General features: G+C 39.8%; 4 protein-coding genes across 7 annotated transcripts; 2 read left to right on the forward strand and 2 right to left on the reverse strand.

Annotated features, from left to right (window-relative positions):
• The first annotated feature begins 12,558 nt into the window (after positions 1-12,558).
• Positions 12,559-16,943, forward strand: ficd (FIC domain protein adenylyltransferase). Of its 4 annotated transcripts, none has more exons than XM_088335872.1 (4): positions 12,570-12,839; positions 12,942-13,066; positions 13,864-14,160; positions 15,502-16,943. In XM_088335872.1, the coding sequence occupies exons 3-4, from the start codon at positions 13,884-13,886 to the stop codon at positions 16,578-16,580; spliced, it is 1,356 nt and encodes a 451-aa protein (XP_088191998.1). In that variant the 5' UTR covers positions 12,570-12,839; positions 12,942-13,066; positions 13,864-13,883; the 3' UTR covers positions 16,581-16,943. The 4 variants fall into 4 exon arrangements, with proteins under 4 accessions (XP_088191999.1, XP_088191998.1, XP_088191997.1 ...); XM_088335871.1 differs by having other exon boundaries at positions 13,010-13,066; XM_088335873.1 differs by lacking the exon at positions 12,942-13,066 and having other exon boundaries at positions 12,559-12,621.
• Positions 16,944-18,297: 1,354 nt separating this feature from the next.
• On the reverse strand, positions 18,298-41,657 carry sart3 (spliceosome associated factor 3, U4/U6 recycling protein). The gene is made up of 19 exons (XM_088335869.1): positions 41,212-41,657; positions 34,852-34,978; positions 34,662-34,766; positions 33,170-33,354; positions 32,914-33,019; positions 28,091-28,215; positions 27,858-28,013; positions 27,459-27,597; positions 27,271-27,378; positions 25,463-25,540; positions 25,332-25,390; positions 25,097-25,206; positions 24,910-25,022; positions 24,756-24,832; positions 24,538-24,688; positions 23,410-23,840; positions 20,704-20,856; positions 20,446-20,624; positions 18,298-18,877 (listed from the first exon to the last, which is right to left on the reverse strand). The coding sequence occupies exons 1-19, from the start codon at positions 41,395-41,397 to the stop codon at positions 18,721-18,723; spliced, it is 2,745 nt and encodes a 914-aa protein (XP_088191995.1). The 5' UTR covers positions 41,398-41,657; the 3' UTR covers positions 18,298-18,720.
• On the forward strand, positions 40,913-44,446 carry iscua (iron-sulfur cluster assembly enzyme a). Its single transcript, XM_088335875.1, has 5 exons — positions 40,913-41,654; positions 43,528-43,641; positions 43,703-43,813; positions 43,896-43,974; positions 44,063-44,446. The coding sequence occupies exons 1-5, from the start codon at positions 41,565-41,567 to the stop codon at positions 44,149-44,151; spliced, it is 483 nt and encodes a 160-aa protein (XP_088192001.1). The 5' UTR covers positions 40,913-41,564; the 3' UTR covers positions 44,152-44,446.
• A 6,327-nt stretch (positions 44,447-50,773) lies between these two features.
• Positions 50,774-51,715, reverse strand: tmem119a (transmembrane protein 119a). The gene is made up of 2 exons (XM_088335039.1): positions 51,090-51,715; positions 50,774-50,903 (listed from the first exon to the last, which is right to left on the reverse strand). Exons 1-2 carry the CDS (start codon positions 51,713-51,715, stop codon positions 50,774-50,776), a joined length of 756 nt encoding a protein of 251 aa, XP_088191165.1.
• Positions 51,716-56,282: the final 4,567 nt, after the last annotated feature.

Genomic DNA, 56,282 nt, shown 5'->3' on the forward strand with positions numbered 1-56,282 from the left:
AAATGTAACTCGCTACTGCCCATCTCTGGTAGAAGACCCACTCTATGTGATTTTCTTTTCCAATCATTTGTGGCTCCTGAATTTTTCACAGTTTGGCCCAAAAACTGAAACAGGGCGTAATCTAAACAAAAGAAATCAAAGAGCTCAGCAAATGTGTCGTCTTTAGCCTCCACTTATTACATTAAACATCAGTTCAAGGAAACATCTTCATTAATTTCCTCTTCATTGCTGTTTTGCAAAAGACGCAGCAGCTGGGAAGAGCTCATTGAAGACTCGCTTTGAAGTAAGTAGAATCCACATCAGAGATCGCAAAAAACCTTGAGGGGGACGCCAATTTATTTTTCAAAGCATCCAGCCTCAAATACCAAGTGGACATCAGCAGAGTTTGTGTGTAACCGTTGTGTTGGGCCTTCTAAGGAAGTCTGCAGAAACAATGATAGTCAGACTTTCGAAGCTATCAATGGAACAGCGGAAAGAGCCTCGCTTCCTGAGTTGCGGCAGATTGCCGTTTGTGCTTTGCTGCCATGCATGGAGGATAACACACAAACACAACAATCACATTGTCTCCCGCAAAGCAGAGGTAAGATCAGGCCAAAAACCTCCGCCCGACTCGACCCAGCCCAGTGGGTATTAAAGCTCGACCTAGCCCAAGCCTGAGCAATTAGCTTGATTTGCAAGACCCTAAATTTCCAATTTTACTTGTGAGGACTCGGGAGGAGCAGAGGTGATATATGATGAAAAATTAAAACCTGTCTTTTATAACAAATCTAAGTTAAACAAGACAACATAATGATTTCCTTTTTTATATTTCTGTGTCTACGGAGGTGACAGTAAGAGATAATTTTCCATTTGCAGTTGCTGGGAAAATTTTAAGGCTGTCTCTTTTGAAAGGTTTAAAATTGGGCCATATACCACAGCAGCAATACGACCTTAAGTCAAGCCATGTTTATTTGTATAGCCCTAATCACAAGAAGTTTGAAGGGGCTGTACAGACTATTGCAGACTACAAACTATTATTAAACCATCCCCTGATCTAAAACCTACATGAGGGCAAGGAAAAACTCAAAAACCTCAACATGAGGAAAATAAGGAAACCTTGAGAAGGCACCGCATATGAGGTAATCCTCATTCCCGGATGACTAGGCCACAATGGATGTTGCAAGACACAGATCTTGTCAACATGAAAAATAGGTCATTCATAAACAATAGAATGTAAGTCTAGATTTAAAGAGTTCCACTGAGGTTGCAGATCAGAAATCAGAGGGCAGAGTTTTCCATAGCACTGGGGCCCGAAAGGATTAGCTCTAAAAACTGCAGCTCTCTTCTTGACTATTAAGATCCTGCGCAGACCAGCATTTTCTGAGTAAAGGCAGGAACATAGGGGAAAAATAAATCTGAAATATATGAGGGGGCAAGTCCATGGATAACTTTGTATAATACCAACCGAGGCAGCACGGGGGCGCAGTGGTTAGCGCATGTGCGGCACAGTTCATGTCTTGGGAACCTCCTACGTGGGTTTAAATCCAGCTCCAGACTTCCTGTGTGGAGTTTGTATGTTCTCCCCGTGCTTGCGTGGGTTTCCTCCGGGCACTCCAGTTTCCTCCCACATTCCAAAAACATGCCTTTCAGGTGGATTGGTTTTGTCCCTAGGTGTGAATGAGCGAGTGAGTTGTCTGTCCCGGTGTACCCTGCGATTGTCTGGCAACCAGTTCAGGGTGTCCCCTGCCCACTGCCCGATGATTGCTGGGATGGGCTCCAGCACCCCTGCGAGCCTACTGAGGATAAGCGGTGTAGCTAATGAGATGAGATGAGAGATGAATACCAACCGAACCCTAGAATCACATCTAAAACTGAGAGAAGGTCAATGCAGGTTAGCTAAAATCAGGATAATGTGATCAAACTTTATTGTCTTAGTTAAAAGCCTCGCTGCTGTATTTCCTACCAGCTGCAGGCTAGAATTTGGGAGACCGGAGAGTAGTACATTTGTCATGATGGCTGATTCGGGGCACCTGCAAATGCCCCGTTGGCGCCAACAGCCCTGAGCGCTAATTGGTTCATGGACTCTTTTTAAACCCCCAGACCGTCCTGCGAACCTACGCTTTTGCTAGGCAAGCACCGTACCCTCCGACAATCTCCTGCTCTGTTTTCTCCTGCCTGTTACCCGTTGCCGACCTGTTTCTGGACCCGTTTCTGCCCTGCTCTTCCGTCCCGGCCATCGACCTGTTTTGCCCTGTTTCCTGCCTGATACTTGTTGCCGACCTTTATTCTGGACTTGATTACCGCCCTTGCTCTCCTGTCCCGGCTACTAACCAGCTTTCCTGCCACCCACGGCTATTCTCACTCGACGCGGAAGTGGCACTTCCGCGTTCCTGCCATTAGCCACCTGTGTCTGACGATAATCAGATCGTGGAAGCAAGCACTGCTCTCTATTTCAACAAAACTGAGTTTAACGAACACTATTGGGTCCTGTCTCTGTTTCTGGCCTGTGACAACATTATCAAGACGGGAGGTAATTTCTAATCCCAGCATTAGACTGGGACAGCATTGGGAGATTTTTCTATTTGTAAAGATGGAAAAAAAGATGTTCTAGTAACAAATAACTGGAAGGATAGATTAGGGTCAAATGTGACACCTAGTTTTTTGTTTGAGTCACTCTGGGTGATATTACATTTGTCAATTTTCAAAGCAGTGTTTGAGAACAAGTCATGGCATTTAGATGGACCATGAATAAACATTTCAGCCCTTTCCTGGTTGAGGCACAAGAAATTAAGTGACATCCATATTGTTATCTCAGTGAGGCAGGTCTTCAAATCTCCACAATTTAGTAAAGGTACAGTGTGTATTATTCAACCACTACATGTCTCTCTGTATGGTGTTTTGCGACTGAAAATGAGTGTTCAAAAGCACACAAAAACTACGGACACTCAATATGACCAAAACAGAACATGGGTGTATACGTTTTTTTAAAAAGACAGCAAAAAAGAAGCCCAGCCCAACCCAAACGTAATTATTGACATATGTTAGGCCCATTTGGGCTTTGGCTTAAGAGCTTACCCTTGCTGCAAAGGAAAGTGCTTCTATTTTGGTATGAGTGGCTCAGTACCAGACAAATTTTATATTTAGCAGGTTGGAGCAGATATTTTGGGCCGGTACGGGAGCAGGTGTAGCTTGTTAACACGCCGTTTGCATAATCTTAGCGTGATCTGAGAGTGCAGCGTTTCTTCAAATTGAAGCAAGGAGCCTACACGGATTCCCTGGATACAAGACCTAGATCATCTTCTGTCAGTGTGATGTGGATAATAACTTCATACCTTGGCAACGGCTGGGGTACGTTTGGTCATTTGGTGTACCTATTATAGGTTGTTTTAAAACACTTCAAAACTGGGTATTGTTGTAACATTGAAATATGCTATTGCCTATATTTCGTCATGTTTGAATAATTTCTACACTTATAACTTTATTATTTTAGTCGTTTATAACGTCATCATTTATTTAGTCATAATTATACTTCTTCTCCCATTATTTCAGTTATGTTTTAATTTGTGGCCAGAAGTTGCCTAGAAAACGTGGGCATCATTAGATAAGTACTTGGATAAAGACCCTTGCACGAGGAGTTTCAACGTCTCTTTTTTCATAGGTTTTGTTTTGATTCATGGACCGCCCCTTTAGTATAAAAGAGGTTACCAGCCATCTTAATCTTTGTACAAATAGATGTCTACAGTCATTGTTAGGGAGGTTATTTGTGCTTAGGGTTTTCTGTAATAAAACTTCAAAAAAACTCATCTCTCAGCTTTCATTTTGACCAACCTACCGTGTTACAACCTTGATAGGAGGAGTGCGGAATCGAACCTGGAACCTCTTGATCCCATGACGAGGTCTTTACCTCCTGAGCTACTGCCGGGAAGTCTGGGCACACGCTTGCTTCCCCTGAAATAATTCCTTTATTTTACGGTAACACAAGGTTTCGCTTTTCTCACTGTTCATTTATTGTGCTCGTGCGCCATCTCGCGACCAGCATTATATAGCTCCATTTGATCATGTGATTTTGTTTAGGCCAATCAGATATTTTGATGTAATCATATGATCTTGATTAAGCCAATCAGATGTGTTGTTTTACGCCTGTTTTTTCAATAAATGGGCTAGTAGTTATCGGATGGGTGTCTTTCCTCTCTGAGAGGATCTTGGCAGCAGATCTAGGGGAAAGCTCAGGTGGGATGCGCCTCCGATGAAAGGGCTACCCAACATCAATACCCGACTCAGAGTGTGTTTCTTTCTTTACTTTAATACAATCTCGAGTTTTAACCTTGACACATTCCTCCATATCATTAGCTGGCAGCAGAATCTGTGTTCTGTCATTTTACATACTAATTATCTGCTCATGAGTTTGCACAGTATATTTAACAATGGATTACACAAGCAGATTTGACCTAAGGGGTGTGAAAATCAATGCCCGATAGTGACAATGATGTAATACTCAAAACAACGGACCACAGTGTGCGGTGATTGTCAAAATAATGAACTGGCATCCTATGAAATCTCCTTTGCACGTGTCCAATATTAAAAGCAGAATACACTCATCAGTAGTGAGATATAAACATTTTGACAGGCAGTATGCCATCAGATTTTGTAATGGAAAAAAGTCTGCCTCGGATCCTAAACAATTGACAAACACTGCTCCAAGTCAAAACAGACAGCAGAAAAAGAAGCCTAAATAATTCAAGTCATCTTTATTTGTATAGCCCTTAATCACAAGAGGTCTCAAAGAGCTGTGTCCCAAACTAAGAGTGACTAATCAATGATGGTTGTAAATGCTAAGTAGATGACAAATCACCATAAAAGACAAAGGGTTATGTTCTTGTCTTGTGTTTATGTTCTGTGCTTCTCTCTCTGTTTTCCTGCATGTAGTGTGTGGCAGGGGGCCATTGCTTTCTGCTGCTCTGGCGAGACACACCTGCCTCTAACAAGCTCATGAACAAACCATATTGACCCTAATCACGTGACGACACCATGACGGACGGCAGTAAGCCATAGTAAACAGTGGGTGAGGCCAGTGAAATGTAGACAACAGCAACAACAAAAACAGCTATACTCTTCAACACCATTGGCAATGACTCGTAAAAAGAATATTGTGCGTGTCGGAAAGCACAAAGAGAGTTATTTAGACAAACTGAGGATAGCATTAGCACTGCTAGCTACCGACCAATACAGTATTCCTCCTGATGTATTCACACATCTAAACAAATCGTCCAGTCTGCCTGACTTTTCTCCACACCATCTTTACCACTACTGTATATTGTAAATGTAGTATATGCCCACACACCAGTGCTACGTTTTGCCGACAAATGCTCAGCGTGAAATATTCCTTTCGCACAACCGTTACTAAAACGACTTTGTATCTAAATTTTGGGGAATGTGATAGAACAGTATAGCATGGTGCATTTGGACCTTGTATAGAAATCACTTTTTAGCATGTTGAAAACACTTATTTTGGCTGAATGACATTTTTTTATTCTTATAATCGTTATATCTTATATCCGTTGGTAATTTGACGGATCATTTCGGCAAAATGACTTTCATGGTAGAGGACATAACTGTTTTTAATATATGTGATATTCTGAAGATTACTGTTTTGAATCCCTGGTTAATCACAATAAAAACATTTACGCAGTATGGAATGTTGACGTAAGACACTAACGAAGCTAGTTAGCACTAGCTAACATTATATTGAGAGTCTTTGGAGTGACTCATACCTTCCATCCATCCATCCATAATCTGCTCCAGCTATCTTCGGGGAGTAGCTAGCTGGAGCATTCTCGGTATCTTGCTCCTGTATCCAGTATCTGGCATCGATCCCGTCTGTCCCGCCCTGTCCAGTATCTTGCTCATGTATTCAGTATCCAGTATCGATCCCGTCTGTCCCGTCCTGTCCAGTATCTACAAGTGTATCCTGTATCTGGTATCGAACCCGTCTGTCCTGTCCGGTTTCCATTTCGTCTGCCCAGTGATCACCGAATAGCTTGCATTTATATTCCCGCGCATGACTGCCCCGTTTCTGTAAAATAAATCTTGTGTGAGAATGTTACGCGTTTGGGACCTCTGTCTGTTCGGGTTGTGACAGTGGTAGTTATTAGTATTTGTTTCAACTCAACTGCCTCTTCAACTTTTGTGCGCTCAAGTGCCGCTTGCTGTCTGTCACAGCTCTCATTCTGCCAGAGAAGGCAACGTGACGTCACGTGCAATGAGTCAATAAACTTGGTTTTTGCAGCAGTTCGGTGAATTCCACCCTGCACTGTACCTCTAAGGTCAGCCGCGGATTACAGCTCGACACAAGCTTTTCTCTCAGTGGGTAAATACTTGCCGGCAATGTCCTGCCAAACTGGTTTCCTGGTTCTGGCCAACCAGCTCTGTGCCTCCGCTACCAGCTGTCAACTTGTAAATAAACTCTGCAAAACTGCTTCCGTCTCGTGTCTCTGCATTCTGGGTGCAGCCATTTAGACAATTTTAACACATAGAATTTTCAAGTCGTTGTGAAACAAAGTATTTCAATTTTTGGGGTTTTTTTTTCGAGGGGAGGGGGGGCTTGCATTTATGGATTGTTTGCAAATCAAATTGGATTATGTTGTACAGATTTCTTACCAAAACGGAATCCTGCTTTTAAAGAAGTACCCCTCCCCCAGAAAAATGTAATTCTATCAAAGTGAACCAACATTGGCGCCCGCGATCCGATGCACGCTGGAAACAGAAAGCAAGTCACTCTCGCAATCGGATTGTGATCCGAATACGGAAGTGGATCTTCTGTAGCGGGCGATGGCGGTGTCAGAACGGAAAAACAGGTCAATAGCCGGGACAGGAGATTAAAATCGTGGTCGGGGTCAGAAACGGGTCGTAAGCCGGGACGGGAAAACAGAGTTTGTCGGGATCAAAAACGGGTCGTAAGACGGGACGGGAGAGCAGACGTGGTCGGGATCAAAACGGTTCGTAGCCGGATACAAACAGGAGCAAAAACGAGCCAGGCGCGAGTCAGGGTCGAAAAAGGCTTGCCTTGTAAGACAGAACTGACAACAGGAGAGTGACAGACAGGGTTTAAATAGGGACAGGGAGCCAATCAGATAGCCCGCAGCGGCTGGCGCCAAATGAGCGGGCACAGGTGATTCCAATCGGTAATCATGACAGTTTTGCAATACAATGTGGGGTTTTTTTGCGCTCTTAGTCCCCATGCAAAAAATAATCCTATGTTTTATTCAAACCAAGAGAACTAGTCCAATCTTGTGTTTCAATTTGGGTCAGATGATGGTTGACAGCTGATGTTTTGTGGTCCAGAAGTGTTATTGAGCAAAAAGAAATATGCTTTGAAAAGAGAATACAAGTCAAGTAAGCACCGGCGACTTAAGTTATCGTGAATTTACGCTACAAGAGTCATTACTGCTTCTTGCGCACCCCATCAGCAAGAAACTAGAACTCATCAGGTACAATTTTAGAATGATCTAATAATAATTTCCGTAGACACACAGCATCCTGAAGAGAGAGTGTCAAATCCTTTCTTCCGACTTTGAGTTCCCGTGGCTACATCATTTTGTCTCCATAGAGTTTGAGTTCTCTCTGTGGAGTTGTTAATGAAGAACAGACATCCGTTGCTAAGTTGCATCGGCATGTTCAACAGAAGCGTTCTTTGACTTCAAGCAAGCATTGGATAGCAGCATAAAGCTAAAATCTCACTTGTTCGGATTGCTACAATTCTACCTAGCCATGATAACTATGATTGTTTCTTCTCGTTTTTGTCTACAAGTTTTACATCTATTTTTCACAAAGTGCAATCATTTATCGAGTTTTTTTTACATATTACTTTTTAATATGGAAAATGTGTTGCAAAATTAACACTGTTTATTTTGAATTTCCACCTGTATGAAACACAATCTTGCTTTATTAAAGTGTTACAATGAAAATAAAGTGTATTCTATTCTTATCGTAGTCTATTCTAAAACAAGATTTTAGATAGCTTCGATAGCTTTGATACCAGCTAGCTGTGATTGCTAAGATTGTTGTTATTGGCATAAGACCGTATGCGATTCCAGATCGAGGTGGGAAAACTGCAAAGCACGGGCCTTTTATGTTCTGAGCCCTCGAAAATGGTGAAACTATAATGAGTTAGTTAGATGTTGTTTTTTAATCCTGGTACGATTTGGGGTATGATAGATGAAATTTTAGCTTGCTATAAAAGCTAGAATTGTAGCTAGATCCCAAGCGTTTAATGTTTTCTTCTTGCTATGATTTGGTTTGGGGCTGGTATGCAATAAACATCAGTTAGAATCCCCCACGTGTTGTTGAAATTCCGGCTCGGGAATATTAATCCCAATAAACAACTCCGGATTCTTCCGTCTGCCTTTTAACCTCTACAGAGCGAAGTTGCATCTAAACAAGAGGAGTGAGAAAATAAGCGAGATCAAAGAGGCTCCAACAGGTTATTCTCCAGGGTGATACCTCTGTACAGACGCAGCGGGACTCTCTGCTTTGAGAGGCAGATGAAGCTATTAACATTCATATGTTCCTTGCACTTTGGGGGCCAACGTTTGCTCCTGCAGAGCATCAAGCTGCGTATGTGATAGTATCAGCTATTTAGAGCTGATAACACACGTTGGCCATCTGCTGAAGATATGTCAGTTCTGGCATTCAGCCAGGAATCAATCTACACTACATTACCACCGGCGGTTTACAGCTGCTGGCCAACGTACGTAAGGCTATTTATCTTTATTTAGACATCACATATTAAAGTTTCAAATACCTTAATAAAAGTCATAAAGTCTCATAAAAGAGTGGTGAGGATATGGAGGACGACTAGAAATAGAATTAACGAGAGACGCGCTTGGAATGGGATCGCGGGAGCAGGACGACGTACGCACTCACTGGGAGTCACAATCGATACTGCAACAACCAATAAGCGCTTTTGTATTAAGAATACGATACATTGCTCACCACTTGTATGATAACAAAGTCGTCAATACTGAGCGCTTTTGCAGTGTCAATATTATAGCTCTAATAAGTAATCAGTCAATACAGTATTATAGAAATCTTCACAACATGATCAATCATGTTCTTGAATAAACACACGCAATGGAAACTTCAATTTCACTTTATCTTTAGTACAATTTAATAAAATGTCATCAATCTCTTGGAGCAGCTATAATAAAAAAATTGAAGTCAAGGTCAGGTTATTACATGGGGACTTAGTGGCGGCATACAACCAAGCGATATGTGAAGTTGTCTCAAAGGTTCCAAAAGTTCATAAGTGACAGGAGTCCAGGCCAGAATTCATTTATTATTGCCCTGCTAATAATATAAGTTAGTATATGAGAACTCACTCTATTATTTTCTTAAGTTCCGGAATCATTATTATCATAATTTAAAACGCAGTAGTGGGCCTACAAGGCTTTCTATGCTGGTCGAAAAAAATTAACTGAATCCATCCATCCATCCATTATCTGCACTGCTTATCCTCAGTAGGGTCGCGGGGTTGCTGGAGCCCATCCCAGCCATCTTCGGGCAGGGACACACTTAACTGGTTGCCAGCCAGTCACAGGGCACACAGAGACAGACAACTCACTCTCTCATTCACACCTAGGGACAATTTGAACCGGCCAATTAACGTGACACAAATGTTTTTGGAATGTGGGAGGAAACCGGAGTGACCGGAGGAAAGCCACGCAGGCACGGGGAGAACATGCAAATTCCAGGCTGCGGTACCTGGTTTTGCAAGTTAACCACCCGGCCACTGTGCTGCCCTTTCTAAATCATGTGATGTTAATTATATTTTGTCCATGAATTATTAATTCTAAATGGCATGTCAACCTTCCATTGCTTTTCCCCTGGTTGTGCTGCTTCCAAAAGTCACTTTCAGATTCAACCAATCACATTTCAGCGCTTTACTTTTTGCCAAAGTCAGAAATTTACCAAGAAGCCTACACAACCAGCCATGCTGGCCCTGAGCCATAAAACAAGTGACGATAAAGATGGTGGGTTAGCCAATCAGATTCCGAGTTAGCTAGTCAGCGCCTGCTAGCGGGCCTTGGGAAACGTCACCGGTTTCACAAACCATGATTGGCTAGTATCACAACAAAAACGTGAAGAACAATACAGTATCCTCATGTCAACTCCTTCTGTCAAATGGACGTTTTCAGCGCTAAATCAAATAGTGATACGCTATGATGATAGTAACGAACTTCTTGATGGAACTGAAACGCATGGAGAATCTGTGCGACAATGTAATTGAAATCCTCGTGGGGGGAAAGAGGAGGATGTATTTTGTGAACAAATAAAAAGGATTTTTTTGTGAGTCAAATGTGGCTATATACCTAAATAATAGTGCAATTTTATGTGGTTATTACAGATGCTTTTTTTATGTGTCACTGCTGATTTATAGCCATTAAATAGTTATTAAGGGTTGGATTGATTCAGCCTATTGAAGGCCTCGTTGTGAAATGCACGGCTCGCCACTGCTAAAACGTAATAGGAATATAGTGCTTAGATTTAACACAACTATGAAGACTTTAACTTAAATGAATTTTATGAACCAACAGTTAACCTCCCTAGATTGCAAAATGGTACTTTTCTATTTTTCAAAATGGGTTTATTTCCTTTTTTCTCCAAAGATGACGTAAAAGGGGATGTAATGTCAACCACAGTCCAGATGCTGACTAATTGACATTTGTGATCTCATATAGCAGAAAAACATCAACAGAAACAGTCATGCTATTGGGACACAGACAACCGCAAATATGACAAAAAGAAATATTGCCAACTGATGTTATTATGTAGGAGAAATGTAATCAGCAATTTTTCATATTCACTCTTAAGTCTCAATGATATTTGCGTTAGCAACACAGTTATTGAATACAGTTGACGACAAAACCCCTTTTTACTTAATGTATAGTTAGGCCCTTTCCCTTACAGAGTACAAAGATAAACAAATTTACACAGATAATCAATTTGGTATTTTCTTTAAAAATATTTTACTGTTCCAAGTTAAGATTTTCATTGTATTTCCCTGTTTTTCCCATGGATCAAATATAGTCTTATTGGAAATATTACACAATTGATTTGATACTTTTCTCTATAAACGTATGTTATGTTAGCAGAGTTTTATTTATTTATCAACACAGTTATTAGATAGAGTTGACAGTTTTAAAAAAAAGTTTCTTAATTTATAGTTTGTTACTCTCCCTTACAGACTACAACGATAAATACATGTAAATAAATGTGTGGTGAAGACACATATATTTTTACTCTTCTGGGTAAAGATTTGCTCTGCATTACTCTATTTTTCACACGGACCAAATACACTATGGTCTTTTTTAAAATATTACAGGGTTGGTTAATTTCTCTGGAAAATGTACACATACAGAGTCAGGAAAACATAAGAAACATATGTCGCAAACATCGTGAAAACCGTTCATAAATTACCGTACTCGTTAAGTAAATTTAAGAGTAAATCCTGGTGAGATTATCAGTATGTCGTCGCATGTACTTGTATGCCAAATTGCAAATGTATTTTTAACCATGTGGAATGGATGAATGGATGAATGAATGAATGAATGAATGAATGAATGAATGAATGAATGAATGAATGAATGAATGAATGAATGAATGAATGAATGAATGAATGAATGAATGAATGAATGAATGAATGAATGAATGGTGTGTCGTTCAAGATCTTGTAGTGCGAGAACTCAAAATAAAACCTGCCTTTGCACTTTGTTTAACAAAATCCAAAACCGTAGTGAGGTTTAAAATATATTAACGATACACTGCTGCTCTCTACGGGTTATTTGTAGAGTTGCACTTTGGATTTTCGATCCTTGTTTCATTTGTTTTATATGTCCTTGATGATTAAATTGACTTTGATGCTTTGAATGCAGTTTGGAATATTTTGTATTTTATGTATTATATTGTATAGAATAATGGCTGTATTGATCGAAACTTCACATTAGAATTAAGATGACTGACTGACCAAAATATAGGGCTCAATGATGATAATTAAATTGACTTTAATAATTGTAATACAATTTTGAATATAACGTGTTTTATATATTACATTGTCTGTAATAACAGATAAATTAATCGAAACTTGGGTCATGAGATCGAACATCTTGTGTGGAGTTTGCATGTTCTCCCCGTGCTTGTTTGGGTTTCCTCCGGGCACTCCAGTTTCCTCCCACATTCCAAAAACATACATGTCGGGTTAATTGGCTGGTCCAAATTATCCCTAAGTATGAATGAGCGAGCGAATTGTCTGTCCTTGTGTGCCCTGCGACTGGCTGGCAACCAATTCAGGGTGTCCCCTGCCCACTGCCCGAAGATAGCTGGGATGGGCTCCAGCACCCCGCAACCCTACTGAGGATAAGCGATGCAGGTAATGGATGGATGGATAATCGAAACTTCACATTAGAATTAGATGCCTGATAGACAAAAAATAGGGCATAAAGAACTCATTGCATCATCCAACCAGAGTCCACTACGAAAGTTATCTGTATTGCTGGTTTTCAGCCAATCGTTGTCTATCTTCTACTTGAGCCTGTCCAATGATGTTTGAGTATGTTTAGAGGTGTCGCCGACAAACACCGATGATGAGTATGTTTCGTAAACTTGTGCCGTGTTAACATTTTACGGAAGTTTAGCTTTTAGTGTGCCAGATATTTCGATTTTACGCCCCCGCAGAATAATCTCGCAAACAAATGCATCGGAAGTCATTAATTTGATTGTTTCTCTTAACGTTGACGTGTTGTTGATTGTGCATCATCATCTCCCCTAGCTGGGGTGGAATTCGAAAGAGTGGCGTGGATTTAAAGGTAATCCCAAATTCTTAAACATGCAAAAGGCGAGGAAATAGTACATCTTTTTTGCATTATATGTATGTGTATTTCATCGGTATATTCTAATTATTTTGCGAGATAATGCACTTAGAAGACAGGTTGTCTTGTGTTTGACATCCTAAACTGTGACGTCATCATTGTAACAGCACGCTTGCAAGCTCGACTCAATCTTGTTTTATGGATCGCCAGCAACATGTTTCACTGTGAGTATACATAAAATGTGCGTAGAGGTATTGTTTATGCCTTGCTGAACAGTATTCGTTCAATTCTGTCTCAAACCAGACTGATATAGAAAATTAAACTGCTCAAGTCAACAGTGAAACGCAAATATACAAAAAAAACTAAAGAATGCAGTTCAATGGGGAATAATCAATGCACCTAGACGAGGTTTATGTGGTAATTGCAGTAAATATATTCAATCTGGCGGTATTTAGTGTGGCCCTGTTCACAACGGTGTGTTTCCAACTGACATGCAAAATGTACTTCATCACTAACCCTTCATGAACAAGGGATAAAAACTCGTAATTATATCGAACACCATCTCGGAAGAAGGGTTTTAAACACAAGTAATGTGTTCAGGATAAGATCACTTCTCTGAATGTCAAGTTCACACACATCGCTGGCCTCAACAACTGGTTTGAATTTATACAGTTGTACAAATTATTCTCTACAACTAATTTTTTTCTCCCTAGACGTATCGGTTAGGGCCATTATTTTGTTATAAAATCAGGGTCAGATAAACATTGGTCTCTACAATAGCTGTCTGTTTCTCAGCTGGGCTCACATTTTGTGTTAACTGGATTTGCCATTTTGCAAGTGTTGTGTTCCTATAATGATGTCACAGCTCTAGAGGAAACAAGCCAGAAGGGTAACTTTAAGACAAAATTTCTGGTCTCCTGGTGCTTTGAATGTTTTGCTACATATTTGATTATTTGTGGGGAGGAAGATTTCACGTTCCTTGCTTGATTGAAAAAAATCTGTTTGGGCTTACCTTTTAAAGAATGGAGTATTTAACCTGGAATGGCCATGGCGGTTGTGACGGCGTGGCGAAACACTAGCGAGCGTCTCCTCGGAGGATGGGGACCGGTTGTGTGCGTGTTCCTGGGCTCTCTGGTGGCTCTGCTGACACCCCTGGTTGGAGTGGAGGAGCATTGCTGCGGCTCTTTGAATGTCATCTCGCAGATTCGTTGCCGAATTTGGGGGAGAGCTCAGCAAACTGCAGTTGCACAGACCACCAGCCTCACTCTCCCACTGACGGCCCTCGACGTGCTTCCTTCGAGGTCCAAGCCGAGCAAAGGTACTCGATGTTTGCATAAACGGGTCATTTTGATATTTTATGAGGTTTCCAGACTTCTTGGGCTCTCCGAATTAGGAAATAATGATCATTTTAATAATCGATAAATAACTTGTTTTTGATTAATCGATGAATCACTTTTTCTTCTTTATTCAAATTTTGAAATTTTAGGAAATAGTGCAAAAAAGCAGAATATTATTTTAGAAATAATTTCAAGTGATTGTCAAATAATTAAACCAAAGTACATATAAATGTATGCTATACACCTACAAATTTGTAGGATACTTTTTTATAAAGTGCAAAAAAGGGTCATTTAAGGGACATAAGCTTTTGAAAAAGAAGAAAATGCAAATCTGAAAACCCAATGACTTGAGCTCAACATTAACATTTGCATAATGCTATAGGCACCAAGAATGCATAAGTAGGACTTATCTAGCCTGGCCAAGATAGAATTTATGTCACTGTTAGTCTTCCACCACTGCAATGCATTTGCTTCCTTAGTAACCTTTTTTTCTCCAAAGTATGAAAAGACTTTGTTTCTTCTTTAGATATGCACATCCTCCCCTTCACAAGATATGCCCTCATATTTATCAAAACAAGTGATGATCAAGTTTAGGATGCTCTCAGTCAAGACTGCTGCTTGCAGTCGCATACATGATGTATTTCTCGTCGTGAAGCTTGTCATTTCTTGCTGTTCTCTGATGAGATGAGAAAGTATTGTACGAGTATCATTTAGACTTTGCCAGTAATTTAATACCTGATGCTTAATCTTAAAATTATTATCACTATTGTGTGCAAGTTGAGTTTGTTGATAAAGCACAATTAAACACTGCTTAAGATGAATTCACTGAAAAAAAAGACTATCTCTCACTACTATCACACACCCACACACACAGTCATGAATCATCTAACAAGCAAACCTTAGCATCAAGCAAGCTACCAGAGACCAACATTACGTTTCCTCACTTAAACGCAAACAACATAGAATGATGTAGTGACTTTCCTCGCCACTAAGTTCCTCCCATCCTCATCAGTGACTCAAACATCCTTAATGGGGTGCAGAGCTTTTTTGTTGTGTACTTGAAATACTCAGTTTTGAGGACTTTGTATCCTTGAAAATACCGCTTTTGCATTCCACCTCATTCCAATCTACTTGTCGACTCTGGCTTCAGGTGACGTAAACGGCTCCACAACGCGTTGAGTGATGCATAAAATGTGCGACACAGCGAATCGATGATGAAATTCGTTGCTAATGCTTTGAACAATCAATTTGTTTTTGCAGCCCTAAACCAAATAATAACCCCCTTCCTCTGTATTTGTGTTCACTACCTATTTGTGATATAGAGATGATTTTCGAAGCCCGGGCATCGCTGCAGCAGGCCCAGGAGATGAAGAAACATGGCAAGAGGGGAAAAGCCCACAAGCTATTGGTGCACGCACTCAGCCTGAATCCCGACTACGTGGATGCCCTCACAGAGCTGGGGACTATTTTGGAGGAGAAGGACGTGGTGCAAGCGGACCACTTGTACACCAAGGCTTTGACCATCTCTCCCTGTAACCAGAGGGCGCTGGTAAGCCGGGATCGCACACTCCCGCTGGTGGAGGAGATCGATCAGCGTCACTTCGGCATCATCGACAGCAAGGTGCGCAAGCTAATGTCCATCCCCAAAGGCAACTCCGCTCTCCGTCGAGTGATGGAGGAGACTTACTACCACCACATCTACCACACGGTGGCCATAGAGGGCAGCACTCTCACTTTATCCGAGATCCGGCACATCATCGAGACGCGTTACGCCGTCCCCGGGAAGAGTTTACAGGAGCAGAACGAGGCCATCGGTGTAGACGCAGCCATGAAGTACATCAACACCACTCTGCTTTCCAGAATGGGGACAATCAGCGTTAGCGACATCTTGGAAATCCACCGGCGAGTGCTGGGTTACGTGGACCCCGTGGAAGGGGGACGCCTGCGCACCAATCAGGTGTTTGTAGGCCATCACATCCCGCCGCATCCCCAAGATTTGCAGCGGCACATGCAGGAGCTTGTCCAGTGGCTCAACTCGGATGAGGCCCTGCAGCTGCACCCGGTGGAATACGCTGCCCTCGCCCACTACAAACTGGTGTACGTGCACCCGTTCGTTGACGGAAATGGCCGTACTTCGCGTCTTTTGATGAATCTTGTGTTAATGCAAGCGCGATATCCGCCCATCACTATCCGCAAAGAGCAAAGGGCTGAGTACTACACAGCGCTCGATACGGCCAACGAGGGCGACGTGCGGCCGTTCATTCGTTTCATTGCCAGATGCACGGAGATCACACTGGACACTTTGTTAATCTCTACCACAGAACACCCGGTAGGGCTCCCGGAGGCCGGGCACAACCACGCCTGTGCCGATTGCACACACACAATCCCGGTTCACAACTGAGTTGGTGATTGGACGGCTCCAGTTTTTACCCTAAGGGTTAACCATCGGCTCATGTTCTGTCTTGTACCTGCTAGAATGAGAAGATATTGTTTTAATTTCCTTCAAGGAAAGTTTGTTGTGGTAACCTCGAAAGAAAGTTTGACTTGAGCAGCTTGTTCTTAACTTCCAGTACAGATTTATTTTGGAAGTAATATGATAGCACTTTCAACATTATTTATTTTACAAAAATAGTTATATTAACTGAGGTGTGTTTGGCTAAAAATGCTGATGTGGTTCAAATATTTTGAGGGATTTGTTCGGGGCATTTGTGGAGCATGCATGATGAATAAAAACAGATATTTTAGATCTGCAGTGAAATTTTAACACCCACATTCTACTGTACTTATTGTACTGCATATAAAAAAGACCACCTGAAAAGGAATAGTTAATGAATATAATGGGCCACTGTGGTGAACAATATTTTCTAGCATGTATTTCAGAATTTATTGCCAAACAATATATTTTAAACTACAAATTTAAGTATAATTTTTATACTCAAGAGGTTCCATCCATTGCGATTGTTTCAAGAAAATCTACGGTCGGGAACCTATGGCTATTTATCAGTACATATGGCTTGGAAATTAAATAGACCTTGCGCGAATTCTTCAAGTATTGTTAAAAGACCTATTGATGTGCGAAGGTAAGACAACACTGACTTGTAAAGCTTCAGCTCAGTCCATAGGACACAATTTTAACTACAGTCAAGGTGTCACACCAAGACTCCATTTTGACTGTAAATCGCTAAATAATCCTTTATTTGGAAGTTCATCAAACAATTTATGTTCATTGTTGAGACAATATAAAGAGCCACTTAAATTTTCAACACCCAGAAACTAGCAAAGCAACTAGAGTGATTTAATTGGCTGAGCGGGAGGAATGAACAAAGCTGTACACAGGGCGCAGGCACTCGTCGCCCAACGCCATCTGCACTGAAGGTAAATACGTTAGTATCCTCGTATGCAGTATTTTGAGACATTTTTACAAAAGAACTTTGTTCTTACCTTGTTTTGAAACCATTTAGGACAAAACTGACAGTCATAATGAGTCTTAACACTTAAAAATAGTCTTCCTTCCGCAGTCTAAGTAGTATATTTTTAATTCGGAACACAGGCCCTGGCATTATTTTATAGATTTTATCAAACCACAGTAAAAATAAAATGTTAAGAATAAGCTTCTGTCCAAAGAAGCAGGTTTGGTGGCTTTGTTGAATTTTATATGGTGTGGCTCTCTCTTAAACAAAAAAATCAATTTTTTTGCGTTTAAGGCTTTTTGGCTCAAAAAGGTCCCCAAGCCCCGCGTTAAAGGGATACTGTTATAAATGACCAGTATATGTGCTATAAAGAACAGAGAAGAATCCAGACAACAGATACCCACCAAACTGCACCATTTTCTTCTTTCTTCCTAAGGCCTTTCCCAAGGTTTTTGGTTTCTTGGGGTACCCTTAGCAGCAAAATAGCAATCAGGTCAACTTCCTATAGATGAGCCTCATGTAAAATAAATGCACATTTCTTGACCAACATTTTTTTTTAAATGCAGGGTTATATGATGGTTCATGTGTTTTTGATCATAAATTAATAGTTTTTCAATGAATTAAGGTTAGGTTTTTTTTACCCATAAGAGGCGCTAAATAATACACAATGTCCCATTAATTAGATCAAATATTTGCCTGACAAGAAGATAACGTTTGAACTACTTTTCATTTAATTGTTGAATAGGTCTTCAAATCCAAAAAGTTTGACGAAAATATTTTTACATAATTTTGTTACAGAAAGTCATAGACACACAGATGCACTATTCACATTTCTTAGCAATAATCTAATGTCCCATTGAAATAAAAGACTGAAGTCGGGTTTTTTTTTATGTTTACAACTATTTCAATCATATTTACAAACCTGTATTGTACACTTGTTAAAATTTGCCAGTAATGTTTAAACACAACAAGGCAGGAAACATAAAAAGGGTCAAAAGGTGTTCTTGGTTGAAATAGGTGCTGGTGGAGGGCAGTAACTCTGCACATAAGCAAACTCGCAGGAAATATGACAAGAATGCTGATGTTTGCAAAAAGTCCGAGTCACAGATGCTTCTTTTTGAGCACATCGTTTCACTTCCTTAGAAGCATCTTAGCAAAGTCTGCATTGGACAGCGACTTTGCATCAGCTTCCTTCGATGCCGTTCCGTTCTCCACTTTGCTTGATGGGCCATTCTGACGATTCAGAGAGCGAGGGAGCAACGACACTTGAGTGCGACCTCGTCCTCTCCTGAGAAGGAAAAATATTTTCAATGCGCAAATGAAGCTAAGCTTTAAACCAGGGGCCAGGAACATATGACTCGCAAGCCAGGTGCGGCTCTTTTTATGAGTGCATCTGGCTCAGGGATCAAGTGCATTTACGTATAGTTTTAGGCCAGGAGTGCAATTCCATGTTTCTACCATTTGCGGCAGAAGCGCTGTCGCGTTTTTCTGCTTTTATGACATTTAAAAAATAATTTCCGTGTCTCTTAGCCAATGAGATGCATCAGGATACACATGCGAGTATGACGTCTGCCTTCTACTGTTTCCTGGATATATTTTCAAGCGTAGTTTGCGCAAGTTATGAAAAAATTATGAATGATAAACGACGCGCTTGAGGACTAAAGAAGTAGATTTCAAAGCTGTTGAAGATCTGCAGCAATTATCGAACAATGACCACTTGATTCCCAAGGTTGGAACTGCAACCCTGACACAAAGCTGAAGGTAACATACCTATCCTTCTCTCTTGTATTAAGTGACATTTTTAAACCTGACAAATAGAGTTTGAAACTTACCACCACACATTAACAAAAGGCCCATAATGTTGAGAAAATTTCTGTATGTCCATCTCTAATTTTACTTTCGGTTTCGAGTTGGGCTTCTCCTGCTGACTTTTTTTTTTTAACTTATCCACCTGTCATTGTTCTTTGTTTATTTTGCTCTATAATCGCACAATGGATTCAGTCCCCCTCTCACGCAGCGCAGCCTGCCTCACATCACTTGACGGCGGAATCGGCAGCGCACTGGGTGAGATGCTCAGTTGCGCCGCGACAGGCTTACTGAACCCATTGCGAAGAATCAAAGAACAATGACAGGTGGATATTTTTTTTATTTTATTTTTTTTAAGTCAGCAAGAGAGAAGCCCGGCCTGGCCCTCACAGATAGAATGCGAAAATTAACTTTTCTTCGGGCTCGGTCCCCCACATAAGTTACTTGCTTGGGCTGGGTTGGGCTTTGATACCCAGCCGGCTCGGGTCAGGCTGTATATTTTTTGGCCTGATCTGACCTTTAATCAGGGTTGGTTAGTATTGTTAGCACTAGTACACATTTGTTTTGTTGAAAAAACACTGACATTAATGTCAAATTTGGAAAATTAAGGATATAAATAATTGTTTAGAGTGTTATTTTAAAGTATTTTTTTTCCTAATTTTGTGTGTGTATGTTTTTTGTTACGTGGCTTTCAAGGGGGATTTTTCTTATTGTACATTGACTATTTTAATACAGCACTTTTAATTGCATTTCAGTATCCTCTACAAATACGTTTTGAAAATGAACTCGAGCCTTATTTTGAAAACAATATTGACGACAAAAATGACATTCGAAGTGAACCTCAGCGAGCTCAACTTACTGCAGGAGGGAGGCAAGTATTTAGAGGGTTACTTGATGATATGGGACACAGGCACTAACATTATTATTAACAGTGAAATAAAACGCTCTAAAGAATTAGCTTTTGTCCTGAGAGTGGGTTTAGCAGTTCCGTTAAAAATATTTGCCTACATTGAGCTTTAAAAAACTCGCTAAAGCCAAAGGTAAACTTACGCGCCGTGGACCTGGTGCGACGTCATGTTCGAGATGGGCTGACTGGGACCAGCCTTGTTGCGGCGAGGAGGATTGCTGATAGCGACGGAGATTCTGTTCCCTTCAATACTCGTGCCGTCCATTTTCAAGACTGCGTGAGATGCCTGAGCTTCATTAGCAAACTCGACATACGCCAAACCCTGCACAAAACCCCAATTATACACAAGGTCAGACGTGTCATCCTTCAGATGATCGGAGATTTACTCAGCAAGATTTTACCTTGGGCTTCCCTGAACGAAATGTGACAAGACGAACTTCCTTTACGGTGCCGTGATTCTTGCTGATTTCTTCCAGTTGCTCCTTGGTGCAGGAAAACGGCAGCCCAGAGATAAAGACTTTGTGTTTTTCCATAGATGTGTTGTACTTGAACACCTGCAGATAAGAAGTCGTTTATATAATATAACTCAATATTTTAAAAAGGAGCCACTTTGGCCATTTGTTCTCTATATGACAAACATTTGTGGCAAGAAAATTAAACAGCAAAATCAAGCTTTTTCAGTCTCATTGAGCAGGACTCGGTAACCGTTTTGACCCAAAGAGCCTTACAAGCTAAATATTTTGATTCTCCATTTTGTTTTTTAGAGAGAGACCCACACCGTACATTTTAAGACAAAATTCAACAAAACCGCCAAACCAGCTCTCAAGACAAAATGTAATTGTTCAGCACATTTTATTTCACTGTGCGACATTTAATGATTTGATCAAATTTTAAAAAATACTTAATAATTCCAGAGCCCATGTCCTATATGAACAAATATACCACTTATAATTGATCTCCCTACCGCAGTTGCATATGACAGTTGAAGCTCATTTTGACCGTACTTTTCTTTCCTCATATATATAAATAATGGTTTTCAAATAAGGTGAGCGCAGACTTCTTTTGCAAAAAATGTCACAAAATACCGCAAACAAAAAGTTTACGGATGTATTTCCCTTCAGCGCAGTGGGTGCGTTCGGAGCTCCACCCACCCCTGGCGATCACCCAAACAAATAGCTCTGGCTGCTTGTCTGGCGTTTTTGGGTATTTACAGTTTGTTTCGTCAAAAAATGTCTCAACGATAACATAAATTGTTTAACGAACTTCCATAAAAAGAATATTTGAGACATACAGCAAAAACGGGGTGTGTTAGTGTAACACCGTGTATTGTAGTTGGATCTTGGCCTTAGATATTCTGGACCAAACTTACTGCCATCTAGCTTTGGCTTCTCATATACTTAATTTGAAACGACAAAGAGAAGATAATCATTGGCCACATATTATCTCTAAACCAGATATACCTATGAAAAGAGCTATAGGTGCCCTGTCAGAGCATTCATTGTCAACTTATAATTCCATCACAGTTGTTCAGCTAACTCCGAATCACAGTTCAAGTCTTTGCTCGTGTTGTACTTGCAAAGCAAGTTGTTATTGTTATTTTCCTAAACAACTTTGATGTCATTTTCAGTCGACAGGTGTGCAAATGGTCTCCCATGTGTTGAATAAAAACAGGGAGAAGTGACCAATTATGTGTACCGGTATTTGCAGATACCCGGATATGGTTATCATTCTTTCAACAGCTATCGATAGTGGTATCAGTCCCTTTTTGATCAGGCATCCAAAGCTGATAGCAGTACGTCCAAATTTTTAGAATTATATTTTATGTAGGGTGGCAGAGCGGCTGGGTGGTTCGCACGGAGCCACACGGTGCGGAGGTCTAGGGTTCCATTCCAGCTACCACAGCCTCCCTGTGTGGGGTTTGCATGTTCTCCCTGTGCCTCCCATTGGTTTCCTCTGGGCACTCTAGTTTCCACCCACACACCGAAAAAAGCATGTATGTCAGGTTGATTAGCGTGTCCAAATTGTCACTCGTGTGAGTTTATGTCTCTGTGACTGGCTGGCAACCAGTTCAGGGTGTCCCCCTCCCCACTGCCCAAAGATATCTAGGATGGGCTCCAGCACCCCCTTGACCCTACCGAGGATAAATGGCACAGAAAATAGACTGATGTATACTATGTATTCCCCACAAAAGATCTTTAATAAACAATTTGGGGAAAATTATTTAAAATGTGATTACAATTTACTTTAATAATGTTGTTAGCTATATTTAAATCACGGAATAAAGCTGGTTACCCAGTGCAGATAATTTGATTAATTTGACAGTTTGATTTACTTAAATCGGTTATTTTCGTAATAATTATTGGGCTTTTTGCACTGTTGAGCTGCAAGCATTGAGGAAAATGATGGAAAAATAAGAACCACTTGGAGTTCAAAAAGAAAAAAAAAGAACTATTTCCTATCTGACTGAAAGGCTTGTATTTTATTTAGATGTTATTTTTTTTTTCTTGAGTATGCTGGAATTTTGTTTTTCAAGGCGATATAGATTACGTATCAAAAGTAAAATAGAAACGGCACTTGGTATCAGTAAGTACTGGTACGACGAGTACTCGTGTCGGTGGTATTGAACATCCACATAGATTACAATATTGTTTAGACTAGTGGAGGGGGATACCAATATTTAAGAGGATGTGAATGACATTTGAACAGTAAGCTGCAAAAACGTGATCTAATGTTGACATTGATTCTTATGTCAAGACCAAAAGCCTTTTTGATCTTATTTGGGAATGATACACAAGGTAAGATCAGAATTTGTATGATTATTAATATCGTTTGCAAATTATTCATATTTTCTCATTAGTTTACAAGTCCTACACCTTATTACAGTCATTTTCATGCACAGTAAATTAGTTCCTTATAAGCGTCCTTTTGATGAAATGGTAATCACATGTTCTTGCTCTACTGTATATTATACCAAGAGTAAACTAATATTTCTTAAATTAACAATGTTTATTTTTGCAGTGTGAACAGGCAAACTTTAATTTGATGTTTTGATACGGTCTCAATGTGGGGTCAGCCTGCAATGGAAAAATATAAGAAAATATATTAACCTTAAAGTCAGGGTTCTTGTTCTTGTCTACACACGGCGACACAAACATAGGCCTGCCTTCCACTTCCCGCCTGTCCAGTTTGAGGGCTTCAGAGACGACCTCCGGGTTTTCAAACTGCACATAGCCGTAGCCCTTGAAGGCCCCTTTGTTGTTTGAGACCAGGCGAATTTGTTTGACGCTTCCACACGTCTCAAAGAGCGTCTTAAGTCTGGCCTCAGGCTCCTCGAGGGTGTACGACAGATTACTAACAAACACGCTGTTGTCGTCATTTCGGAGCTCCGCGTTATCGTCGCTTTGCTGGGTTTTGCTGAATCCGGACTTTGTTGAGCCATTAAAACCAGGCGGGGCGTTCTTCTCACGCATCACATCCGGAGTTTGGCGCTCCCCGTTGTTTTGGTCTCCATTTCCTCTGTGTCTCTTTGGAGCTTGCTCTGTTAATGCAGAGGGCGTATAAGACGAAAATATATTTTTGTGTGTCTTATAGGAACTGTGCAGTATTTGGAACATTGATCCGGTAAATTAGCATAGGGCTACCTGATGAAATTTTTGATAATTGTGGATACGATCAGGTAACTAGCGTAATTGATACAGAGTTACAAGGCCAGTTGGAATTAAGCGCAGGTTAATAGATATCTTCTCCTGAGAAAGTGATTCTGCTTTTTCTATCATGAAATAACTTATTTTTTCGTCATTTTGCTCAGTGCTGTTGGTGCGTGCACCAAACGTAATAATGCACCGAATAATGTACTTGAAGCAGGCTACTTCTACCTTACAGTATTTTCCTTGAGTGTGGAAAATTGGTCTTTTGTTTCTCTATGTAGTGAAGTATGCTACACTAATAGATAAGGAAAAAAAGCTGTGACTACCATGACGTCACTCTCCACCACTCCCTCTACCCCCCCATACTTAATGTGTTCTGCTCCGAACAGCTTTGCTAAAAGTAAGCTAAAAGCAAATAGGATGGGGAAAAGCAGAAGGACACTTTACATTCAGTTGGGCATTGTTAACAAACACTTCATAAAGAAAATATTTAACTTTAAAGCTTTTTAAGGACATGATTCACCCCACCCAGGAAAGTATGAAAAGTACAGTAATTCCAGAGCGCCAACATCTATGCATGCAAATTACCTGCATGATCAGTCCACTCGTCCTGATCCATCCCTTGCTCCGCTTTTCTTTTCTGAACTTTTTTTTGACTCTTCTTTTCTGCTTTGGCCTTACGTCTCTGCTCAAATTGTTCTTCATCCTGCATGGCTTGGATGGCTACCTTCTCAGCCACCTACCAAAAGCCAACGTTTGTCCATGAGAAACAACAGAACCCTAAAATAAAAAACACTGCTCCGAACCTTTGCCCTTTGCTCGTTGACTCTGCTTAGTCGAGTCTCGGTTTTCTGGATTGCCACATCCCAGTCCTCCAGTGAGCCTGCAAACATAGATGTGATGTTAAAATTCAAAGAAAATCAACAAAACTGTATATCCAACACAAGTGTAGATACTCACCTTCTACTCTCTCAAAGGAGAGCAGGACCTCACTCACGTGTTCCGGGTAGTCAGAGGTGCACTGAACTGCTCTGTGAAGCGCTTTTCGACAGTGGGCGGAATCTCCATACGCTCTGGAAAGGATAAAACACAATTGATCAAAAATTTGTTGGATCACGCAATCTTCACATGATAAAAAGTGTCGTACCGTTCAAGGTTATAATATTCCAGCCACATATTGGCATACTTAGCATTTCCTTTAGTCATGATGCTGTCCCACAATTCTCTGGCTTTTTGCATGTTTTTACAATGAAGGGCCTGTGAGCCACACAAAAAGAGAACAGATGGGTCAAAGACAGACTTACTCCATTTGGTATGAGTTTTACAGCCCTCATGCACACTATCTCACAATAGCTAAAATTAGCCATGGTAACAAAACTTACCTCTATCCTAGCCCAGATCTGCATGATGTTACAGGTAGGGTCACCACTTTCTCCAAATCCTGTCATGATCACAGAATGAGTCAGAAGGGGAAGTCACTCCAATCAAACGTTCTGACTAAGATTCCACCTACTTTCTTCTACATCTTGTTTCATGTAGTCCAGGCACCGAGCATAAGCTCCTCTGAGCTCCTTCAATTCTTGACTTGATTCTGTGACACGAGAAGGCCAAAATAAGTGAACAGTTCCAAGCACTCAGATAAGCGAGGGCGATTTGCATATGCTACATTGTGAAGGACTTTAACAGTTTAAATCTAAACATTTTAGACCATCTATGGGCAAACTTTAGTTTTCAGCAGTGATTGGCTTTGGTACAGTGCAGTTTTTACTGTTACGGCCAATCGGTGTATTAACGACTTAAGTAGATATGAACAAACCAGCTTTTCTCAACTATGCTGATTTATCTATAATATGTTGATTACAAAAATAAAAACCTTCGGTCGCTAATTATCAACTAAAATGTGTGTTTGGGCCTCTTGAATTCATAACTCATAATTCGAAGGGATATACCAGAGTAGCACAATATTACCGTGGTCCCTGCAACTTTATTTATAAGAGCAAAGTTCTCATAATAGAGCAGCATTTGGAAAATAAACCAAAAATAAATTGAACCCGTCTATTGTTTCAATTTGTACTTTAGAGCACAATTTTTTTCTTAATATCTTCTGCAATAAAAAAAACAACTAATTGAAAAACATTTTATTGGTGATTAATTGACTTTATTTTGAAAACATCTAGTGGTCACATATGGCCTGTCTATAATCCGTCCATAACAAACGAAAATGGTGTATAATGATCATTTATCATCACTAATAACATAAGCACATAACTCACTTTTTGGGGGTAAATTTAGATTTTTGTCTAAACCAGCTCTCCATAGAAAGCTGCAATATTTGCAAGTCAGCCCAATTATATTGCAGATAACAAAACAAACATCTTGACTTACACCTTTTTTTATTGAGATAGGCATTATTTTCTCGACAGTTCTCAAGATGACTTGGGCAAAAAAAATAGAAAATTTTTGGTGCAGCTATTGTTCCGCAGTCTCCCTTCAGTAGGTCCCAAACTTATGAAGCATTTTACTGCTATTTTTTTATCATGTATTTATTTGTCAAGATATTAGTTGAATTTCACGCAAATAAAATATGATCTAGTCTTAATTTATCGAGTTTTTCAATGCATAATATCTAACTAATCTATTAGCTCAGGAGATAGCTCGTCTGGGGATCAAGAGATCGCAAGTTTGATTCCCGGCTCCTCCGCGTTATGTCGAAGTGTCCTTGGGCAAGACACTGAATCCCTAATGCCCCCAATAAGCAGGTAGGCGCCTTGCATGGCTGCTATTGGTGTGTGAGTGTGTGTGTGTGAATGGGTAAGAGTGAAGCACATTGTAAAGTGCTTTGGGAGGTCTTCATTGACTTGAAAAGCGCTATATAAATGCAGACCATTTACCATCTAAAAAAGGAAAATTGTATTCATTTGCTTTAATGCAAAGCTTTTCAAAAACAATTTTATAAAATTCTCCTTTTTTTCAATAATATCACCAATGCAAAATAACACATACAAGTCTGCAAGTAAATCTATTGATATCAATTAGATATGTATGTCTTTATTGCAGAGGCATGGGAGTCCATTGGGTATTTTAAACCTCATGCGCCACTCAAAAAGTTTGCCCACCAGTGATTTAGTCTCTTTCTTGTGGACTCAATCAAGGGTGTGATTTAGTCTCATATTTAACATGAAAGAAAATGGTCAGAAATGTGCAAATTAGTCCTAAGTATAATTGTGATTTTCTTTTGTGTGTGATCTGATAAAATATTATAGCTATAGCGCCCTCCCTTGCATCAAGTCGAGTACTGAATCCATCAGGCGCCGCTCTCACCCTGGCTGAAATCCACGCGCCTTCTCAGGTAGTCCAGATAAACGTGCCAGATCTCCACGTAATCCGTGGCCTGAATGAAGCCTGCATTCAGAGCTTTTTCAAACAAATCTGGGGAAAAGACAGATGTCTTGTTCAGTTGCCATTCTCACAGCCTTGTATAATTTGCTTCAGTAAGTTGAAGTATTTGCCTGAAACTGTTTGGCGAGTGCCGCCGTGCCGCTCTACTGCCTGCAGATAGCTCTTCCACAAAGTCATAGTCCACGGACAGTTTCTGACCGCACGATCGTGAGTTGATAGAACCAGATCTTTGATTTTCAGTTGATGATCCTGGAAAAAAAACAAATGTAATGCAACATTAATTTGGATGTGACGCACTGAAGTCAATACTAATGGTATGTTTGAAAATACTACTTGAAACATTGTTTGAGTTCATAAACAAGCACAAAAAAAATCTCACATCTGGTAAATGAAAGAATACTACTACTAACTTCAAGAGTACTTCTGAGAAAACAGTTATCTAGAGAAAGACTCTTAACAAATTAGTCCACTGGCAGCTAAACTAAGTGTCATTTTGGAGCAATACTTACAAGATACTTGGTGTATTTGGTCCACATGTCTGGAACCAGGCAGTTCTCTACCAGAGTCCGCTCAAACGTCATCTGAATACGGGCCGGATCACCTTCCTTCATTTCAAAGTCGATATAAGCTTGATATTCAGAGAGCTTAGGCGTCTCTGCCAAAAGCTGCAAAAACATGGAAAAATAATTCATGTGACCCTAGAAGACAAATAAAGTCTGAAACACCATGGGTGGATGGTTACCAGTGACTCTTCAAAAGGCTTGTACTTTTCCCTCTGCTGCAAGGCACTTTTGTACTGATGCAATAATTCCGCTGATGGCGGCTGGTCAGACCATTCTTCATATTCTGCATATGTTGCCTCCATGTCTGAAAGGAAAAGGTTCGGTAAAGTAATTTAATTATTGAATCACAATAGCATTGCTCTTGTAGTCAAAACATAGTTAATAGCGTATATAAATACTGTCCTTAACATATATTTTTTTTCTGTTACCTCAAATGTTTTTTTTTCTGAGAAATGTTTGTAATAAGTTTAATACAAGATGATTATTTTAGTCATTAATACAAATACCACATACCAATACCACAATACTTTATTATTTATATTCCTCTGCAAAGGGATATCTTTTGAAATACTTTTAAACCCAAACACATGTCTTTATTAGTACATGTAATGCCAACTAATTCATTATCCTGTTTGAGGCTTTTAATTTTTCATTTGAGACAGGTACTAACATTAGTACCAACACCTTATAAAAGGATGCTATTAGCACCAATACCAATATCTCATATGTTCTAACTAAAATTCTATCATAAGAAAGAAGAAATAGAATTAATTTTCCTTTTTCGATTAGCTGGGGCAGCAGGGCGGCGCAGTGGTTAGCGCGTGTGCGCACAGTTCTGAGGTCATGAGATATAACTTCCTGTGCAGAGTTTGCATGTTCTCCCCGTGCTTGCGTGGGTTTCCTCCGGGCACTCCGGTTTCCTCCCACATTCCAAAAACATGCATGTTAGGTTAATTGGCCGGTCCAAATTGTCCCCAGGTGCGAATTAGCAAGTGAGTTGTCTGTCTCTGTGTGCCCTGCGACTGGCTGGCAACCAGTTCATGGTGTCCCCTGCCCAATGCCCGAAGATAGCTGGGATGGGCTGCAGCACCCCCGCGACCCTACTGGGGATAAGCGGTACAGATAATGGATGGATGGATTAGTTGACTTTTTTATAGACAAAAAACGTACTTGTTAAGATATTTGCAGTTATTAACGTTCGATGCGTTGATGGGATTTATTTTCAGTTTATCATGTTCCAATTACTATCAATATTTAAGTTTTTGTTAGTTGCCAATGCCGGAAAGTTATGTTAAATCATAAAATGATAAACTAATTGCCGTAATTTACGCACTCTAAGGCGCAACCCCAAATAATAGCCCTTTGTCATATATGTTTTCATACATAAGGGGCAATGGAATGTAAGGCGCTCATGTAGAATAGTTGGGACTCCTTAATCACTTATGACATATATTAGTGCAATGATTGATCAGTATATACGTGTCACTAACTGCCATGATTGGACAAAACAGGAATCAAAGCCAGGTTGCAGCGATATGGCAGCCAACACTTAAACCAGGGTTTGGGAATCTATGCCTTGCGAGCCAAAAATGTCCCTTTTTCATAAATACATCTTGCTTGCCAAACATTTAAATCATGCACATTTTCTTTTCATTGTTCCAATTTTAGCTAAACACATAGCTAAAATCAGTACATGTGAAGCCTAAGCAAAACTAATACAGTATTAAAATAGTTCGGTCTGAGTATATCTAGGGCCCAATCTCAATTGCAGTTTACAATCAAGGTGTCACAATAACGAGCCCATTTTGGCTGTTTGATTAATCCTCCTTTAAATGGGATCACATTAAACAATGTATGTTCACTGGTAAGACACTTTATAATGAAAACCAACAGAACAACATGTAAACACCCCAAAACACCAGCAAAACACCTAGAGCAATATGATTGGTTTAGCAGTAGGATGGGCGGAGCTATGCATAGCACAAAAACTCCCTTCTCTCTGCCCAGGGCCTTCCGTGCCAAAAGTAAATACTGTACATCTCATTTGCAGTATTTTGCACATTGTTTCAAAACGATTATTCGTGACAAAAATTAGGGTCATCCTAGTAAAAATAGTGTGATAATGGGATAAGCTCTAGTGCATTTTCGTATGTCACCTGTAACACAAGAGGTCAAATGGCAAAGTGTCTCAACGTTGAAAATGTCAGGAAAAAATGTTAAAACGTCATATCGTCACGTCATATTGTCAGATATAAAAAAATTGTGAATATGCTTGATGGCTGTGTTTTGCTGCTGTTGGTGTCGGTGGATTTGTTCAGACCGAGGACAATCGACTTTGGCCTGGACGGATCTATTGACACTAACAAAGATGTTATATAATGAAATTGTGAATATGTTTGATTTTCGAGAAGGTTTGTTCAAACCTCACTTTGTGTTTGCTGTTAAAAACGTAATATTGGAATATAATATTGTGAATGTGCTTAATTGCTGTTGAGATTGTCATGATTGTTTTCTGTTTTTAGTGTCAATAAATTTGTTCAAACCAAAAAATATTGTCAGATATAACGAAATTGTGAATAACGAAATTGTGAACGTGCTTAATTGCTGTTAAGATTGTCGAGAAAAATTGTTCAAACCTCACATTGTTTATTTGATGTTACTAGTGTCAATAAAATTGTTCAAACCAAAAAAAAAAAAACCACCACTACTCGGGTTCAAATCCCGTTGCATACAATGTTTAGCAAATCTGGTCAGCATCATTTTTTGGCTGATAAATCATTGCTTGAATACCATAAACCTTATACTGTATGGTAAATCATAACTATAATTTCCAAAGTTCCAAACCAATGTATTCTGCTGTATATTAGGCGCACCAGGTTATAACCGGATTTTCACATTTCTGGCCAAATAAGGTGTTCCTTAAGTCAAGTCAAGTCATTTTTATTTGTATAGCCCTTAATCACAATTAGTCTCTAAGGGCTTCACAAGTTATTACATATAAGAAGTTTAGGTTATTCGTATGCTATAGAGTAGAAGTGAGTTTTAAGCCTAGATTTAAACATTTCCACCGAGGTTGCAGATCGGATCTTACAGTTCAGATATACTGTAATATACTAGCGGATTTGTTGTTGGTGCAAATAAACAATAGAAGTCACTTTCCAACAACTTAGCAGTCTCATTTAAACGTGCATTGGCACAAAGACTACCACTAATGATAGCGTCACTGACGCGGACGCTGACTGTACTAGAACAAATTTTTTGCTGCTAAAATAGGTTGCATTCAGGGTGTTAACATGTTTAACTGGGGCATCCTGTTTACATGGTTTGTACACTTTTTATGGCTAAATTCAGGCACTTTTTAAGGAATTCCTAGATAATTTTCAAATTTCTCGAGTACCATTAAAGGAAAAATTCTGGTGGGAATCTTGCATTTTGAAAAGCCACAATTATATCTACGATAATCTCGGGTGTGCATTCATCAAAACATAAGAATTTTATATTTCTACTAAATCACGAATACATTTGTTTTTGAGACAAATCTCTTCCCATATAGGTGAAAGTAATATGTACCTTCAATTTTCAGTTTCACCACGGTGAAATAATACCATAGTTTATTGCATGGCCAATAATAAATGTCCAAAATTGACTCATAATCCTTGCACAATACACTTTTCATAGGGCTCTGTTCAGGTGTAGCATGCACCTGTCTTGTGTGCAACTCAGGACAATGGCAAACAAACTACCGTATTTTCCGCACTATAAGGCGCACCTAAAAGCCTTATAATACAATGCGCCTTATTTATGGATCAACATTAAGTTTTCCAACTAACTTGCAGCCGCCGACTCGATTTTCCCCCGAACGCCAAGTAGTAAGCGGTGGATGGTGGGATTTATTTACCGGCGTTTCATTGGCTAACCAATGTGTCAATCATCAGTTGAATCGATCACTATTGGCTAAAGTTATTCGGAGGTCAAGAGGCGGATCCTTCTTATCATTTACAGACTGCCATTGGCTCAAACGGCAAACAAAGCCTGCAATTGGCCGAAAAAGATGTGTCAATCATCAGTTGAATCGATCACTATTGGCTAAAGTTATTCGGAGGTCAAGAGGCGGATCCTTTTTATCATTTACAGACTGCCATTGGCTCAAACGGCAAACAAAGCCTGCAATTGGCTGAAAAAGATGTGTCAATCATCAGTTGAATCGATCATTATTGGCACAGTAAAGTTGCGAGCGAAAAAGAAAATAGATACGAAGGAATGGTCATCATTTCTTGAATCCCAAGACTTTAACCTTCCGAATGATGGAACGATGCATTTGAGTGACATCTTACGGACACCGCATTCGCACGTGTTCTCGACACGTATTTGCGTCTTTGCAAGCTTTCGGAATGTTAAGGGGGTAATAAGTTGGACTGAACTATCTGACTGTTTTGTCCACGTTCCCATTGTAGCGCCTTATAATCCGGTGCGTCTTATATATGTCAAAAATAGGACCAAAAACTATTTTTTCGGGGTGCGCCCTATAACCCGGTGCGCCTTATAGTGCGGAAAATACGGTAATACCGGCTGCAACTAATCACGAGGGAAGAAGAAATGCAATGGCAAAGCAAAGCCACCATAGAGCAGTGTCGGCGTCATTTTTAGCAACCTGTTGAGAAACATGTCGAAAATTTCAAGCATTTACAAGCACTTCACCCCAAATTCATTCACTTTTGGGTTCTTGAAAGATATTAAAAGGCAAGCATTTTCAAGAATTTCAAGCACACCTAAAAATTATATGTTCAATACTTTGGAAAACATTTGTACAAATAATTAAGTACGATTTTTTTTCATTGATCTGCTTATTTTTCCTGTCCTTGAAATTATTTGTGGCAATGTTTCTCAACATGAGCCATAAACTGTAAAATTCTTCCAGCTGAGCCAGCCCATTTGGTGCAGGCTGCTGCCCATTTTACTGTGTCCCCCCTGCTCTTCTGGGTAAAGAAGAAGACATCCTCACCCATTAAGGGGATGGCCAGCTGGCGGCGAAACAAAGTGTGGATGCGCTGGATCTGCTTGTTCAGCAGTTCTTTCTCACCCTGAGTGGGAATCTTGCCAGGAGGAGGCTGAAAGTAAGAAAATAGTGAGGATGATCCACATAAAAAAATGTCAACAGGAAAAGTGAGCTCAGCGATTAACAGAGACAAATGTCAATGAAAAAGAAAGAAACTCCACATTAGGATGATGAAATGGAGACAGATGAAGACAACACTGACCTGCACTGTGGCCAGAATGGCATTCTCAAATTCTCTGTAAGCCTCCCACACTGTTTGGCCCTTTGTCATGTGAAGCCCGACAGCTGTGATGGCTCTCTCAAAAACGGCTCTCACCCGTTCAATGCCACCTGGCAAACCCATGCCACCAATAGAATACTGGGCATACTCCAGCCAGATATCTGGGCCTAAGTAGAACAACAAGATGTCAAATCTCGGGGTTGCATAACATCGGTGCCTCTTCATACGAGCACTTTTAGACACGAGAATTTCGATGTAAGAGTTTTATTTGGAACGAAAGTCTTGCTCTACGTACGAGGGTAAATCCAAACTCGGAGCAATTACACAGGCTACCACTAGAGACAGCTCACTGCCAGATTCCTCTCGGCAGTTTGCGCATGCGTTTCTCATTGTCAGACGCCCGATCTTGCGCCACTTGTTTATAATAAGCAGCAATTTCGTTTTTATTGTATTGCATCTCCTTTTTGTGACTTAACCGTGAGTTTCAAAACGGATATGGTAAGGTGTTTTCCGGAAAAAAAGGAAAATCATGTCAAATTAAACAAAGCAGGAAATAATGGACACAATGTTTGTGTGCGTGACCTAGCTAAGGTGTACAATCATTCAATAGCTCCTATTTGTACACTATTGAAACAGAAAGATGTCCTAAAAGCTATATAACCGACCAGGGGCGTGACTGTTCTTTCAGAATTGTGAACCACTATTCATGACAAGATGGGAGACACTTGCTATTGTGTATACGCAACCAGGAGCTAATGGGAGCTAGAGGCACGGAAAGCAGAAGTTGATGTCTACCAACGAGGACCTACAAATTGGCTAACAAAGATTCATTGTCAGAACCAGAATACATTTTAAGGCCAGCCTTTGCTGGTTTGAGCAATTCAAAAAGAGGACTGGTTGACTGTGGTTTGTCATGAGGAAGAAGTGAGTCCAGGTTACAAAGCCACAAAAGTTTTTGCATCACTTCTCTTCATTAGAATAAAAGAAAGAAAATAAAAATAGTATGCTGTGAAAAAATGTGTGTGTAGATTGATTTAAAGTTACTGTAACTTGAGTTTTAAGGGTAAGTAAGTGCTTATGTATCAACAGTCTCTTGTGCCACACCCCACCCCTACCCCCGCAGTTTCATTACGTTAACAACGCCGACTCCTTCCATGGTAAATGCTCATAATAAACATGCATTTTATTTTGTTAATATGATCTTATCCATCTTATTTATGTAATGTTAGGTTTAATTACTATTTGAATGTGTTTTTGGTGATCAAAAGGGAGTATTTTATAACTATTTACAGTTACCCTTGATGGTTTTAGGAGGTCGGGAACGAGCCAATTAATTTTGAATCATTCCGTAACGGGAAAATGTCCTCGTTATACGAGCAATTCAAGCACAATCCTGGAACGAGTTAAGCTTGTATGAAGAAGTACCACTATACATAGAAAATGCTCCATATTTGGTTGATCATTATGCACTTACAAATGTAGTCTTTTATAGCCCTCTCAAAAAGTTCATTCACTTTTTCTCGGTTTGGTTCTTCTTCAGTTAAGCGAATCTCATCCTTGAGCCAATCGAGCCAGATTTCTGTAAGGGTCACACAGGAGAAGGTCAAGTGAAGGGTTTCTCGATACCAACATAAGTTTTGTCTCGCGAGCGAAGGCACACAAACCTTCTGTGAGAGGAAAAAGATCACTCATCTTCTGCCTTGCCTTTTGCAGACGAAGAAGCTCACCCTCTTGCTTCAGTAGTTTGATGAGGTCCACATGGCAGTTGTAGTCAAATGCGTTGATGGATAGCTAGAAAACAACGCGGGTCAAAATGTGGGATCTGGATCTTTTGGACAAGTATGAGCTTAGCCGCTAAACAGAATTACAAATACTGTACGATAGAGGTACACACCATTTCAACTCATCTTTTATTTACAAGTCCTCAGTTACCGACGGTGATCAATGAAAGCATACAAGCACTGTGCAACAAGGCAAGCTGTAAATGTGATGGGTGATTTACAGAACATTTTTGGGTGCAAATTGCGCTCAAGCTATAAGTTGTCTTTGTGTGTTTTATTTTAATCTACGCACATTAAATTATGCTCAAAGTGATTTGAATACGGCGAGAGGTCGCCGGCTCCGCAGCAAGTGTCGGTGGAGAAGACTGCGCTCCCGGAGAAGCACCAGAGCGAAGCTTCTTCCTGCTCGTCCAATCAGAGGATAATCCCGCCTCCTCCCGTCACCGGGGCTCCCGATTCGCCTGCGGGCAAATCTTTGCAAGTTTAATTTGCCAACTCAGGTTTTTAACATTTTTTTAGGTGAAGGCGTCATAAGTAAATGTTTTGTAGTGACTGCAGGGGGCAACTCTGACTTCTCAGCGGGTTCAAACAGGATCATGTGTGTGTGTGGAGTGCTTGAAGTTGCTAATGCTAGTTGCTAATTTTGTGCAAACGACACCTAAAGCTAATGAGAAGATCTGATATGTCAGCTGCGAAACTGATGCTGGTTGCTAATATTTGTACCCCTAGACCAGTGTTTCTAGACTGGTGGGTCAGGACCCAAAAGTGGGGCGTAGACCCTTTTTCAGTGGGTCGCAGGCCTTTGTTTTAGCAAAGTATTGCAAAAAAGAAGAAAAAAACATAGGGTCAATTAGACTTTAACAGTAGATAGTGATAATACCTTGCTCAGCCCCTTCTACCTGTTTACAGGTAACTTAAAATTAGTTTTACCTGGTTATATCAGTATTATTTTCCCCCCATTTTATAAACACTCCACTTATTGAAACATGAATATTTTGTTTGTTTGTTTGTTTGTACATGATTCAACTGTTTGTTTGTTTGTACATGATTCAAATTGAATCTTTTCTTCCGGCGCCGTCACGAATGGCAGCCACTCCAGCAGCTCCCGTGTTATTTTCGATTGTTCTCGATTGTTCTCAGCTCAGGGATGCTGCTGGAAATGTGAATTTCCCTTCGGGGATGAACAAAGTATCTATCTATCTATCTATCTATATACAGACACTCTCCTACTTACGACCATTCGACTTACGAAAAACTGTAGATGCGAAAAAAAAATTCGGGAACACTTTGCTGCAAGTTAGATTTTGTATTGTGTGCACCTTTTTCCGAGTACAGGACAGTACTGTAGTGCTTCTTACCGCCGCTACCGGCATGTGGCAAGAAGAAATCCGGCTTCATCTTCCTAGTTTGTGTGTTAACATTCGATACTGTATCTCCAGCGCGCTAAGAACTTTGACATTTTTAATGTTTAATATCCCGTGCATCTATTCAATATGGTTGGCGTAAAGTGTAAAGAAGAGGTGAGCCGTTTATTTTGAAATAAAAGTGGAATAAGAAAGCTTGATGCGGTTGAGACAATGCTTGGATCACTTTTTTCGTCCACTCTTACAACGGAGGAGGAACCCTTGACGCCCATCTTCCAAAAGTAAGTTAAAATTAACTTTATTTATCTTTATAAAGCTATGATTATTTTATAAAATGTTTATTTTTTAGTACAAAACAATACAGGTTACTTACACAAGCCTCAAACATATTTATACAAACCTCAAACATACAAAATACAGTACTGAAGCAACTTACGAACAAATTCAACTTACGTACGATCGTCCGGAACCTATGCTGTCCTAAAGTAGGGCAGAGTCTGTATTTTTGCTAAATTTAAATTTTGCAGTGCATTCGGTAGAAGCACTCTTTTCACCAAGTGTCTTTCGGACTTTGGATTTTGGGCTTAAGTTGGAATGGTGTAGTTTGGACATGATTGGGGTTGGGGAGTGATTTCATTCTTGTCCCTACGGTGTGTGAAAAAGTAAGAAGTAAGGTACAGTCCAAATACTGACCCCATCTTCTGGCCTTATTGCAGCCTTAGTTAGCACAATCTCTATGCGCTTGGAATTATGTGCATTTCTTAGAGGCATTTAAGTAAACTTTCTTCATCTTGGGTTATAGGTTGGGATTTGGACTCTTCTTGAAGCAGGACTATTCTTACTTTCACAATTTTCATAATACACTATTATACCTGTTAACCTCCACGGCTCCATAACTTTACAAAATGTTGTACAAAAGTCAATTCCATTGAAGTTGGGAAAAAGTTTAAAATGTCAGTAAAATTAGAATAGAATGACTTGCAAACCTTTTCTAACCCATATTTAAATGAATACACCACAAAGACAAGATTATCCATGTTCAAACTCATAAACTTTATTTCCATAAGCAAATAATGATAAACTTAGAATTTTATAATTGCAACAAGTGCCAAAGTAGTTGGGAAAGGGGCTTCTTCACCATTGTGTTACATCACCTTTCCTTTTAATAACACTCAATAAACGTTTAGGAAGTGAGGAGACTAGTTGTTGAATCGTTGATAGTGGAATCCTTTCCCATTCTTGCTTTATGTACAGCTTCAGCTGTTCAACAGTCCGGGGTCTCCTTTGTCTTATTCTGCGCTTTATAATGCGCCACACATTTTCAATGGGAGACAGGTCAGGACTGCAGGCAGGCCAGTCAAGCACCCGCACCCTCTTACTACGAAGCCACGCTGTCGTGAGACGTGCAGTGTGTGGCTTGGCATTATCCTGCTGGAAGAAGCAAGGGCGCCCATGGTAAAGATTCTGTTTGGATGGCAACATACTTTGTTCCAAAACCTGAATGTACTTTTCTGCATTAATGGTGCCTTCACAGATGTGCAGGTTACCCATTCCTTGGCCACTCATGCACCCCCATACCATCACAGATGCTGGCTTTTGCACTTTGCGTGCATAACAGTCTGGGTGGTTCTGTTCTTCTTTGGACCGGAGGACACGACGTCCACAATTTCCAAACACAATTTGGAAAACTGACTCATCAGACCACAGAACACTTTTCCACTTTGTATCAGTCCATTTTAGATGGGCTCGGGCCCAGAGAACCCTGCGGCGTTTCTGGATGTTGTTGATGAATGGCTTACGCTTTGCAACATAAAGTTTTAACCCACACTTACGGATATAGCGTCGAACTGTATTGACTGACAGTGGTTTTCCAAAGTGTTCCTGAGCCCATGTGGTGATGTCCTTTACACATTGATGTCGGTTCTTAATGCAGTACCGCTTGAGGGCTCGGAGGTCACGGGCATTCAATAATGGTTTACGGCCATGCCGTTTACGCACAGTGATTTCTCCAGATTCCCTGAACCTTTTCACAATATTATGGACTGTAGATGATGATATCCCTAAATTCCTTGCAATTGTACTTTGAGGAATGTTGTTTTTAAACTGTTCAACAATTTGCTCACGCAGTTGTTCACAAAGAGGTGAACCTCGCCCCATCCTTGCATGTGAATGACTTAGCTTGTTCGGGTCTCCCTTTTTTATACCCAGTAACAACTCTCACCTGTTGCTAATTCATCTGTTCACCTGCAAATAGTTGGTTGATTTCCATTCATCCACTTTCTGAGTAGTTATTGACACCTGTCCCAACTATTTTGGCACGTGTTGCTGTCATCAAATTACAGAGTTGATGATTTTCTCCCAAAACAATAAAGTTTATGAGTGAAGACAATAAATATGTTGTCTTTGCTGTGCATTCATTTAAATATGGGTTGAAAAGAATTTGCAATTTACTTGGATCAATTTTTATTTGCAATTAACACACTTTCCCAACTTCATTGGAATTGAGTTTTGTATTTTCCCTTACAAAATAATCTCACACCATTTTTTTTTTCTCAAACGTGTTTATTTATGTAGCTTAACATGTTGTATTGTACATGTGTTTCCTTATATCATATATATTGTTAATAAACATTTTGTGGTGAGATACTGAGTTGCTCGACATGAATGAGGTTTATTATAAAATAGTTCAAAAAAGAAGTACCGTATTTTCCGCACTATAAGGCGCACCTAAAAGTCTTAATTTTTTTCAAAAGCTGACCATGCGCCTTATAACACAGTGCGCCTTATATATGGCTCAATATTAAATTCGCAAGGTCTCGCAACTTACTCAACAGCCGCCGACTCGATTTTACCCCGAACGTGGAGTAGTCCGCGGTGTATGCTGGGATTTATATACCGGCGTTTCATTGGCTAGCCAATGTGTCAATCATCATTTGAATCGATCACTATTGGCTGAAGTTATTCGGAGCCTCGGATTGGCTAGATGGCCAAAACAAACCCTGCAATCGGCTGAGTTTAGCAATGGCGTAGCAAGTCCGCTGTGTATGCTGGGATTTATATACCGGCGTTTCATTGGCTAACCAATGTGTCAATCATCCGTTAAATCGATCGCTATTGGCTGAAGTTATCCGGAGCCTCGGATTGGCTAGATGGCCAAAACAAACCCTGCAATCGGCCGAGTTTAGCAATGCCGTAGCAAGCTTGCTAAAGTATGCCATAAAGAAACAGGTTTCATTAGTCTGTATTTGTAAATATTCTACTCTCCTGGATTTACTTCACTCACAGTTGTAAGAAGACCATGATTGCGTATCATTATTGAACGTGAGAACTTAGGTGAGTTATGCGGCTTTATATTTTCCCGGTATCTTGTTTTAGAACGATCTTGATGTTGCTGTGATGAGTTGAGTGAATTAAACTCAATTCCAAGTGTTTATTGTCATATGCACAGTAAAGTTGTGAGCGAAAAAGAAAATAGAAACATAGAAATGTTTGGCATTTCTTGAATCCCAAGACTTCAACCTTCCGAATGATATTTGAACTGACGCATTTAAGTGACATCGTACGGACACCGCATCCGCACGTGTCTACGACACGTATTTGCTTCTTTGCAAGCTTTGGGAATGTTAAGGGGGTAATCAGTTTGACTGACTCATCTGACTGTTTTGTGGACGTTCCCATTGTAGCGCCTTATAATCCGGTGCGCCTTATCTATGGAAGATATAGGACCAAAAACAATTTTTTGGGGGGTGCGCCCTATAACCCGGTGCGCCCTATAGTGCGGAAAATACGGTAGTTTGGACATTCACTGTAGAAGGAAAAAATACATGCAAATATATTTAAGTAGAATAATACATTATCTTATTCAAATCATGAATTCATTTTCTGCATTCAATTATTGTTGGTAATATGCTGATTAAAGGGATAACCACAAACCTGTCTTATTTCATTTTCTCCTTTTATACTTCCTTTTTTTTCTTAACTTCTTTATACAACATAATAATTCGTAATATAATGCATCAAAGCAAGTGAGCCGTTTGAGAGCCCGCTCTCTTTAATGAATTGAGCCGAAAAAGCCGGTTCTCTGGAAAGAGACGGAATTCCTTTCACTACACAACTCAAACTCAAGTCAAATCATGTTTATTTGTATAGCCCTTAATCACAAAGAGTCACAAAAGGGTTGTGCATCAAAGGGCTGCACAGATCAAAGACTATTGCAAACTTTTATTACAGCCTATTAACCTACATGATACACATAACTCGTTGGACTTGATTGATTTGCCGTTTCGTGATAGTCGGTGTATACCGGATGGTACCCATAATTGACAATTTTTTGTTTTTCCATACAGATTTTCTTGTACATCGTACACGTCTTAAAATGCATAATAAACGTACTTGGTACTGCAAAATCGTACAGGTTGACAGGTATGCGCTATCAAATAGAAAAGGAAAAAAACTCTAGGGACAAGCATGACGTCAGTCTCCAGCAATCCCCACCCACTCCTACCAAATGTGTCCCGCCCCTAACAGCTTTACTAAAAGTAACATAAAACTGGCAGATGCAGTGGAAATTTAAGACTAAAAGCTCTCGAACTAAGTTGGGCATTGTGAACACGAGGACGTAGTTTGACGACGCACGCCACTTCAGCTTTCGTCCACGCTGTGAAGTCACAAAGCAAAACGCGCGGCCACGACGAGCTAGCATCGCTCCACGCCAATTACGTCGCAAATGGAACCACATTTAAAACAACGTGATCGCTTTCGTTCAACGCTATTGCAAAATGCTTTGCAAGCCTCCTCTTGCTAAAATGACAGCAACTATTTTGCACTCATCCATTCTCCTTTTGATACTCAGCTAGCGTCAACAATACCAAAGAGTTACCTGCTCTTCGAGGCGCTGGATTTCGGCTTCATTTTCCTTCTCATCATCTGACGTCTCGGCCTCCGAATTGTCTTCCCCCATGTCTTCCTCTCCGTCACTCTCCGAGTCCATTTCCTGCTCGTCTATCTCCGCGTCGTCTTCCATATCTCGCAAATGCGTAGGCTCCGCGTTGCTCGCCGCTGCCATGTTGGAAAGGCTGTCTGCCTGGTAACAAGTCGAAAAGCCTCCTCTCTCGAGTTGCAATAATCAAGAAGGACACAAGTAGGCGCTGCGACCTCCCTCGTCTGGCCTTCGTTGTTTATCAACAACCTCGTTTTCCCTCGTACATTTCCGGATACAGTCGGTCTTTGAACATGGCGATGGCCTTGCGAAAGTCTTCGTTGTTGTTCAACACAAGGTTGCTGAGTCCTGAGACGAAGATTCTCTGCTCATATCACAAGAAGGTAAACAAATAGATCTTTCTGACTTGTTTCGTACGCGTTTAAAAGAAAATCAGCATTTTCTCATGTCTGCGCTTGTTTGGTTAGGTAACCATGCTCTGCGTTTTGGCATTTCAACGAGATGTTTGCTAACCATCTTAATAACAGTGGTCTAATATATCTATATTCACGACTAATGTGTCAAGTAAGCGTAATAATAGAGAATATGTGTCCATAGTTATTGCCGTACCACTGCCGATTACTAAATAACCTTCAAGAACAAGCATACTTATAGAACAAACATGCTTGATAGTGGCCTTTTGGTGGCGCTATTAGTTAACAGAAGCTTCTCAGTGCGTGACACGTGCCCACGAGTTTACAAGTGGATTGTATAAAGGCTGCAACCAAAGATTATTTTGATATTTGATTTTTCAATTTTATCAGATAATCTAAACCTTTTTAACAGTAGAAACCACGAGTTACAAGTTGTGTGTGGCTTAATTCTTCCGCCTCGTTTTAAATTAACTCGCGATGCATGCGCATTTTGGGGAAATCTAAACTTATTTCAAAGCTTTACATTGTTAATTTTGTAAAGAATAATAATACCATTAGATGAATTGGGAAACTGTGTATATGTGTATTTCTTGAAATAAATGCATTAAGTTGCAACCCATTTTTTTTCCAACGTCAAATGTTGTATTGAATTAATTTAGAAATATGGAAAGTCTTCTATTGTGGAAGACAATTAAAACAACTTTCAATGCATATATTATCAAGCAGAAATTTGTTTTGCGTCTAATAAAAAATGCACGTTTGAGTACTTGAATACTTGGCAGTTAATTTAATAAACAATTAGTTGTCAACAAATCGTTTGTCCTTGTTCCCAGGTCGAAAGTGATAATTATAAAGTGTATAATGAGTGTAAGTAGGACAAAAAAACCTTCAAAGTTCAACGGTTATAATTTAGGTTGCTGATAATTACTTGTTTTAAGTAGGCCTGCAACGATAAGTTGACATTGTAAACAAAAATCAATTGAATAAATGGTCGACAAATAATTTTCCAACCAAGTGAGGCATCCCTACCTGAATATAATCTCTGCTGAAAGTCACTCATGCACAGTAGCGTATCTGTCTTGAGCAGTAACGTACAAAAATAGTAGCTTCATCTATAAAAATAAAGTAATAAGAATGGACTACTTGCAAGTTTTGCAAAGCAGACCTTACATATCATGGCAGTACCCTCAGTGATGCATGAACATTTAAATAGAACATTCACACAATTGAAGGAAACGGACTCTGACTCGCCTCGGTAAGATTAAAGCGACATTTGAGCCAATACGGTTTTGATGACATGCATTGCACATTGTATATGCGTATATTTTGTTATAAAAGAGCTTGAGCTTTACGCCAGACTGTGCCTTACAAATATATTTGAATTTAAATGTATGAGGTCCTAAAAACAAACGTTAGTTTTTAAATTTTAAATACCACAAACATCAATTGTTAAAACTGTTTGATTTCAAACTGTGGAGGATGATTAAGTACTTTTGTTGCAGACCTTGCAGTTGACCGCTGAATGTACTTCGCAGAATGCAGATTATAGATGTTTTTTTTTTTTATTTACCATTCTACTGCTGCTCATGAGCCTTTTCTTGAGATATTCAATTTTTATATAAATCCTCTGTATGTTCAAAAAGAGATGTATTTTTAAATCTACCAATTGTTCTTGTGTTTATTATCATTGCCACACAATTTAACCAACTTCATGCTTAATTTAAGAAAAAAATTACAATTATCCGATTATTTTACTAATAGTTGGGGACTAGTCGACTATTAAAATAGTCATTAGTTGCAGCCCTAAATCCAAGATATAAGGAGGTCTTATTTCTCTGTAAAGGTCGTGGACCACTACGAAAACCCAAGAAATGTTGGCTCTTTGGATAAAAACGCCAAGAACGTGGGGACTGGTCTAGTGGGTGCCCCAGCTTGTGGCGACGTCATGAAACTGCAGGTGAGGGCAAAATCCAAATAAAAGCCGGGCAGAATTACCTTCCATTTTATTGTTATTTCAGGTTGAAGTGGACGAAAACGGGAAGATAGTGGACGCCAAATTCAAGACGTTTGGCTGCGGCTCAGCCATTGCGTCTAGTTCCCTGGCAACTGAGTGGGTCAAAGGGAAGTCTGTGAGTTGACAAAGATTTTTTAGAAGAACATTTTTAGGAAATTCTTCCATGTGTCGCTTGAGCTTGTTTTGGTTTCCTGCAGATCGATGAAGCTTTGAGAATTAAGAACACTGACATTGCAAAAGAACTCTGCCTCCCGCCTGTCAAACTTCATTGCTCGAGTAAGTGACGGCCACACTTCATATCTCTGTGCAGATATGGCCCTTTTTTGGGAGGAGATTATTAATATCATAATCTCTTCACTTTCAGTGCTTGCAGAAGACGCCATCAGAGCAGCCCTATCAGACTACAAAATAAAACAGAACAAGAACGAAGAGGGTGTCAAAGCCAGAGCTTAATTTCACAATTTGGGTCGTTGGTTTCGGGTGGCAGGCATGGTACAGGTGGATTGTATAGGAAGCGTTAAACCCCATTTCTCTGCCGAGATTATGGATCATTGTGTGTCTTTATTTCTGACAATAATGTATCGGACTTAACATTTGTATTGTGATGCTGCAGTAGTATTTTTTTCGCTGCATCTATCTTACCAAATACTTTATAAACAATGTTTTGCTGTAGTTCAATTTTATTTACATTTTGGATGGGTCTTTGTGATAGGAGATTCTAAAACTGGAAATAAAAAAGTCAATATTGCATTTGTGTTTCTTTTGTACTACCCAACATATTTAAGGTGGGGTAAATTGTTTGAAGTGTCCTTTAAAGTTGAAAGTTAAATGTTTGTGTTAAGTACGTGTTAACAATGGCAAAGTTCAACGAGCCTTTATGCTTTATTTTTCCACTCCGTCTATCTGCTTTTATCTTAGTCAAGTCAAGTCATTTTTATTTGTATAGCCCTAAATCACAAAGAGTCTCAAAGGGCTTCACAGATTGATACACTATATTACACAAACTATTTTCAACCGACAAGAGGAGTAGGTTATTCGTATGCAATGGAGTAGAAGTGAGTTTTAAGTTTAGATTTAAACATTTCCACTGAGGTTGCAGATCGGATCTCAGGGGGAAGAGCATTCCACAGCACCGGTGCCCGGATGGAGAACGCTCTCGAACCAGCAGAAGACTTCTTTGCTCTCGGGGTCATCAGAAGACCAGCACTCTCAGATCGTAGGCTTCGGACCGGGACATAGTGGCAGATCAGATCTGAAAGATAAGAGGGAGCAAGTCCATGTATGATTTTGTACAATACTAAGAGAACTTTGAAGTCACATCTTTGGCTAACTGGGAGCCAATGCAGGTTAGCCAAAATCGGTGTTATGTGATCGTACTTTTTTGTCCTAGTTAAAAGCCTCGCTGCGGCATTTTGTACTAGCTGAAGAGACTTGATTCTGGACTTCGGGAGACCGGAGAGTAGTGCATTACAGTAATCGAGACGGGAGGTAACAAATGCATGAATTATTGTTTCCGCATCAGACTGAGACAGTATTGAACGGATTTTAGCAATGTTGTGAAGATGGAAGAAGGCAGTTCTAGTAATTTGCTTTACATGCATCTCAAAGGATAGATCAGGGTCAAATATGACCCCTAAATTTTTAACTGAGTCACTCTGTGTGATGTGACATTTGTCAATGTTCACAGCAGTTTTTGAGAATAAGTCACGGCATTTAGAAGGACCAATGACTAACATTTCGGTCTTTTCAGAGTTAAGACGCAAGAAATTGAGTGACATCCACTCTTTTATCTCAGTGAGACAGGCCTCCAAATTTCCACAGTTTAGTATGGAAGATTCCTCCAACGGAAGATATAGTTGAGTGTCGTCTGCATAGCAGTGGAAGCTGATATTGTACTTGCGAATAATATCACCTAATGGAAGCATGGCAGAACACACTAGGCAGGAGTAATAATGGGCGCAGAGAGTGGTTGGAGAGTGACGTCATGCTTGTCTCTGGGTTTCATTTTTTCAGTGTAGCATAGTGGGGTGGGCTCCTTGGGGGGGGCACGCAAGGCACCATCAATGGGGCGCGGTGCGTATGACGTCTGATTTTTTTTTTTAATTAACTTTCCAAAGAATCAAGTGCAATTGTACCTGCACTACACATTGACGAGGTTTTGTCTACATTTACCTTCACACTCTGCATATAGCACCGAGTTTAAGCATAGAGTACGAAGTGAAGCAGACCCTCAAGTGACCCCGTGAAAAAACAACCTGAATGAAGAGACAAATTTCTTGGGGGGGCGCAAGTCGGGTCAAACCATGTTGACTGTATTTGTATAACCTTTAATCACAAGAAGGGCTGCACAGACTATTACTGACTACGGACTAGTATTACGCCATCATCTAATCTAAAACCTTAGTATGAGGAAAATGAAGGAACCTTGAGCACAAGAGAAAAATGAGATGCATCACATCGAACAATGACCCTCAGTTTTAAATACAGTATGTCCACTGGATTTCGCCTAAGCCAGGCTCCACTCCCAAAGCAAATCAACCACTGTAGTTGTATTTGGTGACTATCATTCATCAATCAAAGAACATTTAAAGAAACACCCATACCAATGTGACTACTTTAAGGAGCTGTCCCAAAATTGGAAGTTTTTTTACTTGCATTTGCCATAAGAGGCCAGAAACAAAGTAATTGGTTTTTAGTTATTTCTTAAGGAGTAAATTGGTTTAAGATATGACTATTTCTAAATAAAGGCACGATCCGGGAGCTAATTAATCTCGCATGTAGAGGGGCCACTGAATGCATTTCTAATCAACCGTAATTGCTTACCATGGCTCTGTCGAGCTGGGATTCGGACGTGTATGACGTCCCACTGGGAGGCGCTCCGTGCAGGTGCTGTTGCACAAGCTGGATGGCCATCGTCATCTGGTCATCTCTGAATAAGCGGGTTCGAGTGGCCACGGGCACCGTCACACTCTGCGGAGCTGAAGAGACGGGAGTGCGGTGTAAACTAGCAGTATGACAACTAGGGCTGCAACTACATTAACCATTATTTTAATAGGTGATGAGTCTGTCGATTATTTTGGGGGGATAAATCAGATACAAAAACCCATGTTAATTTCTTCCTGCTTGTTTAGTTATTGAGGATTTGGACAGTTAAATAGAAAAAAAAACAATATACAGAGACCCATCACCACTCCATGCTTCGATTATCGCTGATTCAGTCCTTTGCAGAGTTTGAATTGAATTGTCTTTGTCATTGATACTGTGTCGTGCATTGTGTTCTGTTAGAGAGTACACCATGGGGAAAGATAAGGCTGCGCGCTCCATGTTTGGTGGGTATGATTGTATACGCAACTGTGATAGGCTAGTGTATACAGTCTAACAGCAAGGGTGGGCATGTGCATTCAACGTGTCTAAATCAAAATAAACCGGGAATCACTGTGACCGCTTGCTTTTAGGGGCTCTTTACATCAAAACATAAATTCATCAATTAATCGACTTTATCGTCGACGGCGACTTTAATCGGGCATGTTTATTGACTGTACTCCCAAATCCTTTCAATTGTGGACTCCCAAATCTACTAATTGTGGACTGAGCAATTCGGAAAACGCTGGACTGAGCAATTCGGAAAAACGCTGGACTGTGTAATGTAAGATCAAACATTCGGGAACTCTGACCCTCACAATCAACATTGCGTGCAGCAGCAACCACAGCCTCCCAGACACTGTTCAGAGAGGTGTACTGTTTTCCCTCCTTGTAAATCTCACATTTGATGAGGGACCACAGGTTCTCTATGGGGTTCAGATCAGGTGAACAAGGAGGCCATGTCATTAGTTTTTCTTCTTTTAGACCCTTTCTTGCCAGCCACGCTGTGGAGTACTTGGATGCGTGTGATGGAGCGTTGTCCTGCATGAAAATCATGTTTTTCTTGAAGGATGCGGGCTTCTTCCTGTACCACTGCTTGAAGAAGGTGTCTTCCAGAAACTGGCAGTAGGACTGGGAGTTGAGCTTGAGTCCATCCTCAACCCGAAAAGGCCCCACAAGCTCATCTTTGATGATACCAGCCCATACCAGTACCCCACCTCCACCTTGCTGGCGTCTGAGGCGGACTGGAGCTCTCTGCCCTTTACCGATCCAGCCACGGGCCCATCCATCTGGCCCATCAAGACTCACTCTCATTTCATCAGTCCATAAAACCTTAGAAAAATCCGTCTTGAGATTTTTCTTGGCCCAGTCTTGACGTTTCAGCTTGTGTGTCTTGTTCAGTGGTGGTCGTTTTTCAGCCTTTCTTACCTTGGCCATGTCTCTGAGTATTGCACACCTTGTGCTTTTGGGCACTCCAGTGATGTTGCAGCTCTGAAATATGGCAAAACTGGTGGCAAGTGGCATCTTGGCAGCTGTACGCTTGACTTTTCTCAGTTCACGGGCAGTTATTGTGCGCCTTGGTTTTTCTACACGCTTCTTGCGACCCTGTTGACTATTTTGAATGTAACGCTTGATTGTTCGATGATCACGCTTCAGAAGCTTGGCAATTTTAAGAGTGCTGCATCCCTCTGCAAGATATCTCACTATTTTTGACTTTTTAGAGCCTGTCAAGTCCCTCTTCTGACCCATTTTGCCAAAGGAAAGGAAGTTGCCTAATAATTATGCACACCTGATATAGGGTGTTGATGTCATTAGACCACACCCCTTCTCATTACAGAGATGCACATCACCTGATATGCTTAATTGGTAGTAGGCTTTCGAGCCTATACAGCTTGGAGTAAGACAACATGCATAAAGAGGATGATGTGGTCAAAATACTCATTTGCCTAATAATTCTGCACTCCCTGTATGTTTTTTTTCCCCATATGCATTCCAAAAGGATAAAAGATTGTAAAGGACTTTATGTGTGTGCGACTGGCATCTACAAAAAATGGTACCTCTCTAAACTAAAAATCGAAAATACAAATACATAAACTGAGAGAGACACGATACACAAGTGAGATAAACAACAGTATTTTATTCAACAGGAGTTAAGGATAGGAGAGAAAAACAAGCTTTGTAGAGATGAATACAAGCTCTCGACATTTTATCCAAGAACTGTACAAACTGACAAATATTTCACATCTTGATACTTTTAGTTGTGATTATATTTCCTAACAACCTGTTGTATCAAATTCAATAAATACAGTACAGTACTCCTAATAGTCAACATAAGATAACGACGTGTACAGGAATTAACAAAATGTTGGCAACATTTCAAGGGGCATTGTGTATAAGATATCGACTTTCGTACTAGAAAAAAAGGTTCTTTTTTTTATTTGAATAATACAAATACATGAACTATAATATACAAATACATGCATATCTAAAAATATCAATTTAATTTACTACAGGGAGAACTCGTTTTTGGTTGCGGTACACAATACAGTGACATCTAGTGGTCAAATATTACACAGTGCCCCTTCAAAGTAAACAAAGCCATAGGCCACTTGCCAACAGAAGTGGTATTTTCTACCCAGAAAAAGCAATATATAAGTCTTGGATAATTTATTGCATACATAAAAACAGTGAACAGAAAATCCATTGCTGTAGTTAAGGTCACAATTTACTTTTAGTGAACGTATTTCTGTAAGAAAAAGAAAAAGATAAATGCTAGCTAACATGAAAAGTGTCGATAAAGAAATTGCAAGATAATCAAGACAGCAAGTTCTAAGGGAACTCGTAGCACCAAGAAAAATTTTTTTTTCAAGATAATTCATCTTGATTTTAGATACAGCAGGACATTATGAGGCAATTCCTCTGTCTTGGCAGGCATGTGTTTACACTTAAACACAATTTTGATGTTCATATTAAACAAAAATATCACAAACACTTGAGCTACAAAGTGTATCAATACAATGTACTCATATATAAGATATATACATACGTGTATGTATATATTATTGGACATAAACTGGCCTTTTTTTGCATTTTGTATTTAGAATTATTTTCACATACAGTATATACTGGAGTTGTATAAATTATGCTAATGCTCGCGGTATTCTAAATGGGTTTATACAACTATCATAGAGCCTTTACATTAGAAATGAGTTAAAATACCTAATAATGCTAACTATCGGTTTACCAAACACTGTGGCCAGTAATTATATTTATCAATTCTGTCATTTGAAACTTTAGTTAAATAAAGTTTGTTGAAGGTCCCTGTTAAGCCGCTGAATTTACAGCCAAAAGACCAAATCTAAATGAGACAAAATGCAGTAAAAGTAGGAAAAAAAAAAAAACTAAGATTGTATCGTAGTTTTCTTTTGAAATAAAAATCTAATAAGAAATAGTATAAGAAAAACAACTATTACATTTTTTTTTCTCCTAGATATTTAATGGAACTTTTTGCAGTTTGCTTGCCGGTCCACTGTAAAAAAAAAACAGTTAAAGTGTGAGAATTTATACACACACACACACACGATATATATATATATATATATATATATATATATATATATATATATATATATATATATATATAAATGGTTAAAGTAAAGCAAAGATAAAAGTTTTGAAAAAATAAGTTAAGAGGTTTTTTTCTAAATATCGTCAAAAAGATGTATTTTATTTTCTTACCATTTTGTCTGGGCTAATAAAAATATGGGAAAATAAACAGTAATACTCAAACAATTATTGAGAACATGGGTGAATTAGTTAATTAGATAATAAAATGAGAAAGAAGGAATTACATTTTCTTACTCAATTTTTGCAGTTCCACACTGAATGAATTTTAGTTCGCAATTCAAAAATACATATAGGATTATTGTGAAAAAAATACTTTGGAAAATATGAGCATCTAAACCCCAAAAAATATGCCAGCACAAAAACATCAAAGGTTATCATTTGTACTGTGTAAAATCAAATACCCAATTTTATCCGAATTTTATATAGCGTGTTAATATCATGAAATTGGAACCCTTACTCCTAAATATTTTGCGTAATGTCAAATAATCACCCCGATGAAGAAATTCTTGATTTACCACCAGAAGAGCAGAGCAATCCATAACTTTGCATAGATTGTGATCACTTTTTTGTAAGTTACTCCTGCTATCTAGTAGTAGGTCCTCTTCATGTGACAGGTGCAAACCGAATGACTGGAGTGAGGCGCCTCCTCCCTGCGCCTTGACTGCTCTCTGTACATAGGCTCCTCTCTCCATCCCCTAGCCTCCTCTCTGCGCTCTCTGTATATGGGCTCCTCTCTCCACCTCTGACCCTCCTCCCTGCGCCTCGTCTCTTCTCTGTACGTGGGCTCGTCTCTCCACTTCTGCGTCTCCTCCCTGCGCTCTTTGTATATGGGCTCGTCCCTCCACTTTTGCGCATCTTCCCTGCGCCTAGGTTCCTCTTTGTACATGGGTTCCTCTCTCCACTTCTCTTCCACCTCCCGAACCTTCTTCACTTCCGGGCGAGGTGATGATCTGACGTCCCGGCCCTTTTCTCCAATCAGAGCTTTGGAGGGTACACGCAAGTTCTTTGGCGAGCTCTGCATCTGGACCCTTTTGACGTGGTCTACGACGTACGGTCTTCCTTGTAGATCATTGGGTGCCCCGTGTGTGACAATTTTCTCCACAGGGTGTTTTTTGGATGGTTGAGGGGGGACCTTGTAGGCCTCTAGCTTACGTTTCTGACTCAGGGCAGAAGCGCAGCAGATGATAAAAATGATGACGATTAGAACAGAGGTCACAACGATGATGATGAGCATGTGCTCCTCCAGGAAGTCCACCACCCTGGTCAGAACAAAGTCCTTGAGGCGGATGATGGTCATGGTGATGGTGTTGGTGAGTGTTGGTGTGTCTGAAGCTTCTGGAGTTTGGGTGGCACCGCTGATTTGGATGGGAGAGCGAGTTGAGAGGTACTTAGGGAAGAGGAATTCTAGCCCTTCGTCACCGCTACCATCCATGGACATGTTGTAGAACATGGGGGCACCCCGAGCCATGCCGCAGCACAGTGACAACAAGGTCACGCAGGCCATATGCAAAATCAAGCGGGATGCCATCTTTCCTGCAACATCAACAAAATATTTAGCAACCACACAGTCAAATCTCATGACTTTTCCACCACTCAAATGTTTTGTTTACGCAGAATTAGATGTTGCTAATATTAATGTGGTGGCTTGCATCAGGGATGCTCAAAAGTGAGAGCTGCTAGCATTAACCACATCAGCGATACTATAACAAGCAGCATTAGCGAAGCGAGCTTTTACGACTAGATAGCATCTGTGATTAGGATCACCAATTTGGCACAAAACAGAATATTATAACCCTAAAGGTGCTGTACAGAATTCAAAACTTTATTGCTCTTCGCCGCCATCTTCTGGCTCAAAGTCAGCCCCAGTCAGCTCATTTATCAAGTATGTGCATTTCTTAGACGCGCTGGAATACACTATTCTCTTAACATCTTTTTGAGGGGTTGGATTGGCGTTTGTATTGTATTTGAAAGAGGACTTCCTTACTTTTACCATTTTCATGCTACACTAAGAAAAACGATGACGAGTATAAAGTCAATGGCCACCTACCCTCCTATTTGAGATAAAAATCAGATAGGCACAGTGGAAAAAATATATAAAGGCTCTTTGAACTCAGTTGGCCATTGTTAACACACACTAAATCGAGAAAATGTTCTCCTTTTAACTTTTTAAGGACACCTCAAATGAATCACCCCACCTTTGGTGAGGCTTTAAAAGAATCTGTTTTCTGTATCTATCTATTTTATGATTATGCCACACCAATGACTAGCTAGTTGTTTATTTCCTTTTATTTATTTAATTATTCTCATTGTGGCGTGGATAATTTTTTTCTGCCTTACTTTAGTTTTGGTGCTTTGCTATTATATTCATTGAGAATGTATTTAAATAATTCTACATTGTTGAGCTGCTCAGAAAATATAATTATTTTTAACTCACAATCTCTTAAACCTTTCTTTGCTGTATGATTATTTTATTTATTATTGATGATTTAATTTCACCTTTATCCATTTATTTAGGATTTATTTTATGAAGAAAAAAACTTTGTTAACAGTAAAAAGCAGTTATCAGAGCTTTTTAAGTGGAAAACCTGATTCTGCCCAACATCACCTCAGTTCCCGTAGACCCAAAGTAAATTGAGTCTGAGACACCTAGTTTCAACTGAACCGACAACATCACAGTACATGTCATTTTTTTCTGGGTTGTGTGTAAAGTTCACAGTCTGAAAGTGACAAAATGGCCTCTTCTAGATGACTAAAAATTCCCGTGTTCGCTTAATTCACATATGTCAAAGTCAAGGCCACATCTAGCCCCCGGGCAGATTTTCTTCAGCTCCTAAGATGGTCTTGATTCATTATTGGTGAATGACAGAATTTTTCAGTATATCTAGACTTCAGCCTGTTTTTGTAAAAATATAAAATATAGGCTCCTGGTGGTGCTTCAATAATAGCGGCTTCTTTAATATCATGTCTATGTGAGGGGGATATTTACGCCAAGGACATTTTTTTTGGGTGACAATTGAAAATTACAGAATACTGCCAGAGTCACAAACAAATATTGCTTTATTTATCTGATGATATTGGAAGATATTTGTTAGCTTTTCAGTAGGTTCAATATAGTTCACAAGACTATGTGTGGTTTAAAAAACTCATTCAATCAGTCTGGCTGGCCCTCAGTTTATAGCTTAATTTTTCATTTGTCCCTTCCGTCCTTTTTACTTTTGATGTTCTCCTGATACTAGCTACGAGTTTATGTAGCTATGATACAAAATATAATAGGTTGCTGTAAAAGCTATCATTTTAGCTAGGTATCTAATGTTTAATGTTGTCCCCCTCAAATTTAGGTGTCATATTTGACCCCAGTATGTCCTTTCGAACACAAGTTAAGACTATTTCTGGAACAGCTTTTTTCCATCTTCGCAACATTGCTAAAATTCGCCCTATGCTGTCTTAGTCGGATGCGATGTCGGATTATAATTCATGTGTTTGTTACCTTCCGTCTCGATTACTGTAATGCATTAGTAGCTAAACCCCTGGTACCAAAAGTGAATACACACTTAGGTAAAAGTTCCTGAAGTTCAATATTTTTGTGGTCACCATGATTTTGCAGAACCACTTTAATCCTCTTGGCCATGGATTTCACCAGAGCCTCACAAATTGTCACTGCAATGCTCTTCTGCTCCTTCATGACAACATGACTGAGCTGGGGGATATTCAACATCTTTTGCTTCTCCACCTTCCGCTTGAGGGTGCCCCAAAGATATTCTATTGGATTTAGATCTGGACACCTGCTTGGCCAATCCATCATCCCCTTTACCCGTAGCCCCTTTGGAAAAGCCTTGGTTTTCTTAGAATTGTATTTGGAGTCATTGTCATGCTGGAACATTTCGGTGCCACCCAGTTTATGGAAGGAGGGAATCATTCTCTACTCTAATATTCCACAGTACTTACTTGAGTTTGTGTTACCCTTAATGCAATGCAACTCCCCAATTCCATTTGCACTTATGCAGCCCCAAACCACGACATTCCCAAAACCATGCTTGACTTTAGGCACGATACGAAAATGTTTGTGCTCCTCACTTGGTTGCCACCACACATGATTCACACCATCTGAGCCAAATAAATTGATTTGTTTCATCAAACCAGAGAATATCTTTCCAAAAAGCCATGGCCTTTGTTGACATATGTCTTTTCATGGTGTCAAAGCGATGTTTCTTTCGTGATGTTCTATTTACATTAGAATTAAATCTCTGCAGAAATGTAAGGGATGTTTTCACTTTTGTGACATACTGTAGGCTCATTAGACTATATGAGTCATTTTAATATTGTTCAACATTCAATCAGACCGGCCCTCGGCTTGGAGCTTAATGTTTTATTGGCCATTTCATCAGTTTGGCTTTGACACCTTTCATACCTAACAAAAGATTTTGTGATCAATATTTTGACTTAAAACTTGTTTCAAGTATTTGAGAGCAAATTAAATTATAGCATCCAAAATGCATACAATATCTGCACACTCATCTTGCTTAACAGAGCTAACTGGTCCTTACGTTGCGTTCGGGGTCATGAACTAACTTTAAGGATCACCCCACACCATGCATCAAACATTTTGTGACGTCTTGGTGGGTCCTTAACTACCATTTGAGTTTCACCTTGATTCCGTTTTTTTCCTTATTCCCATCTTCCAGGAGATCTATTTTAGTAGGCAGCAAGGCCATTACTTATTTGGGGCGGAGGCAGCCAAAATGCTGCTGCAGGCCTTATAATTTGGAGGAGGGAAAAGCCGCCCGTGCACCACACGAAAGCCTGCAGGAAGTTCTTGCCAGATCGTGCACAGAGGCGTGGAACACCAGCGGTGGCGGACTCTATATTTAAACTGGGCACCAGCTGCTGTGGGCCGCAAGGACTATCCGACTTTATGAAAAATATTTCGCTGTAAAGATCTAACAGCACTTTCACATCTTGCGCTGACTTAACCTTTCTGAAATCTTGCAGAGATTGCTCGGTAATATTTTTTAAGTTTGATGTTATTTACGCTGCACAGTACAAAACGCTCTCCATGTGTGGTCACACGTTAAACAGTTTAGACTATAGGACTGCTCTGCTAACTCGATCCCCATAATTAGAGCCATAATTACATTTGTTACATTATGCGGCTAGGTCCACAATCCTATTTACTGTACATACTAAAATTATGCATTTACATTAAGTATTAAGATTGTCATACATTTTACATCAGGGATCACAAACCCAATTTTTTGGGAGGGCACTAGAACTAGGTACTGGGTGATTTGGGGCCGATTCACTTTCAAAAAATAATTTTGATACACCATTCCACTGTTCTTAAACATGTTTTTCTTAGTGTAAAATGTTATGGACATAAAGTAAATAGTATTGAGATATTTAATAAAATTAGTTATTGGTAGATACACAAGATTTCTAAAGAACTTCTCAAGGTTTCTTCATTTGCCTCATGTTGAGGATTTTGAGTTTTTCCTTGCCTTCATGTAGGTTTTAGGGGATGGTGTAACAATAGTCTGTGGTTTGCAATAATTTGTGGTGTGTAAAGCCCTTTGAGACTTCTTGTGATTAAGGGCGTCACAAATAAACATCACTTGACCTCAATGAACATTGTTTATTATTCAGCACTTCCTTGTGGTTAAAAAACTTCCTTCATTAAGAAAAAATATCTATATTGATTTGAATAATTAGCAAACATACATATAATATACTGTCAAAACGTTTTTTTAATACCCACAAGGCAAAAAAATCAATTTTTATTTCACATACCACGAGGCTCACCTCAAAGGAGCTGACATGATTTTCCGCCATCTCGCTGCTAAAGTTTACCTCAAAACACTAAAAACCTTGTTAAAAGCTTGGGAAAAAATCAAAAGAAAATGGTTCATATTTGTCGCTTTAAGTCTCCGTAGTTTGTATTCCCTCTTGTGCGTTGTAGCACTCTTTTTCGTTTGTATGCCACAATACAGCAAGATCTAGTGTTCAAATATCACAGAGTGTATCTTTAAGTAGTTTTACTACACAAAATACAATCTTAAAACCGGATGACTATGAGAATAAATCAATTTTACTTTTAAATG

Source organism: Urocampus carinirostris, chromosome 5 (assembly GCF_059441175.1).
Source record: "Urocampus carinirostris isolate Australia breed hairy pipefish chromosome 5, RoL_Ucar_1.0, whole genome shotgun sequence".
Taxonomy (NCBI): Eukaryota; Metazoa; Chordata; class Actinopteri; order Syngnathiformes; family Syngnathidae; genus Urocampus; species Urocampus carinirostris.

Excerpts from the sequence above, each read along its gene's own strand:
- ficd (XM_088335873.1), top strand. The coding sequence starts at position 13,884 with ATGGCCATGGCGGTTGTGACGGCGTGGCGAAACACTAGCGAGCGTCTC. Across the intron at positions 14,161-15,501 it reads GAGGTCCAAGCCGAGCAAAG|AGATGATTTTCGAAGCCCGG; the intron begins GTACTCGATGTT and ends TTTGTGATATAG.
- sart3 (XM_088335869.1), bottom strand. The coding sequence starts at position 41,397 with ATGGCAGCGGCGAGCAACGCGGAGCCTACGCATTTGCGAGATATGGAA. Across the intron at positions 34,767-34,851 it reads TCTTTTTCCTCTCACAGAAG|AAATCTGGCTCGATTGGCTC; the intron begins GTTTGTGTGCCT and ends TGACCCTTACAG. Across the intron at positions 25,207-25,331 it reads AGATCTGGGCTAGGATAGAG|GCCCTTCATTGTAAAAACAT; the intron begins GTAAGTTTTGTT and ends TGTGGCTCACAG.
- iscua (XM_088335875.1), top strand. The coding sequence starts at position 41,565 with ATGGCGATGGCCTTGCGAAAGTCTTCGTTGTTGTTCAACACAAGGTTG. Across the intron at positions 43,642-43,702 it reads GCGACGTCATGAAACTGCAG|GTTGAAGTGGACGAAAACGG; the intron begins GTGAGGGCAAAA and ends TTGTTATTTCAG. Across the intron at positions 43,814-43,895 it reads AGTGGGTCAAAGGGAAGTCT|ATCGATGAAGCTTTGAGAAT; the intron begins GTGAGTTGACAA and ends GGTTTCCTGCAG.
- tmem119a (XM_088335039.1), bottom strand. The coding sequence starts at position 51,715 with ATGGCATCCCGCTTGATTTTGCATATGGCCTGCGTGACCTTGTTGTCA. Across the intron at positions 50,904-51,089 it reads GTTCGGGAGGTGGAAGAGAA|AGAGCGCAGAGAGGAGGCTA; the intron begins GTGGAGAGAGGA and ends GCCCATATACAG.